This window comes from Coptis chinensis, chromosome 9 (assembly GCF_015680905.1).
Source record: "Coptis chinensis isolate HL-2020 chromosome 9, ASM1568090v1, whole genome shotgun sequence".
In the NCBI taxonomy this organism is placed as follows: Eukaryota; Viridiplantae; Streptophyta; class Magnoliopsida; order Ranunculales; family Ranunculaceae; genus Coptis; species Coptis chinensis.
In genome coordinates this window covers 41,860,840-41,932,928 of record NC_141464.1, presented here as the reverse complement: position 1 = coordinate 41,932,928, position 72,089 = coordinate 41,860,840, and the positions used below count along the sequence as shown (strand labels likewise).

The 72,089-nt window shown below is 36.6% G+C and overlaps 1 protein-coding gene, 4 long non-coding RNA genes and 1 pseudogene across 27 annotated transcripts; 4 read left to right on the top strand and 2 right to left on the bottom strand.

Moving 5' to 3' along the window:
• Window positions 1-36,319: 36,319 nt before the first annotated feature.
• Window positions 36,320-36,904, bottom strand: LOC147476085 (uncharacterized). Its single transcript, XR_015209220.1, has 2 exons — window positions 36,752-36,904; window positions 36,320-36,661 (listed from the first exon to the last, which is right to left on the bottom strand). It is a non-coding gene; the product is annotated as an uncharacterized LOC147476085 (long non-coding RNA).
• Window positions 36,905-38,727: 1,823 nt separating this feature from the next.
• On the bottom strand, window positions 38,728-42,841 carry LOC147476084 (uncharacterized). Its single transcript, XR_015209609.1, has 3 exons — window positions 42,439-42,841; window positions 39,348-39,413; window positions 38,728-38,846 (listed from the first exon to the last, which is right to left on the bottom strand). It is a non-coding gene; the product is annotated as an uncharacterized LOC147476084 (long non-coding RNA).
• A 264-nt stretch (window positions 42,842-43,105) lies between these two features.
• On the top strand, window positions 43,106-49,252 carry LOC147476083 (uncharacterized). 2 transcript variants are annotated; one of them, XR_015207683.1, is made up of 11 exons: window positions 43,106-43,883; window positions 43,972-44,059; window positions 44,149-44,268; window positions 44,357-44,521; window positions 44,610-44,707; window positions 44,813-44,923; window positions 45,784-45,867; window positions 46,106-47,006; window positions 47,435-47,672; window positions 47,977-48,141; window positions 49,090-49,252. It is a non-coding gene; the product is annotated as an uncharacterized LOC147476083 (long non-coding RNA). The 2 variants fall into 2 exon arrangements; XR_015207682.1 differs by having other exon boundaries at window positions 43,108-43,883; window positions 47,977-49,252.
• Window positions 49,253-49,263: 11 nt separating this feature from the next.
• Window positions 49,264-50,794, top strand: LOC147476082 (dihydrolipoyl dehydrogenase, mitochondrial pseudogene; annotated as a pseudogene). The gene is made up of 2 exons (XR_015209744.1): window positions 49,264-49,292; window positions 49,531-50,794. The product of XR_015209744.1 is annotated as a dihydrolipoyl dehydrogenase, mitochondrial pseudogene (transcript).
• Window positions 50,795-58,814: 8,020 nt separating this feature from the next.
• LOC147476081 (uncharacterized) lies at window positions 58,815-61,533 on the top strand. The gene is made up of 2 exons (XR_015207790.1): window positions 58,815-59,676; window positions 61,161-61,533. It is a non-coding gene; the product is annotated as an uncharacterized LOC147476081 (long non-coding RNA).
• A 3,756-nt stretch (window positions 61,534-65,289) lies between these two features.
• LOC147476080 (uncharacterized) lies at window positions 65,290-70,574 on the top strand. 21 transcript variants are annotated; one of them, XM_086583124.1, is made up of 11 exons: window positions 65,290-65,444; window positions 65,691-65,895; window positions 65,968-66,020; window positions 66,105-66,169; window positions 67,038-67,117; window positions 67,768-67,813; window positions 68,022-68,102; window positions 68,173-68,265; window positions 69,185-69,284; window positions 69,386-69,738; window positions 70,245-70,574. In XM_086583124.1, exons 4-9 carry the CDS (start codon window positions 66,128-66,130, stop codon window positions 69,218-69,220), a joined length of 378 nt encoding a protein of 125 aa, XP_086439250.1. In that variant the 5' UTR covers window positions 65,290-65,444; window positions 65,691-65,895; window positions 65,968-66,020; window positions 66,105-66,127; the 3' UTR covers window positions 69,221-69,284; window positions 69,386-69,738; window positions 70,245-70,574. The 21 variants fall into 21 exon arrangements, 12 of the variants coding, with proteins under 12 accessions (XP_086439250.1, XP_086439245.1, XP_086439252.1 ...); XM_086583119.1 differs by lacking the exon at window positions 69,185-69,284; XM_086583126.1 differs by lacking the exons at window positions 67,768-67,813; window positions 69,185-69,284 and having other exon boundaries at window positions 68,027-68,102.
• Window positions 70,575-72,089: the final 1,515 nt, after the last annotated feature.

Here is a 72,089-nt window from a genome sequence, read left to right as displayed (position 1 = left end):
GAAAGGCTTTGTCTTCTTGAATCTTGGCCTTTAGTCACGGAACTCCTTAGTAACCGACCTTTGCTCCTTTATCTCGCTAAAGATAATGGACTTTGAAGCCTGAAATGCATAAAAACACGTAATCAGTGTTAACTCTTAATTATTACTCACATAATTGGTCTAAAAGTATGACTGTTACAAGGTTAAAACTACAGTTTTGGGCTCTTATCAAACCACTTCCAAACAGCATTTTGCTTGTCCTCAAGCAAAGATGAGAAATTAGAATAAGTGACCAAAAATGGAGTTCTAACTACTCTCGTTTCGCTGAGTGCGATTGCATTGACCATATGCAACAAGGCCTTAAACCACTAGGAATTCCCTAGTGGATGAGTTATAGCCTCATTGAAGTTTTTTCCGGTGAAGGTACTCACAAACTTCATCTATACTACAACGACTAAGAAATAAAACTATTGTTTCCTTATTCATGCTCTAAATTAACTATTCCTCTCACTAGCAATGCATATAGAGTAATCAAAGTCGAAACCTAAGCTAATATATGCATAATAATCAATCATCTATAATAAACATATATACAATGAGTAATACTATGAAATGCCTAGCAGGTTTAGTTTTCAAACTTCGGGATAAGCGTCCTTAAGTAGGTTCTCACAATAATAGTCAAGATCTACAACACTCTGATTTTTCCACTCAAGTTTATTTACTCCGGTGTGTAGTGGGCACACTTTACCTTACAATCTCAATGACAACAAAGGAAGCCGGAGTCGATCAAACACATCTGCCACTTACTATCACACTAACCTATTCCTAATTGAGCTAGAGGTCTTTATTAGGTGTCAAGGGGATTAGGAGATGGTTTAAGAAGGAAGGAAATGGATATTCAAAAAGGACAAGTCTGAGATAATAGAGTCTTGATTATGTAACTAGAAAACCTTGTTATTTACTTTTGCTTCTACACTTTGTTTCCATCCTTAGCCATATATTTTTTTTCTTTTTCTTTTTTTTTGGCTTTTGACTACCTTTTATTCTATTTTTGGAGTTTTTATTTTATTTCTATTTTTATTTTTCTCTTCTTTGGATGGAAACTTCTTTTCTTTATTTTCTGAAGCCATTAACTAACTTTGTTTACACAAGTTTTTCTCTTCTTCTATCTTCCTCACTCTATTTTCAGACTTATCTAAATTGGGTAGGTTGAATTTTTTATTTTGTTTTGTTTGTAACAGGGTAAAGGATTTGTGGTTTATGGAAGGCTAAAGAAAGGCTCAGAGGGGCGACTAGCGGAAAATAATTCATAGGTTTGAATTTCTGGCTATATCGATCCAAAGAAGGCCTAAATTCTCGCTTAGGATATGACATAGTGATCAAGCAAGTGGACGTGTGATTTCTCTATCTGGATTTTACTTCTCCCTTGTGTCATTTCTCAATTGTTTCGCTCATATAAGGCTTTAGGCTATATTCTCACAGGATTTGTAGAATAAGTACTCTAGCCTAGAGTTCAGAAACTTACTACTAACAATCATAGATACTCATGAATATATTTATAGATAGATGCAAAGATTATTACCTACATATTAACCTAAGTTTCTAAAAATTATTCTAATGCAAAAGCTACATTAGACTTCTAGATTATTAAGAGCATAGAGAAGGAAAACAATACCACTATTCCTAAGTGTATAGCATGAACTTATTTATTTATATTTTTGAATTTTTTTGAATTTTTGACATTTTAACTAGGAAACAAATGCATATTATACATATCTATATCCTAACAGATGCCTTAATTACACGTGTTTCTATGCCCCCAAACAAGAAGCATGCTTTGTCCTCAAAGTATTGTAAATAAAGAGGGTAGGAAAAATACCATTGAAACGTGTGAAATTAGGGAACATCTGCAAAACAAAGTTAGAACGTACTAATATAGGAAATAAAACCGACGCGAACTCTATCTGAGTTCTACCCATTATGGGGTTAACAAGAATGAAATTGCTTGGGACATAAGCGGACACTAACTAGAATTAAAACTTACCTTATCTCCCGCGATTACTCATCATCTTCCTCATCCTCTTCTTCCATAAAGAAGTGAGGTTCCTTCAGCGATCTGCCATGCCATGATAATTTGCTAGGCTTCCCGCCATTTATCATCTATTATTGCTAACCTATTAAGAGCCACTTGGTGCGGCGGGGTGTAGGGTGCAACGATGAGGTTGTATCCTCCACCTTTGCTAAGTCATTACGCGGAAAGATCGAATAATACTATTGGTGGGTGAAATGCGATTGTCGGCCGTAATCCAATCCGTGAAGCGTGTACAAAAAGCAGGAAAGAAACATAGCATATCACGGGGAAATTAGAATAGGCATAAGAAGGTACTTATGCCTCATGCTATGGGATCGAGCTAAACTAGACATCAAGGTTCGAGGAAGGTCGTGACACATACGTCCCGTGGCTAAAGCAAGGAAAACGCTGCAAGTGGCATCATTAACAGAAGAAAAACTCCATTCCCCTAAAATGTTTAGCATGATCCAAAACATAACAGTTCCTATGTTCATGGGACAAGGGCTACCAAAGCGACGTTATAGTCCCTTGGTCCTCGATCTGAGGAAAATGCGCCCATAGGACTCATGCAAAACTCATAAGTGTAGACATACATATTATCTACCCAATAGCACCATGGGTCTTGTATTTCATTGGGCATAGCAAGTCCAAGAACAAATGCTAGCAAGAACACGGTAATTTCCATTGGTTCATTATCAATGTTGATGGAGAACACTTGTTCTCCATCTGGTCTTTCAAAGAAAATGCAGTTATCGTAAAAAAATAAGATGCTAGTGTTGGAGAATAAAGTGCATCAGTCTTACCATAAGCGGTTCCCGGCCTACATATGTGATCGCTTATAAAACCAAAGCACTATAAGTAGTGCTTTGGAACAAATCTTCAAAGACTGTTCGGTATCAATGTTGGAGATGTCATCTCAAAATTACGCTCTGGAATAGATGAATGATCCAGAAACTACCCAGAGAAAACCTGGAATTTTTCAGGTCCACGGAAGTCGGCTGAAAGTCGCCTGAAGCGCCTCGACAAAAAATCTGAAAAAAATTACGAGCGCGCTCCTCTAAGCGGAGTTCGGAGTTGAAACTTCGGAAAATGAGACTAAAAGCGTGGGAATCGTGGGAGTGAAAGGTGAGTGATGGAGGTTAGGTGTAGTGTGAGTTGTGAGTGTAGAATGTATGAAGTTTATATAGGTTTTAAGTTGCTAAACCGGATCGGGGAAGTTGCCAAAAGGTTTTTACGGCAGCTCGGAAATACCAAATTTTCCAAAACCGAAAGCGGAAACAACTTATTTTCTTGATTCTAAAAAACCTAGTATCTTTTAGGTTGAATTTATGATAGAATCTACCTATTTAATCGAGACTTCATCCTACCATGATACTTATTCATAGATATGCCTAAACGGCCATATTTTCACCTTGACTCATAATAAATTCTAAGGCGAGGGTCATATAAAAATCATCTTTGGAATAGATAAAACCACCCTCAAACAATTTGGGAAGGTGGGATCAATATTAAACAACCACGCATAATGAAAATAACCGCATTATATTAAAATTTTCATTCGAAGTACATTTCACTACAAAATTCAAATTACGGAAATAAAATTACATTAAAATAAATGGCAATAATGAAACTACAAATAAAAATAGAAACATCAAACGATATTATCCCTAATCACTCCGGTAATGGTAGCGGAGGGCACACGGTCCAGGGATGGCTCCTGAGCTCCCGATGGGCCAGCACCATTCGTCTTTCGGCGACGACGCTCGTGCCTCGATGGTGTGTCCTCGGAAGGAGAATCCCGTGAGGTGGGAATCGTGCAAGCATGTCGGCCCGAACCGGCGCGAGCTTCTAGCTCGTCCCTCATCTGTTCTTTTCGTCCTCCCTTTGGGATCGGATCTCGAAGTTATGATGGATAGTAGCCCTGTCGAGTCCGGAGGTCTTCGCAGATAGTGTTGAGTGAACGCGATGCCACGATGAATTACGCCATGCGTTCGCATCGACCAACACCTCTCCGGGGCATCCGCGATCAAAACAAGTCAAGTCCTCCTCATCCTCCGAGGCATTCTCATTTCCACCATCCTCCTCGGCGTTCACGTTTCCCCATCCTCCTCGTCCTCTACCCTATCCTCGGGCAACCTCCAAACTCGTTGGACACACTCCTTATAGATGCGAGGATTTGGTGTAGGGTGATGTAAGACCTATCGGGCCTTTGAGCTGCTCTCAACTTCAAAGATGATCTTGGTTATCAACACGGGGGGAGGTGCAAGCGGACTTCCCTACTCCCCTAATCATGCTAAGCAAAAACTCCAAGATCTGAACTTCGTACTACGCTCCCGGAGTATCCATAAAATGTGGAGGCAGTTCGGACCGATGTCGCCGACCTTCTCCTTCCCGGGACATTCGACCCAATCCATCTGAGCCCGGTGGTTGGTTCTTAGGGATGTTGGCAAAACACAATGCGATCTCGCATTGTAGTTTCTTCTCAGAATCGCATCACGTTCATCGGTGACTCTACCCCATTATATTGGGACTCCTGCAACGCGTGACATCGGATGGATTCTAGGCGGAATGCCTAGAATCTCCGCCAACAACCCCAGAAGTTACCTCCTTCCTCCTCTTCGCCACCATAACAAAAATTCTAGTCCCTCCACCTCGCCCGTGTTGTAAAACCGTCGGGACTAAGTCTTCGTGGTAAAAGGCTTCGGTCGAGTACCACAAGCTATTCTAGTCTCTACTGATCATTTCGTCACCGTAAAACGGCGCGAAGTGGTCGCCATAGAAAGCTTTGCTCGCAAAATTCGACGCGTTGTTGAGCCATTTTAGTGTTTGGAATGTAGTGGGGGTTTAAATGGGATGTGGTGTTGGAATTTGAATCGACGGACTTAAACAAACTGTGGTGGTGGCGCGGTGGTGGCGCGGCAGTTCAAAATTTGAAATTTTTGGTGGTTTTTGGTTATCTAATTTGGTGGAGATGGTGGTGGAATGCTTTTAGATTAGATTGGAAGTAGATTTGAACTGTGGGCGTGGGTTAATTTGATTTTCTTTTTATTTATTTTTTTTTTTTTTTAGGTTTTTGGAGCTTTGGTGGGCGTTAATGGCGGTTTTGAGAAGATGAACTTATTTGTTGGTAAAGAAGTAAGGGCGGCGGGTGTCTTTGTCGGTGAAGCGGGTTGGGCCCAAGCCCAATTCGAAATTTTGAATTTTCGATTTTTCACGAAACTTCAAATCACAATTGCCGCTTCGTTACCGGTCCGATTTTTGCGAATGAGATATGGAAATGATCAGGAGAGAATTTCCAATCCAATGATCCATAAAACACTCTATTCCGACCGTGGATGACATATAAGATAGTGGAAAATGCCTCGAAGTGCATGCATGACGTACGTTATGTGAAAGACTGAACTCTAAATTCATGATTATGTCAACCCGGATCAAAATACAATTAAACGGCCTAAGCAACTGTAATGGGACATAAACATTCTAGGGGACGGAAATTTAACACCCACCCCCAAACAAAATTTTTTTACAACGAAGCTTAGAAAATTTGTTTTTTAGCGATGGGTCTTTTAAAGTCGATTCGAGACTTCCTAGATTACTATGTTTATTTATTAATATATATATATATATATATATATATATATTTATATTATATATATATATATATATATATATATATATATATATATTACTTTTATAATGAAAAACAATAAACAAGAAAGACATAATTCACCCCATAGAGAAACATGACTCAAAATATCTGAGAAAACATGCAAGAGTGGAAAAGCGTGAATTATATTAAACGCGTGGACTTAGGATCCGGTACTTACAGCCACACACTCCGTAGGGAGGGCCCGGTTACCTTAATGGTGTACTCACCAGTATATGGAAATGAAAGGAAATGCACCAAACAAAAAAGTTGAGTCGTTTATAGTCAGATACTCAAGACTTTATCTAAACATATGTATGAACATGCAGTTTATCATATATTAACAACCGAAATAGTTGTGGATCATTCCATAAATAAATATCACAGAAAACATATCCAAACATAATCAAGCACCAAGATTTCCTATGACGCAACCTAGTGAAATAAAAGTGAAGTCGGATAACCCTATTACGTAACCTAGCATGCACCTTCTTTTTCATTTTTGAACGAGTGGGTGTTCTAGTAAATAACTGTGGAAAAGTGAATGGTTGTGGAGATTATGGTGGATATGGATAAGTTGTAGAAGGAAAGCATGGAAAAAATGAAAATGTGGGTTTAGCACAAAACTCATTCATAGTGTAGGTAGGGACTGTCTCAAGTCTGAAAATGAAGGTGTCAAATGCTTTTGTCTTCTGAATTATTTGTTTACTAGGTGGATTTAAAAAATTATGAAGCACAGAAGAAACAAAAGAATCGAGTGCAAACTCGAGATTCCTTTGAAAGGGTGGAAGGAGGGGAGTCGAGGTGGATGTTGTGCAAAGTAGTTCTTGATGGGGTGAATCATCACCTGCTCTAAGAAACTCATCGAATTCCTCATCTAGATTGGTCAAATCCACGTTACTATGATAGTCCTCTATATCTTTGAGAAAGTCATCTATCTCATCCTCATCCGTAATATGTGTATCGACTAGTGTAGGGATGAAAATGTTGGAGTCTGAACTTCCAAAAGAAAGAAATTTGGGCATATGATTATCATGGAACATGTTGTTGAAATAATCTCAAGCAAAGCTCTCGATCATGCTAACCTCTCCATCCATAGACGAATCGGGTAAATGTGTCTTTGTTTTAAAAATATTTACTTCAACAGCAAGATGGCCAAAAGACATGGACATTGAACCATCGCGGCAATTAATGAGCGCATTGGCAGTTGCCGAAAGGAAAGGGCCCCTAAGATGATGGGACAGTCGTTAGCGACTTACGTATCAGATCAAGGATGACAAAATCAGTAGGATAGTAAAAATCCGAACTTTTACCAAAGACATTTTCGACCACACCCTTAGGATACTTAATAGACCGATCAGCTAATTGCAACGTCATTTTAGTGGGTTGCATCTCGTCTAGACCGATTTGTTTATACAAATAAAACAGGTATAAGTTAACACTAGCCCCCAGGTCTAATAACGCGGTCGTCGTATAAGAATCTCCTAAGGTGCATTTATGCAGATGGGGCGACCGGGGGTCCTTGTACTTAACAATTCCATTATGTTCAGATAGAGTTGGGAATTGTTCTGTTAAAAAGGCGTCTTTTGGTATATTGGTCTTACGCCTAGTAGTACACAACTCCTTAAGAAACTTAGCATGGTGTGGTAGCTTTTTAATAGCTTTGAGGAAGGGAAGGTTTATAGTTAGATTCTTGAAAACGTCCCTAATCTCCTCATAATTAGTATCCCTAGTTAACACGGCTAATTTTTGTGGAAACGGTGTTTTCTTTCTATATTTAGCAATAGTAGCACCTGGATGTTTAACCGTGGCTTTCTGTTTCTTAGGTTGTGTTGTAACTGGTACCTCTACAGTGGTAGGCTCTTCAGTTTCTATTTCGGTATCTAGTAAAATAGCAGGTGTAGGGGCTACTGGTGGGGTACCTTTAGGCATAGTTACTTTGTTATCAACCACTCTGCCAGAACGGAGAGTGGTGATGGCCTTTAGCTCACCTACATTTTCATATTCATTACTAGTTTTATCGGTTACCTCAAAGGTTGTATTTGTTGTTCTAGGATTAGGTATTTCGTGACCTGGAAACACACCTTTGGGTTGGGCTTTATCTTGAGCCAACTGTTGGGTTAAATTATTAACGGATTGTAGAAGCTATTGGTTAGATTGAGCCATGGTTTGGAAAAGTTTTTGGCTCACTTGTATGAAGGTGTCAAGACTATCCGGTTATGTTGGCATAGTAGTCACGGGTGGTGTGACTAGAACTATTTCACGTGAATTATTTATGGGTGGATTTTGATAGTTATTATTTACCGGAACGATACCTCTATTAGCATTATAATTATTATAACTACCTTGACTTTGTGCTTGACCTTGTCGAGGTTGCACTTGGTTGTTATAATTATTAAAATTACCCTGACCCTGTCCATGTTGTGGTGGAGCTTGGTTAAAACTTTGTGTTGGCCTAACATATTGATTATTGTACTCTGGAGGTGTGACGTGTTGGTTATTTCTCCAACCGAAGTTGGGATTTTGTCTCCAAGGGGCGTTAGGTTCACTATTAATGGAACAAGCCTGTTCATAGGCTATAGGACAGTGGAAGTCGGGATGCTCAGGGCTCCAACAGAAACTACATGGATTTGAATTTACATTCATAACGGGGATAGGTTTTTGTTGAACAGAAATGGCCTCTACCTTTTTAGTGAGTGATTTGATTAGAGTTTTCAGCTCGGGATCGTGTTTAATTTCAAACATACCGGCGGCCTTAACTATATTAGAAGAACTAGCGGAGCGGTGGATATCGTCACTAGCCCCCCAGTTGTTATTTCGCTTAGTTTGATCCTCTAAAAATTTATAAGCCTCCGAGGCTCCTTTGCTTAAGAAACTACCCCCATTCATTATGTCTAGGACTTTTTTATGGTGGTGTAGAAGTCTTTTGAAAAAGGCACGAACTAACGTGTCTTTCGCTAAGTTATGATGTGGACACTCTATAAGGAGATCGGTGAAACAATTCCAAGCCTCTGAAAATGATTCATGAGGATTTTGTCGAAAGAAATGAATCTTGGAAAGCATCTCATCCGTCTTTAGGGGTGGGTAAAATGTTCCATAAACAAGTGAACAAGTTTAGCCCACGAGTCCAGTCCATTTAATTAGGCTTGGGCGCTTAACCAAAGACGCCTTTATCGGCTAAGGTGAAAGGGAATACCCTTAGTTTAATTTGTTCCGCACCAACCGTAGGATGGTGGAATGTTGTTAGGACTTGTTCAATCCTACGCATGTGCTGATAAGGTTTTTCATGGTCTAATCCATGAAAAACGGGTAACAAATTAAAATATTTGGGGGATTCGAAAATCCCCACCGGGTCTACTAGAACGATGCAAGATTTAGGGCTATCGCTCAAGGCTTTGTAGAAGTCAGAGAGAGGAGTCTCTTCTTCGTCGGGCATTGTGTCTGGTGATGTGTGTGAAATAGTAGCTAGAGGTGTAGTGGTTGGTATACTAGATAGACTTGTTTGTTGGCGTTGTTGTGTAATTACGTTCGGTGTTTTGTTCGCCGGACCTTAATCTCATACAAGGCTAAAACCAAACAGCTAAACAATCAACACTCCAAACAATTTCGATATACTAGTATAAACCTCTAATAGGAGATGCGAGGTGTGGAAGAAAGGAATACCTGATTAGGCCCTTGCCCGCTTTTATGAATAGCGTCTTGTTTCTGGCGTGTTCGATTGTATATAACAAGTTAGAACACTGAAAAACTTGAAAAATCAAAGTTCGAATCAAAACTGTAGAAATCGGAAAAATCTAGCTTGAGGCGGTGGCGCTTCCATGTAACTTCAAGTTACAGTGATTTAGGGCGGGTCGCGACTCCACGTGGGGGGCAGGTCGCTCGGTGTTCAAAGCTTATGGCGCAGTGCGCTCTCCGTTAGGGCGCGGTCGCTCAGGCCCGTATATTTTTGCGGAACTTTTCAACGGTGAAACGGACAACCACAGTATGAATCAAACAAGGGTGGGTGGGTTTAATGGGACTTTAAGAAAAGTACTTACACTACAAAAACAATGCGAAAGTGAAACTAAGATGGCAGCGGCGCCATTTGATAAAACATAAAAATGAATAGTTTACCTACGAAATGAACGATAAAACTCAAAACGTAAGTAAACTAAAACTAGATTATGTGTCTATATTTTATCAAAGATTTCTACTCTCAATCTTATGAGGTATAGTGGAGTAGAGTGATTCGTTCCACTCCTAGTCCTTCCGCATGCCGTGTTCTCTACGTATAAGTATTCTTAACTCTAAAGTCTAATGAGAGATTTACTGAAGTGGCAACTAGACTACGATGCAACTACCCACAAGATGCAACTAGTTAACTATTAGAACAAATATGGGAATGCTACGTTGATTCTATGATAAGGAGTTAGGGGATTGATTCCACCTTAACTCGACTTAATCCTACTAACGATTTAATCATCGTAATCGAATTGAATCGCCCGCAGAACAATATGGTTACTCCTAATCCCTAATTACACATGGCATTCCTACCAATTCAGAACTAGTATGTGAACGATTAAACCCATTATCATGGTGAACTAATCATTTCTAGAGTGGAAAGGAAATTACGACGACTCTACGATAATCGGACTCAAGCTTTCATCAAGGCTTCTCAACCCTTTCAATGGAGGTTTAGCCGAGAATCATCACGCTATCATTCCCAGTTAAATTAAAACTAAACATACTATAAAGAGTTGAAATTTACTAATCTAATTTAAACAATAATTAAAATCTAATTAATAATTAAGACATGATATCAACAAGAATTTAAATTAGATCTATAAATGTAAATGACAAGAATCGAAATTGACAAACTAGCTAATTTATTAATCAAACTAATTAAGAATAATGATTCTAAGAATTTAATCTAAAACAAGAATTGAAATGGAACTAAACTTAATTAATCTACTGAAAACTAGATCTAGAATTCTATATATTTTTAGGTCTAACTAGATACCATTAACTATCTACCATTAACAAAGAGCTAAGCTTTTGTTTTTATACTTTCAGATCCAAAAATCGTGCATGGGCTTGGAGCCATGTTTTGGGCCAGAGAATCAGGCCCAAAACCCAATTCTTTCAGTCCAAAAAGGCCTCTTCAGCTGCAGTTAGCTTCAACAGACTTTTCATCCACTTTTGCTCCTCTGATTGGGTCAAGGCTTGGACCATTGGAAATCTCTTTCCGAGTCGGTCGTTTTGACATAAGGTAGGCCCAATTCCGAGGTTTGAGTCCAAAGATACGGCCTTTGGAAGTTCTGCTGACTTTGTGTTGTTTCTGCCCGTGTCGACTTTTCAGCTTTTGACCGGGCTTTAGAAAGGCTTTGTCTTCTTGAATCTTGGCCTTTAGTCACGGAACTCCTTAGTAACCGACCTTTGCTCATTTATCTCGCTAAAGTGGCACATTTCTACACATAATGGACTTTGAAGCCTGAAATGCATAAAAACACATAATCAGTGTTAACTCTTAATTATTACTCACATAATTGGTCTAAAAGTATGACTGTTACAGGGTTAAAACTACAGTTTTGGGCTCTTATCACACCTTCTACAAACCCCAAATCAGTTCAAACTTCCAATGGCTCAAAGACGCCGGATTTTGCCAGAGCAAGCATTTACTAGCGACCACTTCGCGCTGTTTTATGGTGACGAAATGATTAGTAGAGATTGGAATAGCTTGTGGTACTCGACCGACACCTTTTACCACGAAGAGTTAGTCCGACGGTTTTACAACACGAGGGAGTTGGAGGGGAATAGAATTTTTGTTACGGTTGCAAAGAGGAGGAAGGAAGTAACTGCTGGGTTGTTGGCTGAGATTCTTGATGCCACGTTAAAAGGATCCATCTTGATGCCACATTACAGGAGTCCCAATATACTGGGGTCGAGCCGTTGATGAACGCGACTGTTACCGAAGGGAACTACAATGTGAGCTCGCATTGTATTCGCCAAGCATCCCTCAGAACCGACCAGCTGGCTGCAGCTCAGTGGATTGGTAGGAATGTCATAGGGAAGGAGAAGGTCACCGATATCGGTTTGAACTACCTTCACATTCTATGGATACCCAGAGCGTAGTATGAGTTACGTATCTTGGAGTTTTGCTTAACATGATTAGGGGAGTAGGGAAGTCTATTGCACCTCTCCCTGTTTTGATAACCAAGATCGTGCTGAAGTTGAGAGCGACTCCGACGTCTGATAGGATTTACCTCACCTTACACCGAAATCCTCGGATTTATAAGTAGTGTATCCAACAAGTTTGGAGGTTGCCTGAGGATAGGGCAGTCGACGAGGAGGACGTCGAAAATGAAAATGACTCGGAGGACGAGGAGGACTTGACATGTTTTGATGTTGATGCCTTGGAGAGGTGTTGGTCAGATGCAGAACGCATGGCTGTGATTCATCGTGGCATGCGTTCACTCAATACTATCTGCGAAGACCTACGGACTTGACAGGCTACTATCCACCATAACTTCAAGATTCGTACCCAGCAAGAGGATGAGCGGTGGGAACAGATGAGGCCTGAGCTAGAAGCTCGCCGCCGCCCGAAGCCGATATGCTTGCACGCTTTCCACCCTCGGGGATTCTCTTTTCGAGGATACATCATCGAGGCACGAGCGCCGTCCGCCGAAAAGATCTAATGGTGTTGGCCCATCGGAGCTCAGAGCCATCACCGGCGTGTGCCCTCCGCTACCAATACCGACGTGTTTAGGGATAGTATAGCTTGATGATTTTTATTTGTAATTTTATTATTGTTAATTATTTTAATGTCAGTTTTAATTCGGTAATTTGAATTTTGTAGTGAAATGTACTTTCAATGAAAAATTTAATAAAATGCGGTTATTTTCATTGTGCGTGGTTGTTTAATATTGATCCCACCTTCCCAAATTGTTTGGGGGTGGTATTATCTATTCCAGCATGATTTTTATATGCCCCTCGTTTTTAGAAGTTATTTCGGAGTTAGGGTGAGAATATTGCCGATCTGGGCATATCTATGAATAAATATTGGTTAGGATGAAATCTCGATAAGTTAGGTAGTTTTATCCTAAATTCAACCTAAAAGATACTAGGGTTGTTTTAAAATCAAGAATATGAGTTGTTTTCGTTTCGGGTTTGAAAATTTTAGTATTTCCAGAAATTGCCATAAAATCTTTTTGGCAACTTTCCGATTCGTTTTAGCAACTTAAAACCTATAAAAACTTTTTTCATTCTACACTCACAACCCACACTACACCTAACTTCCATCTCTCACCTTTCAATCCCACGTTTCCGATTGTTCTTCACCATTTTCACAAATCCACACCTCGGAGCACACCTGCGCCCCAGTGGAGCGCACCTACGCCCTAAGCCAATTTTAGAAATTTTACACTGAGCGCACCTGCGCCCAAGAAGAGCGCACCTGCACCCAAAACACTGAATCCAAAAACACCTGAGCGCACCTGCGCCCTGACCTACGTGGACCATAAATTTCCAGTTTTCTGCGGGTTGTTCCCGGATCACTTGCAGCTGTTCCAGAGGGTCGTTTTGAGATGACATCCCCTACAATAATACCAGAACAATCTTTCGAAGATTTGTTCCGAAGCACTACTTATGGTACTTGGTTTCATGAGGCTTATCACATACGTAGTCGGGAACCGCTTATGGTAAGACCTGATGAAATTTATTTTCCAGCACTTGCATCTTATTTTTATTTTAATTGTATTTTCTTTGAGAGACCGGATGGAGAACAAGTGTTCTCCATCACCATTAATGATGAACCAATGGAAATTATCAGGTTCTTGCTAGCATTTGTTCTTGGACTTGCTATGCCATTTGAAATACAAGACCCATGGTGCTATTGGCTAGATAATATGCATGTCTACACTTATGAGTTTTGCATGAGTCGTATGGGGCAGGCATTTTTCCGTGATCGAGGACCAAGGGGAATATAACGTCGCCTTTGGTAGCCTGTCCATGAACATAGGAACTGTTATGTTTTGGATCATGCTAAACATTTTAGGGGAATGGCATTTTTCTTCTGTGAATGATGCCACTTGCAGCGTCTTCCTTGCTTTAGCCATGGGACGTATGTGCCATGACCTTCCCAAAACCTTGATGTCTAATTTAGCTCGAGCCCATAGCATGAGGCATAAGTACCTTCTTATACCTGTTCTAATTTCCCGTATTATGCTATGTTTCTTTCCTATTTTTTGTACACGTTTCACGGATTGGATTACGGTCAACACTGTACAACCCACCAATAGTATTATCCGATCTTTCCGTGCAATGACTTGGCAAGGGTGGAGGATACAACCTCATCAGGTTGCACCCTACACCCCCGCCGGACCAAGTGGGCTTTTAATAGGTTAGCAATAATAGATGATAAATGGCGGGAAGCCTGGCAAATTATCATGGCATGGCAGGACGCGAAGGAACCTCACTTCTTTATAGAATAATAGGATGAGGAGGATGAAGAATAAAAGTGGGAGATAAGGTCAGTTTTTAATTCCAGTTAGTGTCTGCTTATGTCCCAAGCAATTTTATTCTTGTTAACACCATAATGGGTGGAACTCTTATAGAGTTGCGTCAGTTTTTTATTTCCTATATTAGTACGTTCTAACTTTGTTTTGCAGATGTTCCTGAATTTCACGCGCTTCAATGGTATTTTTCCTACCCTCTTTATTTAAAATACTTTGAGGACAAAGCATGCTTCTTGTTTGGGGGTTGCATAGAAACACGTGTAATTAAGGCATCTGTTAGGATATAAATATGTATAATATGCATTTGTTTTCTAGTTAAAATTTCAAAAATTCAAAAATATAAATAAATAAGTTTATGCTATACACTTAGGAATATTGGTATTGTTTCTTTCTCTATGCTCTTAATAATCTAGAAGTCTCACGTAGCTTTTGCATTAGAATAATTTTTAGAAACTTAGGTTAATATGTAGGTAATAATCTTTGCATCTATCTATAAATATATTACATGAGTATCTATGATTGTTAGCGAAGAAGTTTCTGAAATCTAGGCTAGAGTACTTATTCTACAAATCCTGCGGAGAATATAGCCTAAAAGCCTTATCCGAAATAAACATTTGAGAAATGACACAAGGGAGAAGTAAAATCGGATAGAGAAATCACACTTCCACTTGCTTGATCACTATGTCATATCCTAAGCGAGAATTTAGGCCCTCTTTGGATCGATATATAGCCGAAATTCAAACCTATGAATTATTTTCCGCTAGTCTCCCCTCCGAGCCTTTCTTTAGCCTTCCATAAACCACAATTCTTTTACCCTGTTACAAAAACAAAATAAAATAAAATAATTCAACTTACCCAATCTAGAATAAGTCTGAGAATAGAATGAGTGAAGAAAGAAGAAGAGAAAAACCTGTGTCAACAAAAATTAGTTAGTTGCTTCAGAAAAAGAAAAGAAGTTTCCATCCAAGGAAAAGAAAAAGAAAAATAGAAATAAATAAAAACTCCAAAAATAGAATAAAAGGGAGTCAAAAGCCAAAGAAAAGAAAAAGAAAAATATGGCTAAGGATGAAAACAAAGTATAAAAGCAAAAGGAAATAACAAGGTTTTCTCTAAGTTACATAATATGAAGACTCTAGTATCTCAGACTTGTCCTTTTGAATATCCATTTCTTTCCTTCTTAAACCATCTCCTAATCCCTGCAACACCTAATAAAGACCTCTAGCTCAATTAGGAATAGGTTAGTGTGATAGTAAGTGGCAGATGTGTTTGATCAACTCCGACTTCCTTGTTTGTCATTGAGATTGTAAGGTAAAGTGTGCCCATCAGCAAGACCGGAGTAAATTAAACTTGAGTGGAAAAATCAGAGTGTTGTATCTTGACTATTATTGTGAGAACCTACTTAAGGACGCTATTCCGAGTTTCAGAAACGGACCTGTTAATGTATTTCATAGTATTACTCATTGTATATATGTTTATTCATAGATGATCGATTATTATGCATATATTAACTTAGGTTTCGACTTGATTATTCTATATTCATTGCTAGTGAGATGTATAGTTAATTTAGAGCATGAATAAGGAAACAATAGTTTTATTTCTTAGTCGTTGTAGTATAGATGAAGTTTGTGAGTACCTTCACTGGAAAACTCCCACAAGGCTATAACTCATCCACTAGGGAATTCCTAGTGGTTTAAGGCCTTGTTGCATATGGTCAATGCAATCGCACTCAGCGAAACAAGAGTAGTTAGAACTCCATTTTTGGTCACTTATTCTAATTTCTCATATTTGCTTGAGGACAAGCAAAATGCTGTTTGGGGGTGATTTGATAAGAGCCCAAAACTGTAGTTTTAACCTCTTAACAATCGTATTTTTAGACCAATTATGTGAATAATAAGTAAGAGTTAATACTGATTACATGTTTTTATGCATTTCAGGCTTCAAAGTACATTATGTGCAGAAATGTGCCACTTTAGCGAGATAAAGGAGAAAAGGTCGGTTGCTAAGGAGTTCTGTGATTAAAGGCCAATTTTCAAGAAGACAAAGCCTCTGTAAAGCCCGGTCAAAAGATGAAAAGTCAAAATCCACGCGAGCAGAAACTGTGCACAAAGTTAGCAAAACTTCCGAAGACCATATCTTTGGACTCAGACCTCAGAATTGGGCCTACCTTACGTCAAAACGAGCAGCTCAGAAAGAGCTTTCCAATGGTCTAAGCCTTGACCCAATCAGAGGAGTAGAAGTGGACGAAAACTTTGTCAAAGCCAACTCTAGCTGAAGAGGCCTTTTTGGACTGAAAGAATTGGGTTTTGGGCCTGATTCTCTTGCCCAAAACATGGCTCCAAGCCCATGCACGATTTTGGATCTGAAACATATAAAAACAAAGAAAAGCTTAGTTCTTAAGTGATCTAGTTATATTTTAGAAAACTAGTTCCTTGTAATGGTAGCTAGGGTTAGATTAGAATAGCTTCTAGATCTAGTTTTAATGGATTTTAATTAAGTTTAGTTCATTTCATTTCTTGTTTTAGATTAAACCTTTAAAAGTATTGTTATTCATTGATTAGATAAATAAAATAGTTTATTATTATTCAATTCGTTTCTGTCATTACATTTATAGATCTAGTTTAAATTCTTGTTGATATCATTTCTTAATTATTACGTAAATTTCAATTATTGTTTGTTAAATTAGTAAAGTAAGAATCCTTATATTATGTTAGTCTAGATGCATATGTAAATGATTGCGGAATGATTCTCGGCTAACCTCCATTAGAGGGGGTTGAGAAGCCTTGATAAAAGCTTGATTTGTGTTAGCGTAGGATAGTCGTAAGTTCTATTCCACTCTAGAAGCGATTAGTTCACCATGAGAATGGGTTTAATCGTTCACATGCTAGTTATGAATTGGTAGAAATGTCATGTGTAATTAGGGATTAGGAAAAACCAAATTGTTTTGCGTAGCAGTTCAATTCGGATTACGACGATTCGTCGTTAGCAAGTTAAGTTGAATTAAGGTGGAATCAATCCCCCTAATTCCTTATCATAGAATCGACTTAGTATTTCCATAGCTATTCATTTAGTTGACTAGTTGCATCTTGTGGGTAGTTGCATCGTAGTCTAGTTTATAATTCGTAAATCTCTCGTTAGACTTTAGTTAAGATTATTTATACGTAGAGAACATCATTATGCAAAAGAACTAGAAGTGGAATGAATCATCTACTCCACTATATCTCAATAGGATTGAGAGTAGAAATCTTTGATAAATTAGGCAAGTAATATCGTTTAGTTTTACTTACGTTTTGAGTTATATCATTCATTTCATAGGTAAACTAGTCATTTTTACGTTTATCATCAAGCACAAGTTTTTTTGAGCTTTTTGGATCCAATTGATTCAGTTTTGTCGGCCCCCTAGTGTTGGTTGGCTGAGGATCATTCGAACCTTCTGATGCATTACCTTCTCCTTCGTAGTCATTTTCATAGTGGTTTTCCAACCATTCGTCATCTTCCATTTCCAGGTCATGATTTCCATTTTGTTGCTCACTTGGTAGCTTTTCCATATCTTGATTTTTATTTGGTTGATCCCTTGGCAACCTGTCCACTTCTTGAACTTTCTTACCATAAACTTTATTTGGCCTTTTGGAACCTTGTACATGACCAAATAAATTGGTATAATATACTCACAACCACACCTTAATGACACAATCACAACCGAAGCATAATTATTTTTCTAAGTGGAAATTAACAATATACACAAACCTAAATGTGCACGCCCACTTTTCTTAGATGCTTCTACAAGTGCTCTTTTAAACTTTTGAACCTTAGCTCTTGCTGTTTTTTGGTACTGGAAAATCAAAACAAACAGAAGAAAAAAAAAATACTACGAATACAAAGACAAATAAAAAATTGAGAGAGAACCAAAATATCTTACCGGGGTTAGTTCTCTAGTTTTTTCCTTTGCCATTCTTCACATGCATTGAAAAGATTAGAAAATACGTATAGCAAAAAACAAAACAATCATATACATGGCACTTAGATAAAATAAAGTACATAATTTGATCATGACCATAACACAACATGCCTTGCACCATTATAAGAAGCACTCACAAAACAAAATAAAGTCAATAACTAAATAGACAAAAACAAAAACCACATAATAATCAGTCTAAATGGACAAAATGAAAACAAACAGACCCAATTACACTCTATTTCTTTTTTTTGTAGCACCCAAGTTCCCTCACAATCTTGACGCTTATAGACTTCACCTCCTACATCACCTTCATGTCATTAACTAGCTCCACACTTGCAAAAGGTGGTGGTGCAGGCACATTGCTAAGGTCCTCCTCCGTACTACATTCAAAATCACGGAATCCACGAGAAGGTGCTTTCAAAACCACATACCAACTACTGTCATGTGATTCTCATGAGTAGAAAACTGGTTCAGCTTGGGATGCAAGGATAAAAGGGTCTTGCTTGTGTGTTAAACTTTGATGCAGATTAACTAACGTGAATCCCTCTTCTACTTTGATCCCACTTCCTACATTTGCCCAATCACAATTAAATAATGGGTACTGAAAAACACCATAATCTAGCAAAATTATCTGTTTTATCACACCATAATATGTCACATCTTCCTCGATTTGTCTGGTGTCTTTAGCACTTGCCCTACACAAGCTACTAGCTGACAATGACACTCTAGAGTTTTGAGTTCCTTTTTCTCCATCCTTTATGTGGAAGCGGTAGCCATTTATCAAATAACATTTATAGCTCCAAGCATCGCAATGAGGTTCATCCGAGAGCCAATCCAACATATCAGATACATGTTTGGTTTTTTTCTCATTTTCAATCTAAAGACAAACAAAAATTGAAAGTCAAAGTCTTACATCAATTAAAACTTCTATAAATTTAGATAACAAAACCTGCTTCTTCACCTCAAGCTTAAACCCACTCCTTAACGCGTTTCAAAGATGCTTGGCTCCTAAAGCACCTTCATTTTTCTTCAGAAGTTTAGGTTCCTCATGGATGAGCATTTTTTGTGTCTTCTGTTTAAAAGGTGCTCATTAATATATATATATATATATATATATATATATATATATATTTTGTCACATTAAACATATTAACTTACTCAATGTACGGCTGAACTTCCTCGTAATTAAACAAAATGCAACGATGTGCTGCTTCAACCATGTCTCTTGTTAATGTAATAATTGTCCCCTTCAATAGTGGCTTACCTTCAAGAATACTAGATTTTGTGGACTCATCATTATAGTCTTCATTTCTACTTGGTTAGTCATTATTAATATCAACTCGCTTCATATGCTCGGAAAAAAATGTTACACTCTCTTCAGCTAAGTTACATTCCGCCATGCACCCCTCGGGCCTTGCATGATTCCTTACACTTGCTTTCAAATCCTTTATATACCTATACTCAGTAAATAATCAAATGTTTAGAATGCAACACTCTACAAACTAAAAGGTGTATCTTTTAGCTAAAATATATTGTAGTAATAACAGGGAAATATAAAAAAAAAAAATTAATACCTTTCAAAGGGATACATCCAACAAAATTGCACCAGTCCTCCAAGGCACACCTCCCACACAAGATGAAGCGTCAAGTGTACCATAATATCAAAGAAAGATGGAGGAAAACATCTTTGTAGTAAACACATTGTCACTAAAACTTCATCCTCCATTTGTTCCATTTTTTCCTTATCAATAGTCATTTGACATAGTTCATTAAAGAATGAACAGAGTCGGAAAATTGCATTCCTAGGCCTTTTTGGTAAGAGATTCCGCAAGGCCAAAGGCAACAGTTGTTGCATTAATACATGGTAACCATGAGACTTCAAGTCATATATAGCATAGTCAGACAAGGAAACATGGTATGATATATTAGAACTATACCGATCAGGCAACTTCAGCGCTTTCAACCTTTCACAAAAAATTTGCTTCTCACTCTTTGACAAGGTGCATTGTGATACGGGAAGTAAAGTTCTACTCCCATTCTGTATAGGGTGCAAGTCAGGTCTTAATCCCATTTCTTCCAAGTCTTTCCTAGATTTAAGGTTATCCTTTGATTTTTTTTTCAGATTCAACAAAGTTCCGAGCAAACATTCACAAATGTTTTTCTCTATATGCATAACATCTAGATTATGAGTTAACAAAAGAAATCTTCAATATGGCAAATAAAAAAATACAGATTGTTTCTTCCACAATTTTGCACCTCCAGTTTTTTTTTGCTTACCGTGTATGCCCTTTCCACGTTTTCTTTTTTTTCTTTCCTATAGGTTTTCCCCAATCATCTCTCAAATTCTTTTCCGGATCTTTCCCCCAATCATTTTCTATAGATTTTACCTGAATAAAAATCTCATCAGACTTCAAAGGAAATGGGTTAACCCCGTGCTCTTGCTTCCCATTAAACCAACTTTTCTTCAAACAATATGGATGATCATCTGGAAGGAACCTACGACTTCCCATGTAAGAGAATTTCATGCTATGCTTTAGCCAATCTCAAGACATGTATTAACGCCACACTGGGACATGCTAATCTGCCCTTCGTTTGCACATCCAACTAGGGTTTCCAAATCTTTGGAAAATCATTAATGGTCCACATTAAAACATACCTTAACGTGAAGGTGGATTTTCGGGGTGCGTCATACGTTTCCACACCATCTGTCCACAAAAGTAGCAGGTCATCAATCAGTGGCTTTAAATAAACATCTATGTCATTACCTGGCTGGCTAGGACCGGGGACTATCAATGTCAACATCAAATACTTCTTTCGCATGCACATCCAAGGATGTAAGTTATATATTGCCAAAATGACTGGCCACTATACCTCAAGCTAAGAGTGCGATGAGGATTGACACCATCAGCAGATAACGCTAGTAGAAGATTTCGTGCTTCATCACCAAAAGAGGCCAACTGCTATCAATATGTTTCCATGCAGGACTATCAACTGGATGACGCATGTTTCCATCAGTACTCTCATTGGATGCATGCCATGTCAACTGTTTTGCCATTTCGACAGACTGAAACATCCTCTTGAACCTTGGAATAACAGTCTTGCACTTTCGACAGCTCCCATCATTTTTAAAATCACCAGTGTATAACATGCAATCATTTACACATGCGTCGATTTGCTTATAATCCAAGTCAAACTTCCTTAATATCGCCCTTGCTGAATCATTTGACTTTGGAATAACATTACCCTCCAGAAACATATCCTTCAACGCCTCTAAAAACTCTATAAAACCTATATTAGACAAACCATGTTTAGCTTTTATGCTATACAGCGTAACAACTGCTTCCAACTTCGTATACTTGATACAACCTTCATACAATGGCCTTTCAGACTCCTCAACGCCTTTTTGAATTTGGCTTCTTTTTTGGATCACCAGAAAACTCTTCTTTCTTATTACTCTCATTTGTCGCTTTAAGCATCTCATAAGTCTCAGTGAGGTTAAAGTCTGTAGTTTCAACTCCTTCATCTACTACATGCACTTGCCCTTCTTCTCCATGAAAAACGAAAGGATCATAAGTCATATCAATACCCTCAATGATCAAATGGTCTTTTACAATATCGGGACTCAAATGGTTAAAGGAGCCAAAGCGAATGCGATGAATTCATCAACAGCATCTTCGTACTTATCACTAGCTCTGGAAATTTTCAGCATAGTCAATGATATATGTACATAGTAATAAACACTTGTTTCAAATAAAGCAATAGAAGTGTAAACTATTTAACCTATTTAAAGTTCTCCAAGTCTTGTCCATAACGTCGCTTATATTGAACCTACTATATCGAAGAGTAACACCTAGATGTATAAGAATTAGAACACCATTAGCAGTAGTGTCAATCCTAACAAATCAGGTGAGAAATTAAGTGATGCAATTGTGAGATGCAGTTCCCACAAATGTGTAGATCTTAAATGTCTACACACTCTTGACTCTTGAGTGTACCAGTTAAGAGGTATATTACAGCTGAGATGTTGTTGCATAAATCTTGAGATATAGTTACAACTAAAACTGGATCTATTGACAGCTATGATGACTGGTCATGGTGAATGTGTCACTTAATGGTAGGAATTTTATCGATTATACCGCTATTCAACCAAAATCAATGACCGTAACTTAAGGCACAGAGCCACATTTCAGCAAAAAAAGAAAGAATACAAAAAAATGGAGTAGTACTACAAAACTTATGAAGCAAAAAAGTGTTAAACATCCATAAGTTTGTTTGGTACGTATGAACACAAGGCAAGCCCCACCATAGTTGAGGTCTTGATATTCTACTAATTTTGAAGTTTCACCTATTATAGTCAAGAATCTTCAACCAACGAGAAATCACCTGGGAATTTTAGCAATTCAAGGCGACTTGGTAATTTAAAATAGAGGGAGCGTACAATGGCACATTCTATAACCACTAACAATTACACCTTTGTTCTTAGGTAGCAACCAGCCTCCTCATTACGTACAAGATCTATCTTATTGGCATTACATTAATGTGAATTGAATCTTGAGAAATGCTATATTTTAATAATCATGTTCTTCTTTATAAGTTCCACTTTCCTATAGAACTGCAGTGTCCAAAAATCTATCTCATGTCGGCTCAGAAGATGGAGAAATTCATTTCGTTCATTATGGTTCTCTTCCTAGTAATAGGCATGCGATCCAGTGATCTTGTCCAAACAAAATCTTCTTCTAAATTGGTCTCTGATGGGCTTAATCATGTTAACCATTCTCCTAACAGCTTATTCAATCCCACAACTTCCTAAGTGACTTGTGAACCATTATATGGAGTCTTGCCTTGTGTGAAGAATCTTTGGGGACAACTTACTCTTGTTGTTCTGTATTACCTACTATACCTTGGGAACAATTATGTTGCAGTTGGAAGAAAAATAATCCTCAGCCAACTCGGACCAGGTATCGTTGGAGCCAAGCAGATTCAGATCCTTGGCGACTTCCGGCCACCCTAGCCTTTGGTGAGTTCGATTTCAACTTTTAATTTTTTATCTTAGTAGTCCTCTTAACCATATATTCCGTAAATATTAAGAAAAACTGATATTTGTACTTAAGATCCTCAACACATTATACATAGTGTTCAGATGAATTGTCCGGAATATTTTTTTTTTCAATTATTTCAGTATGAAATTTGTATTTATTCTTAGAACTCCACTAATAGGGTAGTTGTAGGAACCGTTATTTCAGAACAAATATTTCTACAAACCGCGAACACCACGCGCAGCGGAATCAATGGGTGTCCACGATTTTGGATAGAGAACATACCTTTTGAAAATCGGCTTAGATGTAATCTCTGAAAATCAAAGCTTTATCAAATCCGAAATCAACCTCTTGATCTTCTGTTGTATTCCTTTAGAATAGATTGGACGTTGTGTGGACAACGATCTACCAATCGCTTCTTTCTCACAAAGCTAGATCCAATTTTGGATATATCTTTCCTTGCTTCTTTTTCTAATACAGTGAATAGTGAATTCGGCCAAAGAGAGATTATTCTATTTATAGGCTACAATAGGGACCATGAGGAGAAATTAGGGATGGGCCTCCTGATGGGCTTGGGCTTCCCATGTTCGCCCCGAACACACGGCCCAAGTCCGTCAACAAATGGCTTATACCACTAAAGGTCATTGTTACACTACCGCCCTAATCCCAAATTACGTGTCAGCATTTATGGGCTCCATATTATATGCTCGTTGATCTCCCCGTGTTTAAGATATCAAATGTCCATTGATTAAGTCAAGTTACTAACAACTACATTAATCAACTTCTTATGTCCTTGAGTAGTACCACATTCAACCTCATTGTCATGTCGGAATAAATCCACCTGCAGGGTTTACATGACAATCTTTTTGAGCTCTTCAAGGGGACATCATCAACCCGACTTCTTGCGGGACACAGATTCCTTCTATAATCAACAGCACACCTTACATATAATGTCATTACCCAATTCATCGAGTTTGTTGATTCACAAATGAATCTCACTCATTGATGATTTAAAGTAATGTACAATGTACGTAAGTGCCTGTTATTATATCCGGATTAGGAGGACAAGCATCCATAATAACAGAGGCGTTTGTTCTCTTACATAGTCAGTATAAACAGAAACAACCTCACTTGGTCATGTTCAATACACACAAAGTGTACTAGTGTAATCCTATAGTCAAGATAGACTAATACCATATTATACTACAACTGTACTAATGGTTTGTCCAAATCCATCTAGGTTGTGAACAATTACTTATACTTTATAAGGTACTGATGATATGATCTTCTGTGTGTTCACACCATATCATCTACAACATAAAGTATTAAACACATGCATATAACTAATAACATATATAATATGCATAACATTTTCCCATATGATTCTCATTCAAAATATAAAGAATTAAAGTTAATACAAAAGTAATGCTTTTAGTGTATAACCCTATCAGTAGTATCCCCTTGGTAACACTAGTATATTTAGTTTGTCTAGAGGTTATATTTCCAAGGAAATTGTGTTAATCATGTTGCACGCTCTGGGGTGCCAAACCTAGTTGGGTGTCCAATCATGATATATAAATCTTTCGACATCTTTGGATTTGTTGCATCGATCATGACATATAGCCTTAATTATTATCCTTTTTCTATCGGACATGGCCAATTTAGAGTGTAATTATCTATATTTGTGCAGAACAACACTCAATTTTAAGGATAAATGGTCCAAGATAGTGACCTTTTTAAGAAGGCAGTAGTATGTGTTACAAAACCTCAGCAGTAATGCCAGATTATCAAAACGCAAAAAAAAAAAATCATCTTAAAAGACAAGGTACCTCTATATAATAAAGGTTGGGCAGTTTGATGCTAATTTATGAAGAATAATATTTAGTTGGATGTTATGGCGACTTCTGTGTTCTTTTACATGATAGCTCACTTCAGCCACAGACTATGGTTTTAATTAGCTCCCAAGGTCACGAATTTAGCCCAAGGCTTATCGTTTCCTTAGCACTCAGCGTAATTTCCCATGTATAAATTGATTAATGACTGATTATGCTCAGTACCACATTACCAATGTCTAGATCCTTCGAGCTTCGTTCCTAGTTGTAGGTTTCAATATAGTTAATTGTGTTGGCCGGAAAAAGAGTATTTGATAGTTTTGATGTGATGTTCTTATTTTTTTTTAAATCCAAAAAAACTTTAGTGGAGTAATTTTGTTCAGGACTGATAAGAGTAGTCTGATTAGCAGGTAGATCAGTACATGTGTCATGTGTGTACAATTTATCCCCAAAACATCAAAATCTAATACCAAAACTTAAGCCTCCTAATTGGAGGCATCTTAAGACAATTAGGTAAAACAAATGTTAGTATTGCATATTTGTATTCATCTTTCAAATTTAGTTTTAGATAAATCTGGATCAGGGAATCTGATTTTTAAATGGATGTAAATCGGGCAGCTTATCCATTTAATCTTGGGCAGTTTTAATGGCGAAGAATTGTGCCTCGACAATTTCTTATTATTGTAGAGTTGTTCAGAACTCATATTATAGATACAATTCATACAGAGAGGCAGGTCGGAAATATGACCAGCCATAAACGCACCATGCAGACTACTAAATAATATCAATAGACCTCATCTAATTAAGGGAATACTTCAATAATAGACCTCAAACCCAAACCATGAGTTATCTTGTAACTTGTAAAACCAGACTCCATGACTACCATCTAAACAGCAAGTATCACTATTGCAGTATCATCGTGCCCAATTCCACACACACAAAAAAACTACTTTCTCTCTACAAACCATCCCAGAAACTTATCCATAAATAAGTGCAATCCAAAAGATTGCAGCCAAACAATCCCAAACAATTAATCTTAAAGATGAACTGAACACAGCAAATCACAATAATAATTCAATAAACATATCGAGAAATATTAAAGAGGCCATGCCGATTCACAAGTAGAAAAACACCCAATTGAAAAATGGTAAAAATTTAGCACACCACCAAACAAACACAAATATATTGAATAAAAAGATCGGGAAATCCGAGTATGGAGAGAGGGAGAGAAAAAAAAAAGGAATCTGTTTGCGTTCTTCCTTCGCTCACATGTAAGATCTACTGAAAAAGAAGATTCTTTTTTTTTTAAGAAATCGTGAAAACAAGGTATAAATTAATTAATTTCAACTGGTATATGAGGAGAAAATCAAGAGGGGAGGAAGAAAGGAAGAAGAAACAAACCTGCTACTTCGCAATAATTTTCAGCCGACTTTCTAGCTTTTCCCATAACAGTTTGCCCTAAGTATAACTTATACCAAGTTCTCTCAGCGCGAAACCAAAATTTTCAATATCAAATTCGCGGTTTTTTATTTCTAATTTTGGTTTAAGGCTAGTCGAGCAAACTAGTGGCTGTTTAATTTCTATTTAAACTAATTTTTCGATGGTCTTTCTATTCTAAAGGGAAACCAAAATATATTCAGTAGAAAAAATCGCAGTCTTTTATTTTTTTATTTCTCGGCTAGTCTAGCACAAGGCCCAAAATATCGCCCATATATCGGAGATATCTCCGATATATCTCGTTTTTTTGGTACACCGACATGGAAATATTCGATATATATAAACCGAATATTGAATTATTTTTTTCCCAATATATATCGCAATTTCCGATATAATGATATATATCAACCGATATATACGATATATCCGATATAAATTGTTGACTTTGACTGATATTGTTGACTTTGACCGATATATTGACAATATTTCCAATATAATCGATAATATTTTCGATATATCGACATACAAAACAAAATTTTGACTGGTCAACAAAAAAAATAGATATCTCTCGATATTTCTGATATATTCGATATATATAGGTTTTTGGGTACATCGAAATATTCACCGAATTCAATATTTTGGACCTTGGTCTAGCAAACCAATCACGCGCCTATTTCATTTCTATTTAACCTAATTTTTTTTTCAATTGTTTTTCTAACTAATTAACTTAATAATTAATAAGTATATCAATGATAACACTTCTGGATGTCACATCACAACTGATTTCAAAAACTTGGCAAAATCACTCTTAAAGTGATATTGAATACATAGATATTACATCACTTTATAAGTGACACAATGAGTGACAACACTTTTAAAGTGATGTTGAATACATAGATATTACATCACTTTATAAGTGACACGGCGAGTGACGTAAAAAAGTGTTACTATATCAGTATCACGACATCACTTATTAAAATGATATTGTACAACTCTACTAAATCAGCCTTCCAAATAAGTGATGTTAAAAAAAGATTGTAATAATTATTACATTACATGTTGAGAAAAGTTTGTTGAAAGTGATCTAAAATTAGTGATGTCATATGTCATATTTGTTGTAGTGTGGTTTATATAGTTTTGTAAGGGGAGTGGACGATTTTACTCTTGACCATAGATTTATTAGCTAGGTGGATATTGGGGATAACGCCCATTATCTCCTGAGCCTTAGAATTAGAATGTTGTTGGATATTGGGGATAACATAATTGTCTTGAACCTTAGAATTATGATGTTGTTGTTGTCACAGTACAAAATATCTCGATATATTGTGATATTTGGGGATATCTATCCAGATTTCAGATAAAGATATATAAATATCACGATATGTTTAGAGATATATACGACTGTAAATATCGGTGATATTTCAATGATATTTGCGATATTTGGGAATATTTTGTGATATTTGGAGATATTTTGTGATATTTTGTGTATATAACAATTTTATTTAATATTTACCATTATATTTCAAATAAATATAAATAATGTATTATGATATATCAAGAAATATCCACAATATCTATGATATTTGTCGATATTTTGGATATATCAACGATATTTACATGTGAAACAATATCAAATATCCCTAAAGAGGGAGATATATCCACGATACATATCCAGAAATTGAATATCAATAAATATCCATATCCTGATATTTTGTACTATGGTTGTTGTTGTCTTGATTTGATGGTCTGTCAAGAGTAATCACACACGAGAAAGAACATGATTTCCTGTTGGAAAGTTTTTTCTAGACATACCCCTACTATTTTGGCCTATTTAGACATCCCCCCTCTGAAGTTCTCCGTAATTACTTATACCACTCCCAAAACCAACTTCCAATTGCTAGAACTTTATTCTCGAAGTCCATGAGAGCTAGAGAGAGAGAACCAAATCTGTGAGAGAGATAACGAGTGAGACAGCTACCGCGGATCAGATGTGTGCCCAAACAAATTTAAAAAAACTCAATTATAACCTCTAGGAACAACCTCAGTTTTGGCAATAATCTGATGGACACAAAACCATTTGGAACTGGCCGGAGTATGGAAAGTCAACTTTATTTGAAAGCAATTACGCGTGTTAATTTATATTGTTTATTTTCCATCACCATCCATATATAACTTCACATCCATTAATCGCTTCATATAATGTAATTTCTTGCTTGAATGTCACATTGTCACCAAGAGCGCGCTGTCTTCCGCTCCCGCGTGCTGGAGGGGATTTCTTGCTTCTTGTTATGTGGAGGAAACTGGCCGGCATCAATACCGTACCGACTTCTTTGCTGCGACTATCTTGGAGGCTGTAGAAATTGCCGTAAGTCAAAATTGGACCTCAATATGGGTAGAGTCGGACTCCCAAGGATCGGAGTTGTAATGGCCTTTGGGACCAATAAACTACTGTGGATCAGCATGATGAAAACATGGAATAAGATGAAGAAGAGCCTACAACAATGCATGATATATAGTTTACCTCAACTTGGAGAGGCGAATTTTTTATCAGCAGACAAGGTAGCCAACATAGCCACCTTTATGAACACAACAGAGACCTTTTTGTTCGAAGGAAGACCTCATTGGCTTAAAACATTGGAGGCGCATCGTACGAGCTACTATAGATTTTTATTTATTTATTTTTATTGGTTTTTGGCTAACACGGTCCTGTTCACCACTCTTCGGTGTGTTCACTACCTAGATTTGTAGATTAGGAACCTTTTTTAGGATCCTAAATTGTATTGTACATCCACTTTGTATCTTTTTCACATACATAATACAATGCTCACCTTGGCTAAAAAAAATTGTTGCTTTAATCAAATGAAGAAAATTAACAGCAATTTGAAGGGCTCAAACAGGTGTTACTCATGCACTTTTGAACTAACACAACTTGGTTACAGTATAATCGCAATAAAGCATGTGTTATCTCTCAAGTCAATTTTGTTTTATATATATTAGCTTGTGCTATATGCCTATATGGCCATATATAAGTATCTTATTTCTAAGTATCTAACTACTATCAAAAGGACTATTTTTTGTTCAAAGCTCCTTTTATACGTGCAAAGATTTATTTGTATGAATTGAAGCTGCTTTAATTTTGAGAGTGGAGAACTACTTTGTTCTTACAAACCTTTGAAGCTAGATATCTAATAGAACACCACACTTGAAAACAAACAATTTATTTTATCTCTACTAGTAGTATAGTCTATAATGATTGTGGCCTCTTAAATTTATCCGGGTATTTTTATGACGCATAATATCCTTGATGAATAATAAAATCAGATGCCTAGATATTTATTAAGGTGATTCCATTGGGCACTCATCAAATTGGATTGGGCAACCCCAAAAAAAAAGAAATTTTACAAATTTGCCATATTACAAGTTTGCCATCAAAGCCCAAGCCCAGCAACCAATTCAACCGGTATCGCCAAAACGAACCCTCCGGTCGCGTTTTACGCATTACACTCAAAACGACATCAAACGACTTCAAACGGACAAGTCGTTTTACGTTTTACTCAAACGACATGGAACGACATGGTTATGTCGTTTCTGTTTACACTCAAATGACATGGTCATGTCGTTTGAGTGTAAACAGAAACGACTTGGCCAAGTCGTTTGAGTGTTAGTTTGAGTTTGAGTTACACTCAAACGACGAGTTTGAGTTACACTCAAACTACATGGCCAAGTCGTTTGAGTGTATACTCAAACAATATGGACAAGTCATTTGAGTGTTACTCACACTAACACTGAAACTACGCGGCCATGTCGTTTGAGTTTACACTCAAACTACGCGGCCATGTCGTTTGAGTGTACACTCAAACTACGCGGCCTTGTCGTTTGAGTGTGCACTCAAACTATATGACCACATCGTTTGAGTGTACACTCAAACTACATGACCAAGTCGTTTGAGTGTATACTCAAACTACATGGACACGTCGTTTGAGTGTTACTCACACTAACACTCAAACTACGCGGCCATGTCGTTTGAGTGTATACTCAAACTACATGACGGCGTAGTTTGAGTGTACACTCAAACGACATGGCCGCCGAAGTTTGAGTGTTAGTGTGAGTAACACTCAACGACGGGTCCATGTAGTTTGAGTATACACTCAAACGACATATGGCGTAGTTTGAGTGTGTACACTCAAACGATATGGCTAACGATATGGCGTAGTTTGTTTGTGTTAGTGTGAGTAACACTCAAACGACTTGGACATGTAGTTTGAGTATACACTCAACGACTTGGTCGCGTGTTTAAGTGTGTATACTCAAACGGCGTGGACACGCGACTCAAACGATTCCAAACGACTCAAACGATTTCAATTGAATTAGAAAAATTGAAACCGATTTAAAAATTGGGTTAGAAACAACACAATTACATCAATAAAACTACATGCACTCTCTGACTCTTTATCCTGTTATGACATAGTATCTTTATAACCAAGTTAAAACATGTAATCAAACATGCTAAAATCTAAAATAATAATTTGTTTTATATCTAAACTTGTTATTATTATTATTTTTTCAATTGTTAATCATAAACTAGTTTGGGGTTTGGAGTTCAGGGTTTAGAAATTTCGTGACATAGTATCTTTATAATCAAGTTAAAACATGTAATCAAACATGCTATAAAATCTAAAATAATAATTTGTTTTATATCTAAACTTGTTATTATTATTATTTTTTCAATTGTGAATCATAAACTAGTTTGGGGTTTGGAGTTCAGAGTTCAGGGTTTAGAAATTTCGTACCAACATATTTTACTTAATTATTTGAAATAATAATTTGTTTTATATCTAAACTTGTTATTTTTTATTTTATTTTTAAAATTGTGAATCATAAACTAGGTTGAGATTTAGGGTTTAGGGTTTAGAGTTGTTTACAAATTTCGTGTTAACATATTTTACTTAATTATTCAAAATAATAATTTATTTTATTTATAAACTTATTATTTTTTATTTTCTTTTTCAAATTTTGAATCATAAACTAGTTTGAGGGTTTGGGTTTAGGGTTTAGGGTTTACAAATTTCGTACCGACATAAAAAAAATTAATTTCAAACATATTTCACTCAATTATCCAAATCTAAAATAATAATTTGTTTTATATCTAAACTTGTTATTTTCCATTTTTTTTATTCAATTGTAAATAATAAACTAGTTTGGGGGGGTTTACAAATATATTTCACTCAATTATTCAAAATATATCAAAATTTCAAATATATATAGAATACTCATTCACTCAGTTTAGAGTTTAGGGTTTACATAGAATACTCAAGTTTCTCTACATACTCAAGTTTCTCTAAATGGAACATGAAGATGAAGAAGAAGTATTTGAGGTACAACAACAAATTAGAGAAGAACAACAAATTAGAGAAGGAGAAAATAGAAGATATGTTGAAAGTGAAGAAGTGGAACAAAATGTTGAAGGTCAAGGTGAAGAATTTGAAGATGCAACAAGTCGAGCAAATGAAATGCCGAGAAATTGTCGACGACAAAGTGCAAACCTAAATAATGAGGTAACACTTGATTAAAATGAATACAAAACACTTGATTGATTGAATGAATGAATGAATGGATGCAAAATGAATGAATGCAAAACCTGAGCCCAAACGACATGGCTGGGTCGTTTGGGAACACTATCAAACGACATGGTCGTGTAGTTTGGGAACACTACAGAACGACATGGCGGTGTAGTTTGAGAACACTACAGAACGACATGCCCGGGTCGTTTGATTACACTATAGGACTACATGGCTGGGTCGTTTGGTAAAACTATAGAACTACATGGCCGGGTCGTTTGGACCCTCTATGAAACTACATGGCTGGGTCGTTTGGACTAAATTTAATTAAAAATTTTTTTTTTGTGACTTTGAAACTTAATGCAAATTGTTTGAGACTCTTGTTTTATTTTTCTATATGTAGAATTCTTTGCCGCTATCCGGAAACCGATCCTCTGCAAACTCAAATGATGTGGATTGTCAACTGATTTTAAGTGATACAACAGAAATTTTTACTACGGAAGAGGTATGATTGAGTAGGCATTGATTTCATTTTTTTTAAAAAAAATCTAAATATAATTTTATTAGTGTATTAATAATAGTTGTTATTTTTTATGTGTTTAGGTCTTTTTATACGCGAGGCAAGGCAATCGGTTGGAGCAAACCGCTAGAGGAAGACAAGTTAATGTTGTTGTGGTCATTGAAAAGTCGGAGTGTGCCAAAGGAAACCCAGTAGCAAGATTGAATTTGGCTTGCGAGTGCTTGGGTGTGTATCGGTCACACAAGAAGGAAGGCGAAGAGAGGGCTAATAAGAGAAGGTCGGGAACTAAGAAATCAGGATGTCCATTTAAGTTAAAAGGTGTTTTCCAACGCGGCACTATCGATAGTTGGAAAATTGTCGTTCTTAATGGTGTTCACAACCATCCATTGGCGAAGACCCTTGAAGGACATGCATTTGCTACTCGACTAACCGTTCCAGAGTTCGAGTATTTGTCAGAGATGAGTAAGTGTGGAATAAAACCTAAACAAATATTGGATTCCATCAAGAATAGGTATCATGATAACATCTCTAGTATATCCCAAGTCTACACGCAGAAGCGTAGGCGAGGAAATGGATATGAGCAGTCTCACACAATTGCGAGAGATTGAGTGAGTTGTTAGCAAAAGAACATTATTTTGAGGAGTTGAGGCGGGATGAGAATACCGAGGAGATAACGGGATTGTTATGGGCCCATCAAAAGGTGTTAAGTTGGCTCGGACTTTTTCAGCGGTTTTTTCATGTTAGACGCTACCTACAAAACTAACGGTATCGGTGGCCTTTTCGATACGGTTTGTAGGGGTGACTTCAACGTGGAAATCTTTCACCGTGTGTCAGTCTTTGCCGATCTGAAACAACAAATCGACTATGAGTGGCCCCGCATCATTTTAGTGGCTTGCTTGGTGACATAAGCCCATCGTGGCGGATCGGCGGGGACTTAGCCCCGATGAGCGCCACCGACGAGTTTTTTAAACGCACACAAGCATCTATGTAGATGGCATATCGCTACGTCGTCCTTTCAAAATGTTACGATATTTTTCCAACTACTGAGAACTTGTAGAGAAGGCCGGTTTCGTGGAACACCGTAGTCAAATCAAAGACAGAGGTTATTTTCAGTAGATGGGATGCTTTGGAAAAATATTACGGGGGTTGAAAGTACTCCAATTTTGTTTGTTATTTGGCGAGACTTGGTTTCCTCATAGGGATCGATTAAATGCGATTATATTGTTGGACTGACCAACACATTCACTTTGGGAGTACAACGACCAATAGAGTTGAAGGGTCTCATGCTCAGGTGAAGCGTGTACTAGGAAATGCAAACTGTCATGATTTTTTGAGTATGTTTAGCTTAATCCACCCGATTCTAGAGATCCAGATGTCCGAGATTAGAGCTACCTTCGAGAGAAGTATGATTGTAACTCAGCACCACCACCGGATTCCTTTGTTTCGTGAACTCAGAGGCCTTGTCTCACGCAAGTGTTTAGACTTGTTATTTGAAGAAATAGATACCCGCGTAAAGCGTGTTAAAGATGGAGAGATAAGGTGTTGGTGTTATTTGCGCACGAGCCATGGACTGCCATGTGCTCATGAATTAATTGAGTTTGAAGAGCAAGAGCGGTCCATCCCTTTGACTGCTATCGACCCCTTTTGGAAAACATTATGCGCTTCTCCCCAATGTGTCGGTGGGTGTTGGTCCCGATGTTGCACCTTGATGGACTTGTTCATGAATAGGTTTGCAATGGTTTCTGAAGAAGAGCAGAGGGTTATGATTTGGAAGCTTATGGAGATTGCCGTACCAGAAAGTACATGGCTAGTACCACCTTGTGAGGAAGCAAAAACCAAAGGTCGGCCAAAAGGTAGCTACAGCAGAAAGCTTCAAACTGGAGATGATAACTCTTCAAAGCGAGATCCATCTCATTTTGAATATTCTCAACGCGTGACCATGAAGAGTGGGTCGTCACAAATCACAACCAAACACTACGCCCACCCAAAACACCCACACTACACCAAGAAAGAAGTCTTCTCCAAAACTACCAACCCAAAACATCCACACCACACCAACAAATAAGCCTTCTCCAAAAACACCAAAAATAACCACACCAAGAAATAAACCTTCTCCCCAAAACACCAAAAAACAACCACACGCGAAATAAGCCTTCTCCAAAAAAAATCACACCACGAAATGTGAGAGATGACTTAGACTTTGGAAAGGCGAGGGGTCCTAAGGATTACGGGTTGGATATTCCGAAGAAATGCATAAATACATTGTTAGAGTCCATGACCCGTTGGCGATGGCAAGCTGCGGTTATAGAGCTTTCTGCATTGCATTAGGAAGAAGTCAAGAAGAATGGCCACGGATGAGAAGGGTGTTATGCGAAGAAGAGCTTATCGACAACCTCCCTTTTATTGTACTTTGTACAATCAAAGTGAGGTTTTTATTCGATGAAGGAAATCCTACATGAAGAAGGTTACGCACCCTTAAATAAGTGGATGAGCATGCCTTTTCTTTGGATACTTATTTGCTTCAAGATTTAATGTTGTCCTTATGCATTTAGGAGCTCGTCAGTGCTTCCTTCTCATGCCGTTGAGAACCCAAGCAAATCCTGAGAGAGTGACCCAAGTGTTGGGTAGCGCACATGTTGGTGGAAATCATTTTGTCAATGTTAAACTTGTTGAAGATTGTCCGGTTCCTCCAGTAATGCGCCAATGGCTTAGAGCTCGATATGATATTGCTGACAGTTGGAATTTGGCCTTGACAGCAAGGCAATTGCAATTTATGGCATTGAACATTCCCAATTTAATATGGGAAAAGGAGCTCGTTGAAGATCCAACAGTACATGTTATCGACTAAGTTGTTTGTATGTTGTCGATATGATATTTTAATGTAATTTGTATTTTGATGTAATTTGGAACAAGTGTAATTTGATTTGATTTTTATGTTATCAATGTTAGGGCTTTTATTTGATTTGATTTGGAAATCGAGTAATCAACTAAGTTGATTCGGACGGCAATCGAGTGATTTTGAAATCGAGCGATCGACTAAGTGATATATTTATGTAATTTGATATTTTGATGTAATTTGGAATAAGTGTAATTTGATTTTATTTTTATGTTATTTGGAAATAATGTTAGGGCTTTTATTTGATTTGATTTGGAAATCGAGTGATCGATTAAGTTGATTCGGATGGCAATCGAGTGATTTGGAAATAGAGCGATCGACTAAGTTGATTCGGACATCAATCGAGTGATTTTGAAATCGAATGATCGACTAAGTTGATTCGGATGGCAATCGAGTGATTGACTAGTTGATTCGGACGGCAATCGAGTGATTTGAAATAATGTTCGTATGTTGTCAATAATGACCGAAACTACACGGTCAAGTCGTTTGACTTTAATCCCAAACGACCCAGCCACATCGTTTGGGATTAAAGAAAAACGACATGAACAAGTCGTTTGGCCTTTAAACCAAACGATGTGGCCATGTCGTTTGGTATAAAGGACAAACGATGTGGGTGTGTCGTTTGAAATTAAAAGAGAACGATCTGCCGAAGTCGTTTGGTATAAAAGAAAAACGATCTGCTGAGGTCGTTTGGCTTTTATGCCAAACGATGCGGCAGGGTCGTTTGGAAAAAAAAATTTTCAAAATTCATTTTGTTTTTACAACACTTTCATATTCATCAAATTCCACTTTTCCATTCAAACATCAAATATCAAACACTCTCATTCATCAAATTCATCCATTCATATTCATCAAATTCCACTTTTCCATTCAAACATCAGATATCAAACACTCTCATTCATCAAATTCATCCATTCATATTCATTAAATTCCATTCAAACATTAAACATCATTCATCCATTCAAACATCCAACATTCATGCAAACATCATATCCATCAATTCATTCGAAGTTAACAAAATTACAAACCCTAAACTGAAACAAATTACATCCATCAAACTAAATTATAAAGTTACAAACCCTAAACTGAAACAAATCAACTATAGCGCCCACCAATGTACTTGCACCTAGTCAAGTTATATGCCTGTTCGAAGGAGGACCTTGCTTCCTCTGGCATATCATTCCCAGCCAATTGTAGACCTCTTTCTAGCAAACGACTGGTTTCATCGATGACGTCGTTCTATCGAAAAAAGAAAAATCAAGATAAGTTACCAATCGAATGCAAAAAATCACAGTTAGAGAAAACTCAATTAAAAATCACAATACTTACAATCGGTGAACAGTTAGGCAGTGTCTCCAGGGAGAGATGAATAGGAAGAAGCTCAGGGTTCACCAAAACTACATGAGAATTCCTCGCATACCAAGTCATGTAGTTTTGATGACACTCCCATGGATAAGACGAAATAGGTCCTCGGTTCGCGAGTTGGATCCGTGATTACTTACGACTCGATAAAGTGGCCCAATATTGGTCCTCACCTCATACCAGCGTCGCCTTACGGTTCTTGTTTCTCAATTTGGCATTGGAGGATCTTTTAGGTACAAGTTGCACATGACCCAACCGACGCACCACCCTTGCGACAAAGCATAAAGCTCGACAATGTTGAAAAACATAGCAATCCCTCAAAAATGCAATGTCATCAATCGGGTTTGTATCTCTGATATTTTTGTAGGGATGCCAAACAACCTGAAACAAAATCAAATGTGTCATTAACAACTCTAATGATCAATTACTAAAAAATAAATATAAACAAACTTAAATACCAAATTGTCATTGAATTTAATACTTACATTGAACTCATTCAAATCATCAATTATCGCATTTCGATAAAGCGCAATGCATACGTTTGTGTCGTAATAGTGTGTGGAGCGGGATGTGTCTATGAGCACGCGGCTGAGACGAGATATAGTTGAAGTTTGGGACTGTCATGAATACCGGAAAATACTCATAGATCCATGCCTAGATATACACAAATAGTTAACATATTGATAGAGTAATAAAATTAACATTAAAAAAAATAAACTCTAAAATACTCAAGTTTTACCTGTAGAAGAGTCATATAGCCTGTAACCCCTTTCACCTTCGCACATGTGGCAGCCCCGAGACCTCTATATAAAAACGCCAAAATTGCTGCACCCCATGCATACTCTTCTATCTCACTGAATTTCAACAACGGCCTCAGATAACATATAGGCACTCCAGTCCCAGACTTGTCAGTAAAAACAGCACATCCAAAGAAAAACAGAATAAAAGCTCTAACAGTCCGTTGAACATCCTGGAAACTCGAGGCCTTCTCTACCACATTCCCAGCAGCGTCACATATAGGGCTATCATGAACCTTGTTCGCAAAATGCTTCCGGATGAATTCTAGCCTTACTTTTGAAGTGAACCTGCTAGCTTCCATCTCCGCCCTAATCAAATCAATAGGGAGCCCCAGACCAAGATGTAAGAGATTTATCGATTGTTGTAAGTTCAGCTCACTGTCCCCTTGCACCGCTCTTCCTCTAACTGTGACTCCACAGATTTGGACAACATCGTCCAAAGTCACAGTCATCTCCCCAACTGGCATATGGAAGGTGTTGGTCTCCGAATGCCATCTCTCCACAAACGCAGAGATCAATGGTGGATCCATATGCTCGTGATAACCTTCCACGAGATCAAACAACCCAGTCCTTCTCAACTGCACGGCAAATCTCGGAGACCTTTCACATTCATTTTTGAAATTCCATTGGGATAACTTCGCTAAGTGTGAAACATACTTCAACGCTCCGCGATCCTCCTGAAACAACCGAGCACGCATTAGATATATATGAACAGAAACAAAAGATTTTGTAAAAGAAAATCAAAGTACACAAGAAAAACAAAATATTACCCTTCTCTCCCAAACATCGCGAGCGACATGCACCGCATAGTCATACAATAACTCTGACTTATACGGGCCTCCCCCATACACACCTCTTTGAAACTCCAAATCATCATTGGATTTTCTTACGAAATCCAATACCGGAGGTGCTTCTTCCACTGGTGGTACGTCTTCTACCACATATTCTTCAACATCATCATCCTGCTCATCCTCCTCCTCACTCTCCTCTTCTACTATACTCTTCCCTTTGTCCATAATTACATCTAAACCTACATTAGTATCACTATCTACACTATCTACACTATCTTCACTAAACGAATCAACCTCAGGAACCTCTTTTTCCAAATGGTCCCCTACGCGGCCCGATGCCGTTAAAGCCGTGCCGCCTATGTCTTTTTCTTCCAACTGCGTCACCGCTAGAGGAACCGCCACCAAACAATTTCTTAACACCCTTGAATGTAGTTTTTGCTACATTCTTCACATTCTTTGATCGAGGACCCATCGCTACAAAGAAAAATAAAAAAAGTATTAGTAAACCATATTTAAATAAGCAAATGTACAAAGAAAACCACTAGAAAAAGAGATCATCATCCCGGTCATTAAAACTAATATACTTATAAGCTTGCTATGATAACTCCAAGTATATATGAAGAAATAGAATGAGGCGTTACACTATACAAATTCTATCGAATTTTGGGCAGAGTTTCCTTTGTTTAGTCAACATTTCGTATACTTAAACCTGTCATAACCTGGAAATCAATAATGACATCCTTCCAACAACCATATGTACATATAACCTAACTTTTACACGACAGTGAAAAATGTATATATATACAAGACTGTTTCTGTATGAACTATCATTTATGTACATCAAGTATTACAACAAAATAACTGGACTCTCTATACAACAAAATGGACTTGACTCTGTCCCTCGTCAAGCATAGGGGAAACCACCTTGATAACATACATTCAGTAAGTTTGATAACCAAAGAAAGAGCTTCTCACCTATAATGCTTTACCGCTTCAGTTTTGTTTCCCTGTATCCAGACCTTAAACAAGTACTCGTAAAAGCTGCATGTGATCAAGGTCATTACTCATTAGTCAAGACTCAAGAACATAAGCAGTATGAAAGGTGAGTAATAGAATGTACAGAAACAAAATACTAGAACTTAACAATAAACTTTCAAGAACTTAACAATAAATCAACAAAATATGAGTTGATTTTCAGTCCTCCAAACTTGAAAGAGAGATTTTCTTGATAGCTCGAAACACAAGACTTTTTGTGTCTTCAAGCCATTAACATCTACAGGTTTCACTTTGAGACCAAATTCTTCCTAACTGAATTTCTAATGGAACTTGTGTCAACAAAGAATTTAAGATTTTATTCTAGTTAATAAATTGAAGCCAAGGACTAGGAGATGTGTTTTTTAATCTATGGACTTATTTTGTGTTTAATAATATCAGAGCTAGGTAAGGAGTTGGACCGTGGGAAAGGGCTGAAAGAAACCATTGGCAATGTTAAACTTTCAAGCTGGTCTTGCTATTTTTCACCTTCTTTGCTGAGGGACAGGAAGGACTAATATTTTAAAATTAAGATGAAAATATAACACTTATTAAGATGAAATCCATTCAGTGTTATCCCGTATATCTTGTTTGCACTATTAGAAGCATGTTCGCAATCCTAAGTGTCCCCTTTGAGCTGCTATATACAGCCACAGTGCTGACCAGATACTTAAAAAACAGTGAGTCATTGTATTTGTGGTTTTGGACTTAATTATGTCCTTGTCTGAATCAGAGAAATCTACCATGAAGACACAGTGCATGTTCTATAAGAATCAGCTCTGAGAATCAATTCTCTTCTCACACATTAACTTATCTAAAACATTTTACTTTGTACTACTCTTCATATGAAAGTTTTAACGAAATATCCAGTGGAAATTTATTACTATGAGGGATCCATAGAGGAAATGGAGAAGATTTACTGTCTTCTTAAAACAGCCGACTAAAGAACTTAAATATGAGACAGAGAATGAACTCAAAATGAAACAGCTAAGCAACATTGTTTGTTTTCAATTTGGGGAGCTATCTAAAGAGAACTAGGGACAAAAAAAAAGGCCTTACCACCAAGAAACGATGTTTGTACTGTCAAACCATACAAAGAGAAATAAGCACTTTGGGAGGGAAAATAACTCAACGAACACGCCACGCCAAAGTAATATTCCTTCTCACCACAAGGAACAAATGCAACAATGAATTTTCACGAAAAAGAAATCAGTTTTGAATACTCAATTACAAATTACTAATCAGCTCTAGTTATACTATAAGTTTTCATGTCAAACTGAAATACTTTGTCGAGGTGTAATGCGTGAAAAGGTAAAAAAAAAATACCAATTTCCGTATGTCTTTATACAATTCAAATATCTTATGATTTACTTAATCCATAATGTCAATTCATTAGAAATAAGTAAGAAGTAGGCTAAATTCAACCAAAGGGCCTCAAGCAAACATTTAACACATTCTCGATAAAATTTATTCTAAGTCTTTTCCCAAGAGATAGGTCATTTGGTTTAATAGGCCGATTGCTTAAAGAGTGTATAGGCTAGTTCCCAAGAGACAGCAAATAAACTTTCTTTTGAGCTTACAAAAACTTCATAGTTCATACTGTATAAGTGAATATGCAGGTCCTTTAGTCATTTTTTAAAAGAATCTGTCAACATTAATTGACTTGTTATAAGAATTTCACAATGAGCATATCCGATCGATGATCGTTTGCAAAATTTACACGAGCCAAGATAATATCAGAATGCATGAGGTGTACGTACGTATGAACAAAGTAATAGATATTTGGATTGCAGCCTTATCTAATTAGCTTTTTCTGCAATTTTTCTACGTCACCTAATGCATCATCTAGTTTCAATAGCATTAATGAACAAAGAGAAATTGAAGCCAACATGCGTCTAGAACAAAATCAGTTAAGGTCACACATATATGTACAATTTTAGTTGATTCTAATATAATTAGTATATTTATATCCACATCTAAATTTATTTCCACATGAAGTGTATCTGTGTATACATTCAAGTGCAGTGGACCTGTTCCATGCAAAGATCCAGCAAGAAGGAATATTAGTATTGGCTTATGACCCGGAACTCAACTAATAGCGAAGAAAGTAGGCTGTTGCAGCGCCACCGCCCGAAGTCAATGGGTTAAGGGCTGAACAAAAGTCTACCGTTGAGGTGAACAAAGGGGGTTCCCATAAGAAAGAAAGATCAATACACATCCAGCTAAAGCTTCAAAGAGCTTTCTATGCCCCTTGATCTGTACAGCCAGCGACCATGAGTAAAGGTACCCCGAGGTCTTCCCCATCGAAGATGGAACTCAACCTGGTTGCTTGCCATTGCTCATTTTGCACTACTCTTACAACAGAGGTTGACCGTCCAAAGACAAAAGTCAATACCACGAAACAGAGCAAGGATTTTTGAAAGTACACTGGCGACCAAAGTTTCTAAGCCAAATTTAGCCAAGAACATACCCAAACTAAGGTGTCATGTGACTTATGTCACACCAAGTATTTGTTCTTACTCCAGGACTAAGGCGCGCTACAGTTACACGGTTACCAAAAATAACTTAGTTAGCCTAATTACACTAATAAGCATTCCATTGGGGATAGAATATCCCAACGTAGCAAGTGCATGAATTCAAAAATTTGTTGGTATAAAACTCTAAATGCACACAGCCAAGAACGATGTTCTAAGAACGATGTTGGTACTTAGGTAGTCTAACTAATGCAGCAGCGAACTGTTACTCTTAATTGTAGCTACGAAAGTAAGAAGACGCCCACATACTCGAATTCAAGACGTTTAAACAACACTAGTTTAACACTCATTTCAAACACAAGTAAATCAAAATGATAACTGAACCAAATCAAACACTCAGTTCAAACACAAGTACACTTGCATATGTATTACCTCTTCTTGGACAGAGTCATAGAGTCATATTAATAATCCATATATAACATTTCAAAGCAACAAACCATGATCATATCACATATATATGATTACATAATAAGAGATTGCACAAATTAAGAAGAACCAACCTGAATTTCAATTGAAGAACTCGCAAATTTCAAGCTTTCACCGCTCTTCCAACTTGCAATTTTGATAAAGCTCGAATTGAGAAACTCAAATCTAGTTTTCAGTGACAAACACATACAAACTGTGATCAATGGTGGATCAAACTCTAATTGTTGGAGATTTTGATCAATGGTGGAGAGATTGTGTTGGAGATTTTGATCAATGGTGGATCAAACCCAGTCAAAGGCTTTGCAAACTCGAGTTTGATCAATGGTGGATCAAACTCGAATTGTTGGAGATTTGTTGGAGAAACTCAAATCGGGCACTCGAATTGTTGGAGATTTGTTGGAGATTTGAAATTCGAATTTGGGGTTTTTTAGTTAGGGTTTCGAAGGGTTTGGGCGAAAGAGACGACCAGTAAGGGTAGGTTTTCCCGGTTTCAATTTGGTGGGGGGGTGTATTGGGCTTTGTTGTTTGGGTTGGGCTGGAGGCTGCCCGATCTAATATGAGTGGCGCCCAATACAGCACCCTTTATTAATGAGGACTATTTTGTCTTTTTATGCCTTTATAAATTTTCAGTACCGATATTATCCTTAAATAAAAATATTGCTTAACACCTTTAAATAGAAGCAATCGGTCTTTTCGTGTGGCAGTATATTAGAAAACCAAATCCACGCCATTCCCATATGTACGCCATACTATAAATGATATTTAATTATCAATAATTGGGTTATTTAATAAGAGGTTAAGAAAAGGGAAATTCTAATCAGAGAACTCTCATATTGGTCCATGCATAAACACCAATTGAAAAATCTAATAACCCCAACTTGGAGATAACGGAGGTGGAGATATACAGCTAACCTCCGATTTCTTAGTTATTTGTTTATGAATTAATCTATTTCATTTTCAATGACTGTTGGTTCCATTGATTTTTTTTTTTTTTTGAAATTGTGCTTAAGAAAACTTGATTATATCGCACTTGACCCCGTTCAATGATTGTTGGTTCTATTTATATCGCACTGGATTTCTATCTTCATATCTGCTTAAGAAAACCGTTTTCTATTTTTTTGGAATGACTGAGTAGTGTTTGTTTAATTCGAGCTATGGATGGATTTAGTTGTGGACTTTCTTGTGATTCACGGTAGAGCTTTGTTTCACTAAGAAGTCGAACAAGTTTTGGGTGGATTAATTAGATAGATTATTGTGGCTGTCCCAATATTAGAAGCCTCGTGGGCTCGCTGGCAGTGTGCAGTATTTCACTCGAACCATGGTAGAAGTTAGAACATTGAGCTGATGACTGTGAACTATGTTTTTACCGTGACTGTTTGGGAATTTCTGGGAGATGTGTGGAAAATTAAATACAATATCAACTATGGACTCAAGGGTCTCTAAAAGTGGAGATTCAAGCAAGCCTATAACTCCCTGATTTAACTTTGGTGAGAACCAAGTCACTATTGGGCAACAAAGGGTAAATCCCCTTGCTTTCCTACTAACCAGTTATTGAAAGAGTTTCTTATTGATGTATAATGAGCACTTACCATACTATTTTGGCACAGTACCATGGAGGGACCAGCTTCGGATGAACTTCCGGAGGTCCTTTTGTTACCACCAGTTATGATTATGATGCTCCCATAGATGAATATGGTGAGATAAGATTCTTCCGAGAAGTCTGCATGCATTGGTTGCTCATGATTTTTTTTGGTTTTGATTGCTTTAAACTTCACGACTTGCAGGTTTGGTAAGGCAACCTAAATTTGGGCATCTGAAAAATCTTCATATGGGCTATTAAGCTCTGTGAGGGTGCTTTAATTTCTGTCGACCCCGTTACTACTTCTTTAGGAAGCTTCCAACAGGTAACAATTTTTCTAATATCATGAAGTTTTCCACCTGTTCTATCTTGGTAACTCAGTTGCCTTAATCAATCATATATATATATTTCAGGAAAATGTATTCTCTTCCAACTCCGGAGGTTGTGCAGCCTTTCTCGCGAACTACAATTCCAAGTCTGCTGCCAAAGTTGTGTTCAGTGACAAGCACTATAACTTTCCGCCTTGGTCAATCAGCATCCTTCCTGATTGTGAGAATGTAGTCTTTAATACCGCAAAAGTAAGTAGTGTAAGCTATAAAGAAGCCCTGTATAAACCTGTTTTAATATCTTAACCAATCAAATATATATATATATCATAATCATAAGGTAACTAAAGCAAGGCGGTCTTATGCGGATAAAGGTCCCCTTGTGCTGCTATCATGATGTAGTGCTGGCATCTGGGTGATGTATTCCTTAGAATATTGGTAAGAGGGTGTCTCACATTTTCTAAGATTAAAGCCCTGACTACATTATCACTGTTGCTTATAATGTTTTCATGGACTGCGTCTCCATGTTGATTTCGTCATTAGGGTTTAAACCATTGGTCGAGCACGTGATTTACAGTTCCTTCCTTAAACAAGAGAAATGGTCCCCTGCAATCCCGGTGCTTCTTGCTTGCTAACATGTGAATCTTCTTAATGGTAAATCAGCTTAATAAGGGGTACTTAATTAGCTCAATTGTGTGACTTTGAAGTTGTTTGAATTTGCCATTTACAGATAATAATCAGTTCCAGTTAGATTTATACTTGCCCAAGTATGCAGTGGTGTTCATTTTTTGTCAATGGCCTAGGTTTCCCTTTTTCATTTCTTTTCGGTGTATGACGGGCTGACGGTCTTATGGGAAGCATTTAATGTATTTTGGCTACGAGAGATTTAAGAAATGATGTGTCAAAGACAATGTGAAGTACATATGTTGGTATTATTTCTGTCGATGGTGTTTGTTATGGAACAAATGATGGTGTGGACTAACTTATAGTGTCAAGTACTTATGTATTAGTGGGGAGCAAACTATTGGGAGAGAATGGGTGCATTGGTTCAAATCGTACATAATGTTGCTGGCAGTTGCAGTAGCAATAAAATTATTTATTTATTTTATTTTTGATAAAGTAGTAGCAGCGGGTTTGTCTGCCTTCGTACCCTACAAGGGAGGAGCGGAACCAACCCAAACATGATCCTTCTCCTCCTACTCATGTGATCTCCCCCACCCCCTCCTACCCCCTTACTACATACATATTCCTACTGTAAGGGTAGAACCTGTTGTTGTGTGTATGAATATGATAGGTATTGCATTCCATGGGGATGTTGTGGACTTGAAAGTGCTACATGCTGTGTTGGTCACAATAGCTGCTGTGCGCATGCATATCCCTTGAAAGCTGGGACTTGCCAAATAGTATCTGATTACACATTCTTACTCTTTGGAAACTTTCTAAAATATATTACTTTGAGTTTTCAATTTTGCCACTTGGAATGGATCAAAATAAGATTTGGTTATTGCTTACAGGTTTGACCATATTTGCTGGAGGAAGATCCAAATGACTATTAATTCAGGATCTCGATGGAGTTAGGACGAAAGCAATATCTCGAGGTATGTGCAATTAATCCACTAGGCTCATTAGAATTCAATTTCAATGGTTGAAATTGCAGGCTTAGGCAGAATGATTTGTTCAATGCAATCTAATTTCACGTGTGCCACGGTTTACTTCATTCAGCGTACAAGTTGTTATTATTATTATTATTATTAAAAGCCTCATATCTATTAGATAAGTTTGAGCCAAGCTTCTAAACCTACAATTCATATCTTAATTGAGATTTGTCCATAGCAGGGTAAATTAGGATTGAAGAGGTGTCGATCGATGCAATTACGGCACTGGCCGAGTTTCTTTAGAAATTGGTGATAAGAGACTGAGGTAATCATGGTGGCAATGGATTAGTTGTCTGGATATTCTTAAGAAATAACTTATTATTTGTTGAAGCATGGTATATACATTGCTGTTGTATGGATAAAGATTCTCCAACTTTTGCGAATTGGGATTGAAATGGTAGTCAAATACCATACTCACCCCACAAGTTTTTGCCAGTATATGTATAGTACTTCAAGAGTTCAAGAAGCATTGCAAGTTGGAGTTGTGTCCCAGTTTTTTCGGTACTTCAGATGGACCATAAATAAGTATCAATTAGTCTTTAATGTTAACTTTGAAGAACGATTTATTCGGTTGTTTATATTTGTGATTTTATTATATTATTTATATTCAATAGCGTATGGCTATGCAGAAGTTTATTGTTCACGATATCCGTATTATCACTTAAAATTATAACTAGCAAAAGAGGGTGAATATTTAGAATATTCTAAAAACTTTTCTACTTTATCATTCCCATGTGAATGCTTAGAAGATGGTACAGTTAGGAGGCACCATGCAATTACAAATAAGTTGCATACTCACATTGTACAAACGCAACCTAAAATCAATTTGACGCCGATAGGGCGTGCATGCACATGCTAAACATATATTGATTGGTTAAATTCTTTTGTGCTGGTCCAAAATAGGAGCCAACAGATGAGTGACAAGGCACTGGTAATATTGCAGTCTTTTCAACTAAATTCTTATGTTCCAATGTCTAAACCATTTTTTCACATTCCAATTTATACTGAATTTTGTGTCCAGGTGTGCTGTGAGTATAGCATGGCTAATTTCAGCATTGGAAATCGTATGAGAAAGCCAAAAGGTGACATATATATATATATATATATATATTTTCTTTTCCTCTTTTTTTTTTTTATATGATTTATGTTGTTAACATAGTTTACATAGTTTAGCATACCTTTCAAATCCTAAATGCTAAACATGCACTTACGAAAGACAAAGCACACAAAATTTCAAGCAGTAAAATAGGCATAAATAAAAGAAAAATATTTGCCATCCAGATAAACGATATGTTTTCATTAGTTACCTCCTTAATGTGATTTCTTATATGCAATTTGCTATATATGAGTTTAAGAGGCCTTCAGGAGATACCATAAATGATTTCATTAGTTAAAACTTTAAATCTATTGTTATTTTTTAAAGAGTTTCTTCTCTCTCAATGGGTTAGATGACCTCCAACCCACAATTTATTTAAAGTAGAGTACTAACCACCGACTTTTTTTTCCCCAGATCGATTTGGAACTAGTGTTTTGGTATTGTTAGTGAGTGAAGGGTAGTTCTTGAAAGTGGGATCCATGGATGATGAGGATTTTTTCCTGGCATATGAAGTTGTTAAACTCCTTAGTGCCATGTGGGGTTATCATATGCTGTGGTAAAGAGGGAAAGAGGAGAGAAATGAGTTTTTGAAGGGGAGAAGGGGAGCTGTATGTTGAGGAGCAGTGAAGGTGGGGGTGGGTTTGTTTTTTTGGTGAGTCTTAATATGTGTCAATTAATTTCTTATTATTGTTTAAGTTTCTCAATACGTTATGAAGATATACTGTTTAGGAGAATTGTTGTATAATTATTTTGTATTTGAATGAACACCACCTTTTGTCCATCTCTAGCTCGATTTGTTTTTTTTTTTTTTTTTCCTAATAAATCTATACTAAGCTTGGAAGGGATTGTAGAATTAGCAGGTGGCTTCCATCCAGAGTGTTGCATCAGTGAAATGAATAGTTTGACTTGTGTGATGGATTTCTCAAAGATCTTTCTTTCTATGTTGGGTTTAACAGATTGAATGGTGATCCAACTGGCGTCGTTTAAACTGAAAAGTGGGTGACATTTTTGATAATGTCACCGAACTGTTATAGAGTCGTAAGCTTATTATGAGAGTGCATGTGTAATTGCTTTAGTCTGTACCGTCACTGAGAAAGGAACATTGGATCTGTATCCCTATGGTAAGTCTAGAACCTCCCACCCTTCAACATCAATCTATATATTACCGAAAATTTATTATGTTATGAGTGCCCTAACACTACTATTACAAGTTAAGTTCTAAATTGTTCTCCTCCAAGACTAATTTGTTTAGATTTCCCTTGTATATCTGTTAGAATAACATTCATATATAATGTGTAGGTTAGAGACAATCCTTATTTTTATGTTCTTTATTTCTTATGTTACTTATTTAGAATCAAGAGGAGATGAGGTGGGATTGACTTTTATAAATATAATAAAGATTGCAACTGAAATTGTTCGATGTTTTAGATACATGCATGAAAAATGTCATTGAGGTCTTGCCTGTTGTACATAGCAACTTGCAGCCAAGTAACATTTGCACATGCATTCCAACCACTAGCTTTGGCAATTTAATTTTCCCTACTATGTATCATTTTGAGTTGCGTTTTCTCATTCACTTTTATACTCTATTTTCATGGCAGTGATCTCTTTATTTGGGAGTATGTCATATATATGAAATTTTTGAATAATCTTTACAGGTAGATGTTTCACTATCAGAAATTTAGGATCACTAGGTACATAGGGGCTGCTGATAAAAGTATTTATAGTCGTAAAACTACATAACTTAACTGTCGAGCTTACGTCTGTGTCGGCCATTTCAGGTAGTCCATTACTACCAGTTTTGGGCCCTTTACATTATTTATGGCTTTATCCATTTATCTCTCCCATATTTATAAGTGAGTAGTTATTCATATTAGCTTAATTTATTGCTATCTCATTTCAGGGATCTGTCATACAACAGTTTCACTGGGGATCTCCTTATCTCATTTCAGTATTTTACGTATCTCATTGGCTTGGGGGTCATATACTTATACCAATAACTTAGTTCATTTAACGAGGCACTATTGTAGTGTTTGTATGTCTGGTTCTTATTGTGGACAATATTGCAGGCACTTGCAGGATAACGAATTCACTGGCTCTGTTATTTCCTAGCGAACCTCCAGCTTATTGATATGTATATAATGTATAGTATGTGCTACACTGAATTATGCTACATTTTAATACCCACTGTCGATACTTCTATTAAATTTATGACTCAAAATGTGTTGGATTTGTCAGTAACAATGTGGAAGGTGAAGGCAATTTGTTACCAGTCAGTACAACGTATGGTAGGTGTTCCAGCCATTTCTCTATTATAAATTCTTTTCATTGTATACATTTTCCTGGTTGGGTCACTATATGGTTATTGGATTGTTAATTAATACCATTTACTTGTTTCGCCGGGATACCGGAATACCTGATAAGTCAAAGGATTTTTGGAACATGACCTTGATTCTGTACCATTCTATAATCTAATGTTTTGGTAAAAATTCACGTTCAAATGATGTCAGATCCCTTCTAGGAATCACAATTGATGAAAAGAAGATTGTATCATCAACTGGGGCTCTATCTTTACAGGAAATCCCTAAGAAACTTGTTGTTGTTGGTGCCGGTTACATTGGCCTGGAGATGGGTTCAATGTGGGGACAGCTTGGATCAGAGGTAACTGTTGTTGAGTTTGGGCCAGACATTGTCCCAACTATGGACAACGAAATTCGTAAGCAATTTCAGTGTACCCTTGAGAAGCAAAAAGATGAAGTTCATGCTAAAGACTAAAGTAGTTGGAGTAGACTCCTCTGGTGAAGGTGTCAAGCTGACTTTGGAACCATCAGCTGGTGGTGAGCAGACTACACTAGAAGCTGATGTTGTTCGATCTTATCTCAGCTGGAAGGAATCCATTCACAGCCGGGCTTGATCTTGACAAGATTGGTGTAAACACCGATAATGTTGGTCGTATCCCGGTGAATGAGCGCTTTGCCACAAATGTTCCCGGTGTCTACGCTACTGGTGATGTCATTCCTGGTCCCATGCTAGCTTACAAGGCAGAAGAGGATGGTGTTGCTTGTGTGGAGTTAATAGCAGGAAAGGAGGGTCATGTTGATTACGACATGGTACCTGGGGTTGTATACGGTACCTGGGGTTGTATACACTCACCCTGAGGTGGCATCTGTTGGAAAGACTGAGGAACAGGTGAAGACTTTTGGCATTGAGTACCGTGTGGGCAAGTTCCCTTTCCTGGCAAATAGCAGGGCCAAAGCTATTGATGATGCAGAAGGGTTGGTGAAAATAATTGCTGATCGAGAAAGAGTCTGACAAGATATTGGGGGTTCACATCATGTCTCCTAATGCTGGGGAACTCATTCATGAGGCAATGCTGGCCATGCAATATGGAGCTTCAAGGGAGGATATTGCTAGGACATGCCATGCACATCCAACAATGAGTGAAGCCTTGGAGGAAGCTACAATGGCCACTTACGACAAGGCCATTCATATCTACTACTGGGTTTTTTCTAAATTTTATATAGCTCTTGGGAATGATTTCGGACAAGTTTCTTTGCACGACACTTAGCTGTTTTTGCACACTGAAATCAATTGTTCATGTTATTACATACTAATATTTCTTTTTGTGTTTGTCAATGCGCAAGTGAAATTGTAAGAGAATCATTTCTTTCCTGATTTACTGTAAGTGGGGAAGCAATTGACGATTGATACTCTGTTCATATTGTTCTATGCCATCTTTTCTACTTAAAATAGAATTATGAGCAGACTTCCTTATGTTATAACCCCAATTTGTTTGAAAAGAAAATTCTATATAATGTGTTTGTCTTTTGTAAATAATAGTTGTGTTCTCGACGAGGGCCATTTGACATTCTTTTCCCAATAGTATATACCTATTACAAAACATTACAGATGTTCTTTTACTTCTATTGCTTCTTCGGTTTATGACAGATTATGCTTTCACATTACAGACAATATTCCGAAAAGCTTGCCTAATATGTCTCCTCCCATGCTTGCTCTAAGGAGTCCACCATCTGTTCACCATTGCACAATTGTAAACTCTATTAAAAAAAGAATAAGTTCTACAAGGAGAGCCAGAAACCCAGTGTCTACTAAAACTTACACCGTCGCAGAGCTGCAATCAACTACAAGCAGTTTCAATGAGTATCACCTTCTTGGAGAGGAATCACTCGGTTCTGTTTTATGTCCAATGTTACATCCAGTGAGTTAGAATGTTTAAGACGACTCACCATTTAATTAGCTTATCGATGTTTTACATACTTACAATGTTTTATGTAAAGGAAGACGAGTGTATATAATTAATGAACTGCAGTTTATGATATTTATGTTATGCATGATTGGCATTCAACTTGCTGGTGTGCTACTTTTATGCAAAAATAAATGTAGAAGGGGTGCTTTATATATGTGATTGATTTAGTGGGTGTTCGAATGTCAGATATTGCATCAATGATATGGATGTCACATGGATGAAATAGCATATGTAGCTATTTCTTTGGTTTTGCATTGAAAGTTGAACACATTTATAATGATATACAATGGGATCTAAATACTACCGAAAGAAATTTCATTGTTGCATTTGTCACAAAATCTTATTTTTATTATTTTCTATTTTGCTTATAGGGCCAATTTCAGAGGCTACTGTGTGAACAGAAGTACACTTACATAAGTTCATAAAAGAATCTCATAAATTGATGATATGGTTTATAGGCTTCTTTTATTTGTTATTCATGTGCGGAGCACGTGCATTTTGCTAGTTTACTTAATGATCGAGTTAATAAGATAATATCCTACCTAGACTTATATAGTTGGTCGATGAGGGTATAATATAAAAAAGATACATTGCGACAGAAGTGCCACATCATTTTTTGTAAATTTTGTGCACGACTCTTAATAAACCAAGTGACAGAGTTATACATGTTGCTGTTGCCACTTGCATTACAGAACCAGATACGACTTTCATATATAAGTTGATATTTATTGGATAATAAGGTTGGAGATCCTACGTTACGGAAAAACCTTAGCATATTTTGGGTACATGGCCGTTATATCCTATCACCATTTCCATTATTCTAAATAAACCAATTACATTGATTGTATATTTTGTATGCGTGTACGCATTGATCGGTTAGAAATAGTTAGAAGTGTTGCAGTTCTTTCCCTTCTGCCATTGTTTTTTTTTTTAACAAAGTTATGGGGTTAGGCCGACCCTAACTGTATTAGAAATAAATTATCTTACATAGATAGCTCCATATCCATCATCTTTTACAAAAGAGTCAAGAGTGCATCCAAAGGAGGAGTCAAATACAAAATAGGGAAATGTTTCTCAAGTTTAGAAAGGCACTCAGCTACTCTATTTGTTTCTCTGTAGCAGTGACTGACTATACAAGAAACCATTTGATCACACGTCATAGTAATAGATTTCACTATGTTTTGAGTTTTGACAGTACCATGGTGGTTTGACTAACCCATTAACAATCTGTACTGCAATCAGCGAGTCAGAATTGATCTCTACTCTTCTGAAGCAATGGTTCTGACAACCTTGCAACCCCTTTCCAACAGCCAGAAGCGCTATTACTTACTATGCCTTAGTAATAGAAGACAATCTTCAAATTTTTATTCATTTATTTATTTTTAATGTTAATAATTTCATCTCTTCCTTATTTCAACAAAGATAAAATGGAATCAGGACCCGACGTAGGTGAGCGGTTAAATTCACTAAAATGGAACTCATCTCTACCCAACGATGAAGAAGATCCATTTGCACCTTAGATCAATTCGTTGGAGCTGAAGGAGGTAATTGCTTTGTATCTCGAATAACCTACATTTCCTGCTTCCCAGGGTTTCGGCCTTTCGGGTATGGTACATTGGTACACTTTACCAGACAGGTCCACCAATGCAAAGAAAGGAATCATTGTTAGAATAGACAGGTCCACCAATAGCAAAAGAAACAAGGGTGATGGGGGGAATCTTCCAATGGTGCTAAAGGCAACAAAGCGTCTTCCTCACAGGACTTGATTAGGCGAGATTCCAACTACGAGTTTGAGTTCGATAAGTCTATTTTCTCTATGGACTCACGCCTTCTTTATATATAAGGTTGGTCAAAACTACTGGACAATGATCGAAGAGAAATTTAGCCTGCGAAAGGAGTTTTATAAATTCTGCCACAAAAGAATCTGAAGCACCAATTGAATCAATGCGAATCCAGTAATATCTGCTAGAAAAAATTTATTTCAACAGATATGTCAGACACATTAAGGTAGTTTAATATTACATATAACGTTAGATATATTAAGGTAGCTGGCTGACTTGGCTCCATTAAAAAGATGTTAAGGAAACACAACGATAAGAATGAAGTTGATTTGGTTTGGGAACCTCCATATCTGGAAGAGGTTCACAAGTTTTCTTCTCTCTCACGTCAAACACCGAGTTTAGTAGCAATCAGACTCTCTGCACTGGAAAAAGCAAAAACGTATCACTTAAAATTAAAGGAAGAGTCCGGTTCCTCTATAACCGGGTACAGAGATTAATCTCTGCCATTATTTCGCTGTTAAAACTGTGTCGAGATGGAAGGCTGGAATGAGAAACAAATGGGCATATCATAATTACCCATGCATCATTACATTTCATGTACGTATACTAATGGAACTATGGAGACTCTAAGCTATATTTCAAGTGCCCATAAGGATCTAAAAGTTTAACATCTAAACTTTAATTTCCACTCACAAGGTTCGAATCGGTAGGGCTAAATGATTCCACTTATGGTAACACCTGTACAAAATATGTCAAGTCAGCCAACTCATTCTGTCAAACATTGAATCGAGGTAAATAGGTAATGTGATTACCATTTATTTTTTTTCGCTAGAATGTGTGATTACCATTTACCAATATGGTTAAGGGTGGGATTCGAGCTAAACAAGCCGAGTTTTACCATGCTCAAACTCGGCTCGCTAATTACACAAGCTTTAAATTGAGCTCTAGCTCGGCTCATATAGTAAACGAGCGAGCTCGAGCCGAGCTTAAACGAGCCGAGCCCGAGCCGCTTGATTATTTTACACTATAAATATGCTATTTGAGCTAAACGAGCCGAGCTTCATCAAGCTCATTTGTTACACGAGCTTTAATTTGAGCTCGAACTCGGCTCATATAGTTAAACAAGCGAGCTCAAGCCGAGCTCCGAGCCCTCGGCTCAAATTCCACCCTTAAATATGGTTCTCGCTAAAATGATGAAGGTGTTTGTTACTGCCGGACCCCATATTGTGTTGGGCAGACCCCAAAAACTAAAGCACTTATTACAAATATGCCATTGCTCCCAAAAGTTATTTTGTGTTGGGCACCTCCCAAACCAAAGTGAATTTGACTTGTTGTAACTTTTTCAGCCCATCTCTTTTATTCTCTTCTCTTCTACCATCAAAAACCATAAACCCTTAAACTTTAACACTAACATTAAACACTAATGGAAGAGCCCAACCCCATTTTAGAACATGAAGATGACGAAGAAAATGTAATGCATCATGACCCCATTCAAGAAGAAAATGTAAAACAAGTTCCAAGTGACCCAATTCAAAAATAAAATGTATAGCAAGTTCAAAGTGAAGAAAATAGAAGAATAGATGATGATGCAGTTAATAAGAATAAGATAAATCTAAATTAAACGTAATTATACATATAGTAATTATGCATGTAGTAATTATACATGTAGTAGTTATTGATCGATGTGTACAGTGATGTGGCTGAAATAGAAAATTCGAGGCTTAAACGACCCGGCTAGGTCGTTTGTATTGCACACCAAACGGTCTGGTCACACCGTCTTGACTGAGTCCAAACGATGTGGCCATGTCGTTTGGCATATGGACTAAAAAAAACTTGCCGGTGTGGCCACACCGTTTGGACTAGGTCCCAAACGATGTGGCCATGTTGTTTGGGATTTGAACTTGGAAAAAATGACTCGTCTGTTTTTTTGCCTCTTGAACGGTGTGGCCATGTCGTTTGGGATTTGAACTTGGAAAAAATGACTCGTCTGTTTTTTTGCCTCTTGAACGGTGTGGCCACACGTTTTGACTTAGTCCCAAACATCATGGCCACACCGTTTGGACTAAGTCCCAAACGGTGTAGCCATGTCGTTCATCCTCACAACTCAATCAAACAAGGTACCATTAACATGCTTAACTTTATAGTGTTTTCTTATTCTTTCGTTTGTTTATTTTCTTTTCTCTCTCTCTCTCAAATCTAATTATTTGCAATATGTATCTATATTATCCATAACAATTTAATTTTGAAAACCTAAAACGTTTCAGTGTATATACTTTTGAGTTTTTGCTCAATGTGAATATTTTCCTTTTCCCGACATTTACTATTTTACATATATTATGAAGGGATCTTCATCCCTACCAGGTGTTTAATTTCTCTTGCGTAAGATATATAAACTATTTTCAAGGAGTACAAGAGTTCAAGGACCTGATCTACCTAAAGAGATAATCTACAACATATATTTTGAGTAGACTTCCTGCTTAGTGCTTAGTCCGTTGTGCACGTGATACGCAACTTCGCGGCATTACAACAAGTTCATCTTTTGTTGAAACGCACCTTCGTCAAGCTACTCCAGTCATTGCTTTCAGCCATGACCATTCTGTTTGCGAGCTACATGTTAAATTCATTGATAAAACAGCTAAGAAGATCACCAAACGCAACTATTGTTTGGATGGCTTTTACGGTTCCTACAATGGGTTCCTTCTGTTCAGATCACCCAAAGTGTTATATATGTGCAATCCCATCACATAACAAAATATAGAGATTCCTTATGCTCACATTTGTGGGCTTTTCTTCCACCCAGCCTACATGGAGTACACAGTTTTATCTGTATGTCCCCTGACAGATGGAAACTTCCAGGTTTCTTTACATGGCTTGCTGTCCGATAGACAGAGAGCAGTTAGCACCTTTACTCATCCTCCATCTAATGAAAAAACCCCTATAATCTTAAATGGGAATTTACATTGGATGGTCTGCGACAAAGCTTACAAGGAGGCAAATGGTGTTAAGGCAGATTGTTCAAACTCCATTGTGCTATGTAATATGAAATCGAGAGTTTGATGGAGAGTTATCAAATTGAGAGTTTGATGAAGAGTTTTTGATCGAGGGTTTGATGGAGAGTTTCGAAATCGAGGGTTTGTGAATTTGACGAAGGGTGGTATTGGCTATTGCCGGTTTTTCAGTTTGTTGAGTGTTTTGGTTGGGGGGTGTATGGCTTAGAAGTTGCGACCAACACAATGGGCAGACTCCGGCCCAGCTCGGCCTAACTCGGGGTGTGCCCAACACAAATTGGGGTCTGGCAGTAACATCCGAAAATTCCGAAATTTCCGATATTATTGCCAATTTATTCCGAAAATATATACTTCTCTCACTATCCACTTGATTAGATCTTGACCGTTCATTCATTTTATATTTTTTTACTTCCAAAAACAAAACAAAAACATAACCTACCTAGCTTACTTCCCTTGAATTGAATTGGACCACTCTATCGTCATTACAATCCGCCCGCCATAACAACAATGATATGAAAAAAATGTCATTGAGTCATACAATGACTTCCAGACCAATCCAAAAGCCAAATTCCAATAGATAGAATATTATGTAAAGCTACTTTGAGTCCAAGACCATAATCCATTATTTATGCAGACACTTCACGCTTCAATTTCTACACACGAAAAAAGATTGAAACATTACAAATACCCAGACCTCAACAGAGTGCAATGCTTGCTATTGGTGGCTGCAGGTTCTTTTTCTCATTTTTTCTTGGATCACTTGTTTGAATGAAAATGGGTTTTCTCAATAAACAAGTGCGTATTGTTGTTGGTACATTGGTGTTGTGGACATGGTTTTCTCTCCCTACAATGAACATTGGCGTATGATATTCCAAAAATAATTGAAAGTAAAGAGATCTTTGAAAATTTACCAAGTATTCCGAAATTTCCGAGTTATTTCGAAATTTCCGAAAGTTCCGAAATTGGAAATATATTTTGAATCCGAAAAAAAATTGGATCGGATTTGGCTAGCATATTAGGTTCCGAAATTTTTTTGGAAAAATTCCGAAGGAGGTTAATCCGATCCGATCCGATCCGAAGTCACCCCTACTAGATAGAAACAAATTCTTATAAGACAAATCCTAATTATATATTTATCTACTTGGCAAAATTATATGATTGTTAAATTTAATTTGCATTTGGTGAAGTAGTGTTTATCTAACTTATAGTCAAATTAATAAAAAACACCTTTCCGAATTGAAAATCATCTCCATGAAGAACTTTTCAAAACAAAATATTTCCTTAGGTTTATTTGTGTATACAAATATGCTTTGTGAATGCATTATATTGAACTTGGAGAGTAAAATTATAGCAATTAGAACTTGTTTTTGGGTGGTATGAGTAATTTACAAAGAACTAGGGGGTGATGTCTAAATTGGCCAAAGTTTTCTATGACTCAAGAGTAAACCTATCTACTCACCTTTCAAAACTATTTAAATCAAGATCCTCCTTTTATCTTTCCTCACTCCCTCTCAACTCTCAATAACCAACCAATATAATACGTACACTTTCCTATTCGATCTTCTACTTTAATGGCTTCAACACCGGCTGATGTACTATGGGAATATGACCCATTTATCCAAACTTTTAAAGACGGACAAAGGTTAAGAATCAGACCTGATGTGTTTACTCGACCAACATGTGTTAATTCAAAAGATGTTTTAATCACATCGAAAAACATAGTGTTGTTACCATAGAAGATTCCAACATATTTTGCCAAGAAAGTGTGTTATCAACAAGATTGTATCTACCCAAAGGGGCAAACATATACTCTAAACTACCCCTTCTCATTTACTTCCATGGTGGTGGTTTTTGTATAGAATCTGCTTTCTGTGCAACGTACCACATATTTGCATACACAAATAAACCTAAGGAAATATTTTGTTTTGAAAAGCTGTGCGTGGAGATGATTTTCAATTCGGAAAGGTGTTTTTTTATTTATTTGACTATAAATCAGAGAAACACTACTTCACCAAATGCAAATTAAATTTAACAATGATATAATTTTGCCAAGTAGACAAATATATAATTAGGATTTCTCTTATAAGAATTTGTTTCTATATATCCAGTGAATATGTAGTGAAAAGGTGTATGTAGTGGAATGTGGGTTCGAAACTTGGAAGCAATCCAAATCGAGGTTGTCTAAAGCTCGATCACCAATTCAATATGTATATAAGAATTTGTTTCCAAGTTTCGACCCACATTCCACTACATACACCTTTTCACTGCATATTCACTGGATAGAAACAAATTCTTATAAGACAAATCCTAATTATATATTTATCTACTTGGCAAAATTATATCATTGTTAAATTGAATTTGCATTTGGTGAAGTAGTGTTTCTCTAGCTTATAGTCAAATTAATAAAAAACACCTTTCCAAATTGAAAATCATCTCCACGCACAACTTTTCAAAACAAAATATTTGCTTAGGTTTATTTGTGTATGCAAATATTCTTTTGTGAGTGCATTATATTGGACTTGGAGAATAAAATTATAGCAATTGGAACTTGTTTTTGGGTGGTATGAGTAATTTACGAAGAACTAGGGGGTGATGTCTAAATTGGTCAAAGTTTTCTATGGCTCAAGAGTAAACCTATCTACTCATCCACCTTTCGAAACTATATAAATCAAGATCCTCCTTTTATCTTTTCTCACTCCCTCTCAACTCAAGAACCAACATATATAATACGTACACTTTCCTATTCGATCTTCTACTTTAATGGCTTCAACACCAGCTGATGTACTATGGGAATATGACCCATTTATCCGAACTTTCAAAGACGGACGTAGGTTAAGAATCAGACCTGATGTCTTTACTCGACCAACATGTGTTAATTCAAAAGATATTTTAATCACACCGGAACATAGTGCTGTTACCATAGAAGATTCCAACGTATTTTGCCAAGAAAGTGTGTTATCAGGAAGATTGTATCTACCCAAAGGGGCAAACATATACTCTAAACTACCCCTTCTCATTTACTTCCATGGTGGTGGCTTTTGTATAGAATTTGCTTTCTGTGCAACGTACCACAATTATCTAAATTATTTAGTTGAAAAAGCTAACGTTGTCGCAGTTTCAGTGAATTATAGAAGAGCATCGAATTCCCTGTACCTTTTGCTTTTGAAGATTCATGGACTGCTTGATTCGATGGGTATTTTGCAAGAACAACCTAAAGAATTCTCTCCACCTCAAGAAGAATGGTTGAGAGACTATGCCAACTTCGACAAGGTATACATGGCAGGTGATAGTGCAGGGGCTACTATCACACATAATATGGCGGTTCGAGCGGGCTCAGATCCTAAATTCAATGGCAAGTTTAGTGGGATTCTTGTAGTCCATCCTTATTTCCTTAGTTTTCAACCAATTCCAGGTGAAGGGTCGGAAATGGATGATATGTTGAAGCTATGGTTTGCTATTCAAACTACGATAATCGGGTGCGAAGACCCGAATCTCGATGACCCGCTTGTCAATCCGATTACAGATCGATCCAAACTTTTCGAAGTTGGCACCCAAAAGGGTATTGGTGTGTGTTGCTGAGAAAGATGGTTTGGTACATATGTGATAACCCATAAAAAAAATATATAGTTTACCTACGAAATGAACGATGAACTCAAAACATAAGTAAACTAAACTAATTTTACGGGAAGCTATCAAGTTTTCTACTCTCAAATCTATCGAAATAGAGTGGAGTAACAAATTCGTTCCACTCCTAGTTCTCTAACATGAAATGGTTTCATAGTTAACTAATCGGTCTTAAGTCTAATGAGAGGTTTATGAGGGGAATTCTATACTACGAGGTAAATGAAATTAACAAGTTACGAATAACGAAATGATACTGAATACTGAATGTGAATCTAGATAAAGAATTAGAGGGAAATTGATTCCACCTCGAATCCAACTTAATCACCTAGCATAGACTGTTGTAATCCAATCCTTACGTTCTTACTGTAAGGATTGCTCGTTCTAATCCCTAATTAACATGATATTTCTACCAATTATAACTAGCATGTGAGGTCGTTTACCCATTCTCATAGTGAAACACGACCTTCTAGAATGGAATAGACTCTAGAACGATTCTACACTTATACAACTAAGCTTTCATCAAGGCTTCATCAACCCCTCTAATGGAGGTTTAGCCGAGAATCATTCCGCAATCATTTCCATATGAATCTAAACTAAACATAATATCAAGACTCAAAATTTACTAATCTAAATTAAACAATAATTAAAATCTAATTAACAACTAAGAAATGGTAACCAACAATAATTAAAACTAGATCTAATAGATTGAAATAACAAAAATTGAAATGACAAGAATAATAACTATTTTATTTATCTAATGAATGATATTCAATGATTCAAGAAATTAATCTAAAACAAGAAATGAAATTCTAAAACTAAGTTCTAAAACTCATTAATGGAGGCTAACTAATCTCATTCTAATCTAGGTCTAACTATCTACCATTAACAAAGAGCTAAGCTTTTGTTTTTATACTTTCAGATCCAAAAATCGTGCATGGGCTTGGAGCCATGTTTTGGGCCAGAGAATCAGGCCCAAAACCTAATTTCTTTAGTCCAAAATGGGCTCTTCAGCTGTAGTTGGCTTCGATAGATGTTTCGTCCACTTCTGCTCCTATGATTGGGTCAAGGCTTAGACCATTGGAAAGCTCTTTCCGAGCCGGTCGTTTTGACATAAGGTAGACCCAATTCCGAGGTCTGAGTCCAAAGATATGGTCTTCGAAAGTTCTCACGACTTTGTGTCTTTGTTTTACGCCGCGTTGACTTTGACTTTTCAGCTTTAACCGGGCTTTAGAAAGGCTTTGTCTTCTTGAATCTTGGCCTTTAATCACAGAACTCCTTAGCAACCAATCATTGCTCATTTATCTCGCTAAAGTGGCACATTTCTGCACATAATGGACTTTGAAGCCTAAAATGCATAAAAACACGTAATCAGTATTAACTCTTACTTATTATTCACATAATTGGTCTAAAAGTATGATTATTAATGGGTTAAAACTATAGTTTTAGACTCTTATCAATAGGGGAAAGCTTTATTATGATAACCTAATGAAATCTGAGTGGGCGAAAGGGGGTGGAGTGGTGGAGCTTTTTGAATCATTTGGCGAGGGCCATGTATTCCATACCAGCAAACTTATCAGTGCAAAGGCTGATGCATTGATGAAAAAGGTGGTTGATTTTATAAACGCAAAAGACCCAGCAAAAGACCCCACAAAAAAATAAATTCTCTTCAACATAATGTTATCATCTATTATTATGCATTATGTTTTCTTTCATTTATGTAATGTAGTCTATATATGTAATCTATCATCTATTATGCAATCTGTTTGCTATTCCACTTCTATAATATTGTAATCATCATCTATCCATATGAATAAAGAAGTTGTTGAGTATTAATTAATCTTTGTAATTAACCAATATAAATATCTTTGTTTTTGTTTTTGGCTTATCAATACTACTACGGAAAGCACTACTAGAAAAATATAAGATAGAATACATATAATTGGGATCGCGTACACTTTATTTAATTGGAAAAGTGATCTATTTTTTTTTACCGTAAACTTATATTAAAATTCTAGAAATTGGGAATTCTAGAAATTGGGCTCTAGACACTTTCTTTAGTGTGTTTTTTGTCTAGAAAAAGACCAATATTATCTTTTGATTCTACTCCAATTTTAACAACACGTCACTTTTTAGGTGTATTAACTGTTTTTAAAACTTCTTATTTATCCTTTTTACTCTTTTATTTGTAACTGCCAATTTCTTCTACAAATAAATAATACGAAAATCTAATGTGCGCAGACTGTAGGTGTGTGTCAATCGAGACCACTCATCAGGCAAGGGTGCGTGTGTATTGTTCCAAGATGTACTGTAATAAAATAATACAATTGTCTTATAAAAAAAAAATCATTTGTCCTTTCACAATTTGAATTACATCAAACAAAGCTTAAACATGTTATTCAAAATTATCAGAGATGTACTTTAAATTGTTAAAGTTGTATTGAAATTAGTTGTAATCAACATACATTTTTTCCGTTTTTGAAGTTGATGTTTTCCATATTGTTTTGGTCTCTCCAGAAATTCATCTCACTTTTAATTGGAATTTTGTAGATTTCGGATGAATTTTAGTTATTTTGATTAACCCACTACTCTTTTGGTAACTGATTTAGTTCGTATCTTTTTTTTTGTTGGTAGTTGACTTCTTTAGGCTGTGTTTGATAGCTCCATTTGTCATGGCAAATGCAAATAAATGGCACTATTCACTTGTTTGGCACTGTTTGATGTGTTTTTTGAGTCATGGCAAATTTTTTTTGGATTTGCCACAAATTGTCATTTGCCATGATTTTGGTGGCAAAATTTACTCTGGGGGAACTGAGTAAATTTTACCACGACAAATTTGTACACAAATTTGCCATGATTTGCAACCAATCAAAAATGAAAAAAAAAACCCCCCGATAACATTTCTCTCTCCCCTTTCTGGTTTGATCTCTCTCTCTCCTTCCTCCCCTCAATAATCTTTTTAATCGATTTGCACGGCTTTCGGGTATGCTCATCTCTCTCTCCATCTCTCATTCTTTGTTGTTTTTTTTTTTTCTTTTCTATTTATTCTTTGGATCATTAGTTTAACAATTTAATTGGATCTATAATCTCATCTGTTTGGTTTTCTTTGATAATTATTCCATATTTGATTATATTGAAACTTTTTGAGTAATATAGGTGAAGCGGAGAACAATTAAAAGGAGATGAATGCTTTTGGTGATGATTGATCTTGTTGATTTTCCATTGACTCAAAAGAAATCAATCTCTTGGAGTGTTGAGCTAATTGTGGGGGTATTGGGTTAAAGGAGTTTAGTTCTTGATTCGTTCAACACTCGAATTCGAAAAAGTTTAGCCTCTTGGGGAACAAGTATCTTGCATTTTTACCAATCATCTAATAGCTTTGGCAATTGTGGGAACAAGTATCTTACTTGTGTTCTCGTGATATTTTTTCTGGTCTAGTAATGGCAGAATCCAATTTGAATCTCTCGAGGAAAGGAAGAGAATTCACTACCACGTTTTCTTCGGGATGCAAGGTATTGCTTTGTTTCTTTTACATTTGATATTGAGAATTAGCTTCGTTGTGAGAAGGGAATTGGTCCTTGGAACTCATCCCAATCATGAATAGGTGATTATAATATATATTAGAAATGTTTTCGGTTGGAAATGACCAAAAACCTCTAAAGTTTGGGAGAATGGTCCCAACTCCCAAGTCTCCCAACCCCATAGGAAATGCTGCAAAGACAATACATGCTTATTTAGTTATACTTCTTCCGGTCTTTAGTATCTTTTGCAATTGCCTAATGGTTCATTGATTCTAATGCCACCTTGTTTTTAAGAAGGATGAACTTGGAAAGGAGATTATAAATATTACATTGCCTACAACACTTGCTTTACTAGTGACCCAATTGCTTCTCTAATTGATCTGACATTCATTGGCCATATAGGTTGGTTATTTTCCTTAGTTTTCTCCAATGAACTATTAGAAACTTTGCATTTTCCTACTCTACATACACACGTCATTACCACTCATGCTATGTATGCGCTTTAGTGATACACAATGTTTTCTGTTATAACAGTCTAGTGGAGCTTGCTACTTGTTGGAGTTTCCATTGCTCTCTTTAATCAAGCTAAAAAAATTACCATATTTCCACTTGTCATTATCACTACTTTTTCGTTCTTGAGGAAGAAGAAACTATAGTTAGAGTTACCGATGCATGCGAAAGTGATAACCTCGAGAAAGGACTTTCTAAAGACAATTGAGACAACAAAAGACTTGATTACGTAACACGGTATGTTAATATCATATATGCTTCTAGTTCAAGAATTAAGACTAGGGTGCATTTATATAATTTCACTTCCCTAGTTCGCTCATCAACTAATTATCTGTGGTGCGGTGGCCTCTGTGGTGCTATTGCTGTTGGGTGGAGTGTGTTAGGTGCTATTACGGCTGCTTTGTTGTTGTTCTTTGGGTGGAGTGTGGCCGGGTGGAGGTGTCTTTGGGTGCGTGTGCTTTCGGTGCTCTTCTTTGGGGTGGAGCGTGTCTTTGGGTGGTTTCTTCTTGGTGGTGTCTTTCTTTTGGGTGCTACTGGCTGGTGTTGCAAGTTGCAACTAGTAGATAAGCAAACTAGTAGATTACCACATAACGGATCTTTAGCTCAAATGGTAGAGCACTTGGGAGATTGCATCTTCATGTATTCCAAGGTGGTGGTGGTTCAAATCCACCAAGATCCTTCATTCATTGGTTTTTTATTATGTAACAATGGTGTTAATGGATAAAACTATATGGTTGAATATGTTTTTAGTACTATTTTGCACAATAGTACATAAAAATTATTTAGTATTGTGTATGTTATCGTTGGTAGATTGTTGAGAAGTTCGCCGAGAGTGATCTTGTTTATAATTTTTTTTTTGGTTTTTCTTATATTTCATTGAGTTTGAAAACAAAAAATAAAATAAAAGTTGAATACTACTTGCCGTGGGAAAAAAACCACATAAATAAAACCATATGAAAATAAAATAAATTTACAAATGAGAGTAGCTATCATTAATAAATCTTAAATATTTTAAAAATACGAAAAAAATGAAATATTTGTCGCGGCAAATTTGGACAATCAAAAAATTTGCAAATGGTTGCAAATCGGGGCAAATTATATTTACCACAGTATTATCAAACATTGGTAATTTAAATTTGCCACAAGTTATTTGCAATTGTCACATTACAAATTTACTAGTGGCAAATGGTGACAAAATTTGCATTTGCCACAGCTCCAATCAAACATAGCCTTAGTTGGGACTAATAAAAGAGGTCAAAATTGTAAAAGTCAGTATGAAATTTGAAACAGATGTCAAATTTCAGTTTTTATGGAGGAAAAAAAAATTTTTTTTTATTATTTTCTCTAAACTTACGAAATTTGCGTCTGTGTACCTATACCCAATTTTCTGTATTAAAATTTAGCATTAAAAAAAAGCACACCACTTTCAAATCCAAGCCGAAAATTGTTAATATGTGTTGAATTAACCTAAACAGATCGGGCCCAAATTTGTTAAAACTAAAAAACCCTCCTCAAACATTTTCATATTTTCCACCGCGGAAAACCACAAAACTAACTCGTGCATGCACAGAGTCTAAATAGTAATTATGGGCCTACCACAAAAATCGAAAGATAAACGAGTAAAACACTTGATCTATCATTCTCTTGTTCTCTCTCTGGGTCGTCTGCTCTGTCAAACCTGATCTGTTTTCTTGTCTGGTCAAGCACAAATGAAAGGTATTAGGTTGAATGCTGACGTTAGGTTCCACCTATCCTCACTAATTGCTGGTGTAATCACAAGAATTTGGGCACTCTCTATTTTCCAAGAATTTGGATTCCTCGAACCAAACACAACCTAATTGCTTTTTCTTTTGGGTTATAGAATTTGGGCATTAGAGATTCTTAAAGTAGGTATCTTTGGATTTTGGTATATGTTATTTATTTTGTTTTTTGTTTTCCATCTGCCATATTTCAATTTGAGAGAACTTGGAGATATTGGAATCGTCTCATTCGAATCTTGCAACTCCAAGCAATAAGAGCTCGATTGCACTTGAATAGCATTGTAAACACTGCAACAATGGTCTGCCTCTTGTCGTCAAGCATAAACTCTACTGAAGATGATCACACAGAGAGAAGTCACTATCCGTATTGGTAGCAGAAAACTCTCCCACTTCTCCGGTTCCTTACGGTAAGAGTAAACAATTTGGTAGTTTTTTACAATTTTTTACAAGTCATTGTAGTGAGATTTTTTTTTCTCCAGATGATGCTGATGGAATTCAGGAATTTAACCAAATGAGCCCCCACAAAGAAGAGGCAAGTCATTTTATGTTTATTTCATTATCTCACGCTCTCAGTTTTTTCATTGTGGGTCTGGGAATAATGATTTGTGATATCCAGGAAGAGGACATACAACATTGAGGATGATTGCAAACATTGCAATTGTAGAAGGTCCAAATGAAACGGTAAGGGGTGTTTGTTTTTCCTACTTATAAGTGCTAGACCACTTATAAGCACTTGTAAGTGGTGGACCACTTATTTTTACCCATTTGTTTTTTTCCACTTATAAGTAACCAACAATCAAAAAAACTTATAAGTAGGGCCGAAAGTTGTAAGCGATAAAATCCTACTTACGCCAACTTATAAGTTGGGATTAAACATAAAATTACGTAACTACCCATGGACGCATATAAAATTACATAACTAACCAAATAGCAAATAAGTTGATGCAAATGAAAAGAAGTTAATTTCTTTCCAATAGCACTTCATGATTATCATAATAAACAGTATGTCTATTGTGGATTGTTTAATGCATGGTCTATATGAATTTATTTCTACTTCCATTAAATTGATTTCTTATATGATCGTCATTAACTTCGACAAGAGAGTACATGTGTTATTAAAATATGGGTAAAATTGTAATGTCGCTACTTATAAGTGCTTGAAAAAACAAACACCCCTACCACTTATAAGTACTTATAAGTAGCAAAAAACAAACAGGTTTTAGGACCTACTTATAAGTAGCACTTATAAGTGTTTGGCACTTATAAATAGCAAGCACTTATAAGTAGAAAAAACAAACACCCCCTAAGTCATGCAGGATGATAATAACGAATGGATACTAGTAAGCCAATCCCTGCAATTTTCATTGACATGTGCGCATTATTGTGGGTTGTTATTGTGAGTGCTTTGCTGCTGGAAAATAAAAAGGGATGCAATTGCAAGTCCATCTGTTTTAAAAATATTGTGAATGCTTTCAGGTTTAGATATTTGAACCTTGGTCTTATTGTCAATTGTAATATAATTTATTCTCTTACCATTGGGCATTCTTAGATGCATACATGTGTGGTGTTGGATGCTCGGTTGGATGTATATGTTGAAGGATGCAAAAATTCTTTTTGGCATCAAAGAAGGTAAGTTCTAAACTTTCATTAAAAAACAGATACTTGTGCAATATTGAGATGCATAACCTGTCTCACATGTATTTCATTAGCTAGGTATAAGATATTTGAAAGGTGTATAAGTGTAGCTACTGATATGTAGTTATTTTTTTAGTTGATATAAAGGTTTATTTTTAGTTATTTTTTTTCCTGATATGTAGAAGCAGTGAAAATCTTAAGTAGAAGTAGTTGATTTTTTAGTGTACTCTATGTCTCTACCAAGGAAATAAGCTGATCGGGAATTTTGGTGTAAGAGATTCTGCGGTTTCCATAAGTAGTATATCTTTATTTGGTGATATAACTGATCATATTGGACACAACTGTGAATGTGGTTATCGACACAAAATAGCTTCATTTTCATGAAGTTCCAGAGTTGGGATGACGAAGTCAGATCCAAAGAATTACGTGCACTCACTAGCCACTTCTACTGCTAGTAAACTTATTGTTTCTGAAGGCTATGATAATGGGGCTTTTCCACGTTGTACGTAAATTATATCCTTGTTAATCTCATCCAATGGTTAGTTATAGTTTCTCTAGATGTAATCACTACTTGAGACCTATAACACTTTTATTTTTTGGAAAGTTTGAGACTAATGTGATATTTTTTTTATTTGTAAAAATAGGTATACTCGTCTTAGAAGTGCAGGCAATGGTGCTATTCTGAATGTGGTACTTGTCTTTTTTGCATTTGTCGCGCTGGAATCTATAATATTACTTAATGGCTAGATGAGGAAGCTCTTCTGTAGATTTGCTAGTTGCTACCATTGTTATGTATGTTGCACCTCTACCTTAGATTACCTACGCGGTGCACTTAGGCTCTTGGCCAATAATTTACTTGAAGTGTTGAATTTACTACAAGACTCTCTCAAATGATCAGCGCAGATGGAAGCCATATGACAATGTCACACAAGCGGACTGGGAGCGCCTTTGTGATTGGTTTGAAACAGACAAGTTCAAGGTAAAAAGAAATGCTATTATTCAAACTTCAATTGTCTTCTGTTGTACTTACTAACAAAAACCTATTGTGGAAACTTAGCACAATCAACAAGGCCATTCGTGCAAAGAAAAAAGTTAACCACTATGGTGGTTCAAGATCGTTTTTGAATCATCGAGTTGATAAGGTAGTATATATGTTTATATATCTTCCCGTGTCTAATTTTGAGATTTGAGTAAGATCTTGGACATTCATTATTGGATTTCTCATGCATATTATATTTAATCGTTTGTGGAGATGGTTTTAGCTTAACGAAAATTGGGTAATAAGGAGAATTGGTTACATAATAGGTTACATGTATATGGAAGTTATGATTTTTTGACATGTACCTTTGCTATGCCAACTTTGTTAATCTTGGTTTGTTGGACTATTCTGCCATGTGTTGGTAAATGGAGTGTAACTTTCTCCTTTGATGTCGGTTTTTTGAACCATTTGTTGTTCTTGAAAGCAAACATGTCTAACTTTCTAAAGGTACCAATTGTGCCTTCTATCTTCTACTAATTTAGTATAGAACTGCCTGCTAAATTTAAGGTATTTTTCAGCATGTAGTATTTTTCTATTTTCAGTTTTAAGAGATGTTCAATCTGGTGCAGATGACTAAGCTCTTGTTCCATCATGTTTATTCATTTTCGGACCTGTTCTTGCTTGTTTAGACTACTAGGGTTGTTGTTCCACGAAGATTTTGAAGTTTATGATCTGTTTGGTGTTGTTTAGACGTTTGCAGGTGTCGTTCCTTTGCTGTCTCAATTCCATTTATGATAAATCATTTCTAACGACTCTAGGCATTGCCTCAGTGCTAAAAATGTTTTAGCTTTGCTAAGATGGTTTTATAGAGGTCTAGGTAGGTGGGGGAGTTGCATTTGTTTGGGGGAGTTTTTAGAGCATTTTACATAGGCTACGGCTTAGGCTTATATGGTATTCAATGTCTGCAGTTTTTTGAGTACTCATTACAGAACACTTAACTAACCATCAAGATGTAGTTATCTGGTATTAGCATCAATTGTATTCCATGTTCCATATAATATGTTCAGTTGAACCTGTTACAGCATGATGCACACACAACAAGAGCCCGGCAGGATTGAATTTTATCGCATGATGTATTATAATCCGGGCAAAGGTTGGAGTGGCTCTGCTCAAGAAAATTATGTGAGGATCAAGTTTTATTTCCCCTTTCTTGTCTGTAATTACGGTTTGTCGTCTAAAATATTATTTTTGTTTGATACATGCCTCTTTTTTTAAAATTACAGGATAAGATGTTGGAGATGCAAGCTGAGTCCCTAGAAGAAGGTTCTACTGCCATGAATGAGGACGACATTGCTAAAAAGTCTTAGGTGCAAAACCAGGTTACATCGGTGGTCTTGGTCATGGCGTAGACCCAATGGCATCCTCCTCTTCTTACTGTTATCTAGAGGTTGAGGAACTTAGGAGGAGAGTTGAGGCTGCTGAGAGACAGGCTGAGGAGTATGAGAAACAGGCACAAGAGCTCACAACTCGTTTACATGAAAATGAGGACAAGGTTGAGGAGTTACAAAACTGGAAAGCAGCTTCTGAAGCTAAATTGAACTTTCTCATGGCGCACATTGGGGCCAACTTTTTTGTGGTATGTATCTACATATTAAAATGTGTTCATCTTTATTTTTATCTATGGTATGAAAGTATATAAAGTCTTATTTCTGTTGGTTTTTGTTTTTTGTTTAGAAATTTTTTTATATATATTTTTTTGCACTGATTAATATGTTGGAGTATAATCTGATGTAAAGTGATGGATGTATTATGATGGAATCTACTTGGAGGATGGATTGTAGGGTTACTCTCTCTGTCAGACTGATTTTATAATAGTATTAATTGTTTTACGGGTAAAAGGAAATTGTGCATGGAAGTATATGTTGGAGTATAAACTCTCTCTGTCAAACTGATTAATATGTTGGAGTATAAACTGAAATTGCTTTACTTGTTGATTCTATAAGTACATCCATTTTACTTGTTGATTTACCTAGGGGGTTAGGGTTTGTATTAGTGCATGGAATTTACTTGTTATTCACTTGTTATTGGCTTTATTCCTTTAATTGCATGCATGTGCCTTAATCAATTTCTTATCTATTATAGGTACTCAAGAAAATGTTGCTGCTCGTGTTTACGACATTGTAGCAATTGAATAGAGGCCAACTTTGACTTGAGAATGAACATAAATGAGTTGGGACAAGGCCAGGGGCCATTCACCAAGCAAACCCTGAAATTGATTGGGAAGACATACTTTGAGAGAAAATTAAAAGGCTGGCCAATACAATGTGATCCTCTATGACAAGATATTAGACGTCCCAAGATTAGGTTAGGTGAATTTAGTTCTATGTAAGTTTGATTTGTAAATTGGGATATAGATTGATGGCTATATTTGTATAATAATGTTTAATTGATTGGTGGCTTTGTTTCTTATTATTCATTTGTTGATTAAGTATATGGAATGTGATATTTATATCATATTTGCTAGAGCTAGATCTCAGGGTGGAGACTATTTGACCCAATTTTTTTTTTGGCTATAGTTATTAACGGATATTTCCGTTACAACAAACAATTATTAAGTAGCAACTGACACATCCATTACTAACAGATATATCTGTGACTTACAAATTTCTTTTCTCCGTTAGAAATAACAAATTTAAACTAGTTTTCAACTGTTGGCTATCCATTACAAAGAATTTTAGTAACGGATATAACCGTTATTAAAATTATTATCAGTAACGGTTATATCCGTTACTAAATTTGGTCCAAGTGAGAGTGACGCCCCAGAGATAACAAATATAAGCGTTAGTAAAAATATAAATAACGGATATAGCCGTTGGAATATGCTTTTTTTGGTGTAGTGATAGAGCATCTCCAATTGGGGTATAAACAGCATAGAGTGTACACTTTACACCCCAGTTGTAAAAAAACTCTTTCTAATGGGGTGGGATACCTAGGTAATAGAGTATTATTTTTTTGGATGCAAGTAGAGATTACTTTTAACATTTATCTTGAATTATTAATGTTGGATTCGCTAATGGGCTAAAGAATTTACATGATCAAATATAACTAATTGAAATAAACAAAACCTACAACGTAAAATTGTCTGAAATTCTAGTTTCCAAAAGAAATGCAAAAATAAAAATAGAGATGTAGAAACACAGTGCAAGGGTTTAAAAGAAGCAATACTCATGGCTTGTAGTAAACCGTACACATGCAAATAAAGAGTATAGCATGAAAGGATTGCTTACCTCGTAAATGCAATTGTTGGGAGCGAAAGACACGCTGTGGAGATATGGTGATCGAGGGTACGCAACTTGTCGTCATTGACTCAAACAGGGAGGAAGATCAAAGAGCTGCAATGATTTTAAAATTATGCACGTGCAGGACAATAAAGTTACACATAAAATCTATTATAACTCACCAAATGGGTTACAAAGAGGCTAAAAACCTTAGCTCAAGTATAAGTGTCCTTGCATAGTTGGATGTACTTGATAGAGAAAATCTATCGCTTAAAGAAAATGAGGGGTTCTTCTTTGCCATTGAGGAAGAGAGATTGTCGAGGAGGAAGCAGGAAGGGAGGAAATTATAGTTACCGTTTCGAGAAGAGCTATAAGAGGAGAGTTTAGTGGAAGAGGGGAGGTTTTCAGTTTAGGGAATTTAATGCCTTAATTACTTATTGAAAAGTTGGAAACGGTGGAAATGTCGAATTATGAAAGTGGAGGTGGAAGAAGAATAAATTGATGAGAGAGAGTACCGGATGGAATGGGAAGACTATTTTCGTGCTAAAGTAAATGAGACATTTTCAAGTGTGTTAATAAATTGCCCAAGTTGGAAAGATATTACTAGAATTACTGCATAGCAGTGGGGAAGTGAGTGTAGCACGGGTAGGAGATGAGAGGAGGAGGAAGATGAAGGAAGGAGATGAAGAGAATGGCGGAGAACAAAGAG

Excerpts from the sequence above, each read along its gene's own strand:
- LOC147476080 (XM_086583117.1), top strand. The coding sequence starts at position 66,858 with ATGTGCGCATTATTGTGGGTTGTTATTGTGAGTGCTTTGCTGCTGGAA. Across the intron at positions 66,965-67,037 it reads AATATTGTGAATGCTTTCAG|ATGCATACATGTGTGGTGTT; the intron begins GTTTAGATATTT and ends GGGCATTCTTAG. Across the intron at positions 69,285-69,385 it reads GCTCTGCTCAAGAAAATTAT|GATAAGATGTTGGAGATGCA; the intron begins GTGAGGATCAAG and ends TTAAAATTACAG.